The sequence below is a fragment of the Quercus robur genome, chromosome 10 (genome assembly GCF_932294415.1).
Source record: "Quercus robur chromosome 10, dhQueRobu3.1, whole genome shotgun sequence".
NCBI classification, from domain to species: domain Eukaryota; kingdom Viridiplantae; phylum Streptophyta; class Magnoliopsida; order Fagales; family Fagaceae; genus Quercus; species Quercus robur.
In genome coordinates this window covers 32,463,752-32,535,840 of record NC_065543.1, presented here as the reverse complement: position 1 = coordinate 32,535,840, position 72,089 = coordinate 32,463,752, and the positions used below count along the sequence as shown (strand labels likewise).

At 34.8% G+C, this 72,089-nt stretch overlaps 2 protein-coding genes across 6 annotated transcripts; one reads left to right on the top strand and one right to left on the bottom strand.

Moving 5' to 3' along the window:
- The first annotated feature begins 3,311 nt into the window (after positions 1–3,311).
- Positions 3,312–4,166, top strand: LOC126704069 (uncharacterized). The gene has a single exon (XM_050403106.1). It carries the CDS (start codon positions 3,312–3,314, stop codon positions 4,164–4,166), a length of 855 nt encoding a protein of 284 aa, XP_050259063.1.
- A 28,416-nt stretch (positions 4,167–32,582) lies between these two features.
- LOC126701382 (LEAF RUST 10 DISEASE-RESISTANCE LOCUS RECEPTOR-LIKE PROTEIN KINASE-like 1.2) lies at positions 32,583–62,043 on the bottom strand. Of its 5 annotated transcripts, none has more exons than XM_050399437.1 (4): positions 61,234–62,043; positions 34,756–34,791; positions 34,391–34,654; positions 32,583–33,869 (listed from the first exon to the last, which is right to left on the bottom strand). In XM_050399437.1, the coding sequence occupies exons 1-4, from the start codon at positions 61,985–61,987 to the stop codon at positions 32,947–32,949; spliced, it is 1,977 nt and encodes a 658-aa protein (XP_050255394.1). In that variant the 5' UTR covers positions 61,988–62,043; the 3' UTR covers positions 32,583–32,946. The 5 variants fall into 5 exon arrangements, with proteins under 5 accessions (XP_050255394.1, XP_050255395.1, XP_050255393.1 ...); XM_050399438.1 differs by lacking the exon at positions 61,234–62,043 and adding an exon at positions 54,022–54,856; XM_050399436.1 differs by lacking the exon at positions 61,234–62,043 and adding an exon at positions 47,707–48,679.
- Between the last annotated feature and the right edge of the window lie 10,046 nt (positions 62,044–72,089).

Sequence of the window (72,089 nt, the reverse complement as noted above, 5' to 3'; positions counted from 1 at the left end):
TCTAGATCATATGAAACCATATATAATTAAAATATTTCATTGTGAAATTAAAGCTCTCTATACTTTCTTTAAAGTGGTTTCTAAAACAATTTTGCTCTTGAGGAAATTTTCTTGACGATGGGTTGTAATTGTTATTTATTTATTTATTTATTTTTTTCGATAACAATTGTTATAGTTGTTATTGTCTTATAAAAGTTGGTGCTAAATTTGATTTCTTTACTCTTTTGCAGCTTTAACTTAGCCGCATTTGATCAACTGCTTCCAAGGATATTCTCAGCATTCTCTTTTAGCTAGGATTTTTTTTACCTTAATTGCTAGAAATATTTTGTATACATCCCAAGGGATGTTACCGTTAACCTTTTTTATTTGAGAAAAAGTTACTGTTCACTTTAGTTGCTTATAATATGCTTAAAAGAAATCTATTTGTAAGAATCATATTGTGATGGAAATTATATGTGTTATTATAAGACTCTTCTAAAACTATTTATTATTAATCTCTAATTAATTAATGTTATTAAAATTCTATTTTATATCTCCTATTATCAATGGCCAAAGTAGAATTCTATCTCAAAAAAAATTAATAATAATAATAATAAAAATTGATTCAACTTCGTTCTTCCATAGAACCACAATTACAAAAAAAAAAAAAAAATATATATATATATATATATATGTACATATTCAGTCTATTAGTTATCAAATATCATTAAAAAAAAAACTATAATTCAATGATTTATAAATTTGGTTGTGATAGTTATTTCCATATTCAATATGATATTCTTGATAAGTTTTTTTTATTAATTTATAAATTTTATAACATTAGGTAAACAAAATATTTAATCTAAATTAAGTTTAGAGAAAATTCAATTAAAATTTTAATTTTACGTCATGTGTTTTATCTAATTTTTAATTTTTGGGTCAAGTGAATTATTGAGTGTAAATATCGAAAAGTCAAATTCCAATTGACATCCAAATTTGTGTTGTGTCCATCTAATTTTTTAAATTTTGTAGTGAGGGCATTATTGGATACAAAAACCGAAAAGTTTAAATTCAATTAAATATTTTAAAAATGTATAGTTTAAAAAAGATGTAAGTCAATATTATGTAGAATTTGAATCATGTAATTACGATTATTTTTAATTGTACCCAGTGCATATGCAAGGGGTTATACACTAGTTATACATAAAAAATAGGTTTATAGATCGAGTAATAAATAATATCTGATTGACAAAAAATTTGACATGCATGTTATGAACATAAAAATATGCAATCCAATGATTAGATTTCAAAATATGTAGCCACATTAATTATTGTAGAGGTGAAATTCTCAAAGTCAACAATGGGCCTGGGGCCCCACACAAAGCCCAACCATGACCCAAAGGGGAATAGGGGCCCAAAAGACTTCTGGCCCAATTTTGTGGAGCCCAGTTTGTTTTAAAAGACATCCGAGGAGGAATGTCTCCTCGAACACACAAATATAGGCCCAATGTGCGCCCCCTCCACAGTGAAGAACTATCCCAGACAAACGTGGGTAGTAGGATGAGCCTCACACAGCAGGAAAGAGGAAAATGTAAGACGTCGGGGAGAAGCCACAACTGCCACATTAAATGCAAGAAAACTACTTTTTCAGCCGCATTAATGTGGAGAAGACAGGCAAACAGTGTTACATTGGCCAATGCAACTCACAAAAAGATAAGGAAAATGCCTGATGGGACAGGCACTCAAGTGAAGGTCCAAATGGTTAACAAGTATAAGGTCCTTATCAATTTAAGGAGGCTATATAAGAGAAGGAAATCCCCATGAAGAGGGGATCGGAGAATTGAGGAAAAAGAGAGAGAGAGAAAGGTGAAAGAACTCTGTAGTTTGTAACCAGAGCAAGAGGTGCACTTATACATCTCCTCAGACCGATATCCTGTGAACTTAAATGAAATACTTTCACGTTCCGTCTATTGCATGGCATACATCTAACTGACGTTCACTTCGTCCAGCCCTAGTTCTGTAACCCGCTCTCTACAAATTCATTGTCTGGGAACTTTTGGGCCAGAACCACTTACTTGCTGGGTCTGGGCCCCAAAAACCGCCCCTACAATTGGCGCCATCTGTGGGAAGAACTTGTGTCTCGACAAGTGAATCTGTAAGAAATGGAAGGGTCAGGTCCGCGCCAAACCGGACGTGCAGATTCCCAACGGCAGGACAATTTTTTGAATCTCGAACGAGGGAAAGACCAAGATAATCAACAAGAGGGCAGTGTGAACACCTCTCACACGAGTAGAAGCCGCTCAAAGGGGAAAGATCATGCATCCCATAAGCAGAACGAGCGAAAGGCTCTACAGCAAGAGATTGATGATTTGAAGAAGAAGCTGCGTTGAGCGCAGCGAAAACGTCCTTCACCCGGCTCGGACACTAGCAGTGATGAGGATAACGAATACAGGCGAAGATTAAGAACCCCTCCAAGCGAGACTTTTTCCTATGAGGAAGAGTGGCCTTGCAAACGCAGCCACAAAAGCCCATCTTACCAAGGCCTGGCCAACGATGCCATGAGCAAGGCCTTGGATCGCATCTCCTAGTCGCCGTTCACGCGTAGAATAGAGAGGGCAGTGCTTCTTCGGCGGTTCCATCAGCCAACGTTTGCCATATACAATGGTCGGACTGACCCAGTAGAGCATGTAAGCCAATTCAATTAGAGGATGGCCGTCCACTCCAAGGATGAGGCGTTAATGTGCAAGGTGTTTCTGTCCAGCTTGGGACCCATGGCGATGAGATGGTTTGATGCCCTCCAGCCGAATTCCATAGATTCCTTTAAACAGCTGACACAGGCTTTTAGTTCCCGTTTCATCACCAGCACTAGAGTCCCTCGGCCCTTCGATTCCCTCCTATCCTTGTCCATGCGGGAAGGAGAGACGTTGAAGGCCTACTCAGACAGATACTGGGAAATGTATAACGAGATAGAAGGAAATTACGATGACGTCGTCATTAGTACGTTCAAAAGGGGCCTGCTGACAGAACATGGTTTAAGAAAGTCCCTCACTGGGAAGCCAGTCACCAGCATGCGCCAACTCATGGACAGAATTTACAAGTACAAAAGGGTCGAGGAGGACCAGCAGATAGGGAAAGGTAAAATGAAGGTTGTCCCTCAGGAGAGGAGGGACTTCAGGTCAGACCGCTTTAACAGCAATAACAGGCCGAGAAGAGACTATGCGGAACAGTCCGAACCTACTGGGGCTTAGGCAGTCCATGCTGTGTTCTGAGAACCATTGCACAAGATCCTAGAGAAGGTGAAGTGCGAACCCTTCTTTCAGTGGCCGAACAGGATGGCAGGCGACCCCTCAAAACGCAATCAGAATCTGTACTGCGCGTACCACCAGGAGCCAGGACACACCACCGATGATTGCAGGAATCTGAAAAACCATTTGGATCGGCTTGTCCGAGAAGGGAAGTTGAGGCATCTGTTGCACCGCCCTGAAGGATGGCAGGAACAGTCAAATATCAAAATCAGACAAGGCACATTGAGGCCACCCATTGGCACAATAAATGTCATTCTTGCCGCACCTGGAAGGACCGGTTCCAGCCCTTTCAGAGTAATGTCAGTGAGCAGGTTCCTAACTGAGCCGGACAAAAGGGAATCCAAGAGAGCCAAAGTGAGTGCCACGCCATTAATTGGGTTCTCGGAGGAGGACAAGCAAGGAACCCTTCAACCCTACGACGATGCACTAGTCGTCACGCTCAGAATTGGAGGTTATGACGTGAAATGGGTGTTAGTTGATCAAGGCAGTGCCGTGGAGGTAATGTACCCTGATTTGTACAAGGGGTTGAACTTGAAACCAGAAGACCTGTCGCCATACGATTCCCCTCTGGTCAGTTTTGAAGGAAAAATCGTCACCCCGAAAGGCATGATAAGGCTACCTGTGCAAACAGACTCAGACGTGGTAGAGGTGAACTTCATTGTCGTAGATGCGTACTCCCCCTACACGGCTATCGTGGCCCGGCTGTGGCTTCATGCACTAGGGGTTGTGCCATCAACCTTGCACCAAAAAGTGAAGTATCCGTCAGGAGGTCAAATCAAAGAAATAATAGGGAACCAAGGAATGGCTAGGCAATGTATGGTGTCGGCAATCTCGCGACGACTAAATAGTGAACCTTCCACTTCAGCCGAGAACAGCTTATAGCAATCAATGACCCCAGTCCCAACTGCGGGTGGTGGAGGACCAGCCACGGAGGTAAGCTGTGAGGAGCTGGAGAAAGTACTTGTCGGATCAGACCCTGAGAGGTTTTTTCAGATCGGCTTGGAATTACCACCCCAGGAGAAGTCAACACTAATTGATTTTCTTCGACGGAATGCGGATGTATTCGCCTGGGAACCCTATGAGACCCCCGGGGTTGACTCAGATCTCATATGCCATCACCTTAATGTTAACCCGGCTATAACTCCTAAGAAGCAGCCTCCACGGCGGCCATCAAAAGAACATGCAGACGCTGTGAGAGAAGAGGTCGCAAAATTGAAGAAAGCTGGGGCTATCAAGGAAGTATTCTACCCCGAATGGTTAGCCAACACGGTTGTGGTAAAAAAGAAGAGCGGGAAATGGCGGGACTGCGTAGACTTCACAGACTTAAACAAGGCCTGCCCGAAGGATCCTTTCCCAATGCCGCGGATAGACCAATTGGTAGATGTGACTGTCGGGCACCCACGAATGAGTTTTTTGGATGCCTTCCAGGGCTACAATCAGATATCCCTGGCTGCCGAAGACCAAGAAAAAATTGCTTTTGTCACCCCAGTTGGAAATTATCATTATAAGATGATACCCTTCGGCTTGAAGAATGCTGGGTCGACCTATCAAAAGATGATGACTAGGATGTTCGAACAGCAGATGGGTAAGAACGTTGAAGTGTATATAGATGACATGGTGGTAAAGAGCAAATTGGTGGCCGACCACGTCAGAGACCTCGGCGAAGTATTTCAAATTCTGAGAAAGTACAAGCTACGACTGAACGCATCCAAATGTTCATTTGGGGTGGGATCAGGAAAATTCTTAGGCTATATGGTGACCCACAGAGGAATAGAAGTTAACCTTGACCAAATAAGAGTCATTCATAGCCTGCAGCCTCCCCGAAATCCCAAAGAGGTCCAGAAGCTTACCGGCATGATAGCTGTCTTAAACCGTTTCATCTCCCGCTCAGCGGACAGATGCAGACCTTTCTTCCTCCTATTGCACAAGTGGAAGGGCTTCGAATGGACTGAGGAATGTGCTTTAGCTTTCCAACAGCTCAAGGAATACCTCGCCCGACCACCGATTATGTCCAGTCCCGATGCCGACGAGGTGCTGTTCGCATACATCGCAGTAGCCTCTCATGCGGTGTGCTTAGTGTTAATCCGAGAAGACAACGGCACGCAAGGACCCGTGTATTACGTGAGCAAATCGCTGCAGGAGGCAGAGATCCGGTATCTCCCCCTCGAAAAAGCTATCTGGGCTGTCGTACAAGCCACGCGGAAGCTCCCCCACTATTTTCAGGCACATACAGTAGTTGTGCTAACTCAACTTCCGTTGAAATCCGTCCTCCGCAGCGCCGACTACACAGGCAGAATTGCTAAGTGGGGAACGATCCTGGGCGCCTTCGACATTAGATACATGCCTCGCACCGCCATAAAAGGTCAGGTCCTTGTCGATCTAGTAGCTGAATTTGCGGAGCCCACCCTAGAAGGAATGGAAGTGTCGGGATCACCAAGTGCTGGTGAGAAACTGATCAGCACAGTCTCTCAGCATGAACACAATTGGTGGAAAGCACACATCGACGGTGCAGCGAACCAAAGGGGCTCAGGCATGGGGCTCATTCTAGTCTCTCCTGAAGGGATAACTATAGAAAAGTCGTTGAGGCTCGAATTCTCAGCCACGAATAATGAAGCCGAGTATGAGGCGCTATTAGAGGGGATGTCAATGATCCGAAAATTGGGTGGAAAATACGTAAATATATTCTCGGATTCGAGACTCATCGTGGGACAAGTAAACGGGGAATTGGAGGCGAAAGATGAAAGAATGCAAGAGTACCTGGCCCGGGCTAAGCACCTGCAGACCTATTTCTACCACTTCCATTTAACGCATGTACCCAGGAGTGGGAACACCCATGCTGACTCTCTCGCCACGCTGGGCACCTCCTCGGCTCAGCCCCTTCCGCGGGTCATTTTAGTTAAAGATCTCTGCCGCCCAACAATAGAGAAGGCCAACGGAATTCGAGTACACAACGTCGGGGCAGGGCCTAGTTGGATGGACCCTCTGGTGCTGTTCTTAAAGCACGATGCCTTGCCAAACGATAAGGTTGAGGCTGACAAAGTCAGGAGGAAAGCTTCTCGATTCTGGCTGTCCGAGGACTCCAAACTTTACCGATGCTCGTTCTCGGGGCCGTACCTGCTGTGTGTGCACCCAGAGGCTACAGAACTCATCCTGGAGGAGTTACATGAAGGGATTTGTGGAAGCCATACGGGGGGTAGGTCCCTGTCCCACAGGGCCATGACGTTGGGTTACTGGTGGCCGAGCATGCATCAAGAGGCTCTGGAATATGTGAAGAAGTGCGACTAGTGCCAAAGGTTTGCCCCAAACATACACCAGCCAGGCGGGGAACTTAACCCGCTGTCCAGCCCTTGGCCATTCGCACAATGGGGCCTAGACATATTAGGACCATTCCCCAAAGCGGCTAGGAACAAGAAATTTCTTCTCGTCAGCACCGATTACTTCACAAAGTGGGTCGAAGCTGAGGCGCTGGCAAACATTAGGGACGTCGATGTCAAGAGGTTTGTTTGGAAAAATATCATCACTAGGTTCGGGACCCCGCACACCCTGATCTCTGACAACGGCCTCCAGTTTGACAGCAAAGCCTTCAGAGAATACTATAATGAGCTGGGAATTATCAATCGATACTCCACATCGGCCTACCCACAGGGTAATGGACAGGCGGAAGCCATCAATAAAACCATAGTGAGTGGACTGAAAAAGAGGTTGGACGATGCGAAAGGGAGGTGGGTTGAAGAGTTAGCCCACATCTTGTGGACATACCGCACCACACCTCGTAGGTCCACAGGAGAAACCCCCTTTTCATTGACCTATGGAGCCGAGGCTGTCATCCCACTGAAGATAAACTTTCCAACCTAGAGGACTACTGCCTTCAACCCCATTGTTAATAACAGCCTTCTGGAAAAAAGCTTGGACCTCCTTTAAGAAAAAAGGGAAAGTGCGATGGTCCACCTAGCATACTATCAGCAAAAGCTCAAACAGGGCTACGACGCCAAGGTGAGGTCAAGGCCATTGGCACCCGGGGATCTAGTGTTGAGGAAAATCCTGGGCACCGCGAGGAACCCTGCATGGGGAAAACTTGGACCAAACTGGGAAGGTCCATACCGTATCACTTCAGTAGACGGCATAGGGGCATACTTTTTGGAAGATTTGGATGAACATGTAGTGCCACGCCCATGGAATATAAATAACCTGAAAAGGTACTGTTATTAATGAAAGACATCAACCTTGACGTCGTATTACTGTACAGCCATTTTCACAAAGTGTTAAACAGAACCCAAGTCCTGCCTAGCTCCTCGGACCACAGACTTGGGGGAAATTAACCTCCCAGCAATTTTCACAGAGTGTTAAACAGAACCCAAGTCCTACCTGGCTCCCCGCACCACAGACTTGAGGAAAATTAACTTCGAAGCCATTTTCACAAAGTGTTAAACAGAACCCAAGTCCTGCCTGACTCCTCGGACCACAGATTTGGGGGAAATTAACCTCGCAACAATTTTCACTAAGTGTTAAACAGAACCCAAGTCCTGCCTGACTCCTCGGACCACAGATTTGGGGGAAATTAACCTCGCAGCAATTTTCACTAAGTGTTAAATAGAACCCAAGTCCTGCCTGACTCCTCGGACCACAGACTTGGGGGAAATTAACCTCGCAGGAATTTTCACAAAGTGTTAAACAGAACCCAAGTCCTGCCTGGTTCCTCGGACCACAGACTTGGGGGAAATTAAGCTCGCAGCAATTTTCACTAAGTGTTAAACAGAACCCAAGTCCTGCCTGGTTCCTCGGACCACAGACTTGGGGGAAATTAACCTCGCAGCAATTTTCACTAAGTGTTAAACAGAACCCAAGTCCTGCCTGGCTCCTCGGACCATAGACTTGGGGAAAATTAACCTCGCAGCAATTTTCACTAAGTGTTAAACAGAACCCAAGTCCTGCCTGGCTCCTCGGACCACAGACTTGGGGGAAATTAGCCTCGCAGTAATTTTCACCAAGTTTTAAACAGAACCCAAGTCCTGCCTGGCTCCTCGGACCACAGACTTGGGGGAAATTAACCTCGCAGCAGTTTTCACCAAGTGTTAAATAGAACCTAAGTCCTGCCTGGCTCCTCGGACCACAGACTTGGGGGAAATTAACCTCGCAGCAATTTTCACCAAGTGTTAAACAGAACCCAAGTCCTGCCTGATTCCTCAGACCATAGACTTGGGGGAAATTAGCCTCGCTACCATTTTGTCTAATTATCGACTATTATTTTACACATTCATTCACTCATGCTTGTTTTTCAACAGTTAATGGCAGAATAGACATCCATTTATGATGAAAACAGAAGAGAAAGTAAAACAACAAGAATAAAAGGAAACGACACCTTTCATTAAAATCCCCAAAAGCGATCCTTTTACAACCATTAAACAGAACAAAATATAAAGGGTCTAACAAGTAAAATCCTACACTCTTTTCCTAAATCTGATCCCTGAGCAGGCCCAGGTTGGTCGTCTGCTGGCTGGGGCCCCGGAACAGTCTCCTTAGCCTGTGCAACAACCTCCCTGATTGAAAGACTGTCCTCGGGCGACTTGTCCTTCACGACCGGCTGCGCATCCTTAGATTCAGGCATAGCGGAGTCCGAGGCTAAAGCCTTCGTTGGGAGAGGCTCTTCAGGCACGACCACGTCAGAGATCTCACGAACGTCCTCAGGAAAGAAAATATTCTCAGCTTTCCTAAGATCGGAATCCACTGGGACTGCCGCCCGATCCAAGGGTACACCCCAAGACAGGGCAATGTATTCCCTGCATACAGCAGCCACCTCCTCGGCCAGCCTGACCTCAGTGTCCTTGACCCCGCAATCATAAGAGGCTGCCACTGCTTTCTCGGCCGCCTCCCTGGCCAGACGGGCCTCCCCCTTGACCTTCGCAAGCTCGGCCTTGAGATCTCAAACCGCCTGCTTCTCTGTCACGAGATTTTCCTCGGACTGGTGGAGTTGTAGGCGCAGATCCTCAGCCTGCTTAGTAGCGTTTTTAAGGCCGGCTTCCGCGCTTGCACGGCCCTTCTTTGCCTCTTTTACTTCATTGCTCAGACCATCATTTTCCTTCTTGAGGTCGCCAGCAGTCCTTTTGGTAGCACAGCGGGACTGAGCCTCGTTGTGAAGGTCCTCACGTGCCTTTTTGGCCCATTCCTCAACAACGAAGATTTGCTAAGTGACCTGCGCCAGAAAAGTAAAGGCTTAATTAAAGAGAATGATGCATAAATAGATACGTAACAAGAGAAAGAGATAGGAGAAGTTCACACTTACCATAGCCATGTCCCTCTTCAGCGACATGAAGAGGTCTGGTTCCCGAGTATCCCGTAGCCCCTTCATATCGCGAGGCAAGAGAAGAGGCTGCTACAGGGCCTCGGCCAAGAATGATGCCTGCCCTCGCTGGGATTCTCACGGGGTCGCATCCTAAGAAATTGGAGCGCCGTCCAGTTCGAGCCGTGGCGAATAGATTCGCTGTTCCCTCCGGATAGCCGCCTCATCTCGGCTGTCAATGGACCTGGTCCTCTTCTCTTTGGGCTCTTTGGTCTCTTTGCCTTTCTTCTGAGGCTTGGCTTTTTCTTGGCCAACCTCGACCTCCTCCAATTCCCCCACAGGCCTTTTTCGCCTCAAATTGGGCATAGGCTGCAGTGCCGCATCCGATGTGGGAGGAGGAGGAGGAGCCTTGAAGGTCGACTGTTCCTTCGAGACATCCTTGGAGGACTGCCCTTTGTTCCTATTGGAAAGGAGGCCCCTAAGACCAGACCTTTGTTTCAGGTCCATTCCTTCTTCTTCAAGCTCTTGGATGGTATCAACTTGTGCGATTGCTAAACCAAGATCAGGGGCTGCCGAGGCGCGGTCTAAATCTGAATCAGAATCCGAGAGCTCTACTGGCCTGGCCGACACCTCTCCCTCCTCGGCGAAGTGCAATTGGTCTATCTGATCCTTCAAAGACGAGTGCGAGGAATCGGCTTCTTCCTCTGGGACAACCACTGCAGGAAAAGCACGTTGAGTAGGCAGCTGAACGGTAGGCAAATCTCTCGAAGCGAGAAAACTTGGTATGGAGACGTCGATCCGTGCCAATCGCGGACTACCAGGCCTGATTGCTTAGCCGACCTCCACTAGAGCACGAGCAAGGGGCTCGTAGTCCAAAATTAGAGGTGCGGCCCGCAATTGCCCGTCTGCACTCATGTAAATCTCAGACCTCAGAAGGAAATTGAGTGCTTGGATGTTGACCAAACTTAGTCGAGGAGTCGTATGCGCCTTGTCTGCAAAGCCCAAAGAGAGGGTTATGTTAGTCCGAGGAGGCAAACAAGCATAGTCAAAATTGAAACGAAGAAAAAGAAAGATCAAAACTAAGACCCCTTCCAAGGGATCTAACTCTATGGTGTCCCACCTGGTTTTCCTGCCCTGACTGGGCAGTGAATACCGTCGTGCCATTGTTCGGAGACGATCAAAAGGTCGTCCTTCAAGCCTTTGTTGGACTTGGGAAGGCAGGATATCAACCTCACCTCATCGGACCTGAACTTCAAGTAATATGAGTCGCCGAGGCTGTGCAATTCATATAGATGAACCACGTCATGCCATGTAAGGCCGAGGTTCATCTGATTGTTTAGGACCTCTATGCACCCCAAAATCCGGAACATATTCGCAACGCATTGGTGAGGGGCCAATCTATGACCACGCAAATAATCCCTAGTTATCCTCCCCATAGGGATGGTCATTCCTCCTTCCACGAAGGCTATCACTGGAATGGCAACCTGCCCCGTTCTCCTCTTGATTAAGACCTCCTCCAGAGAACAATACTCTAGACCTACCTCTGGCGGAATACGGTATTTAGCCCTGAAGCCTTCCATACCGGTCGGGGAATTTACCAATTTGTCAAGCTTACCCATCCCCCTAATCCTAGGTGACTCGAAGACAATTTACTTAAGGAATAATGCCGGAAAAGGCAATAGAAAAGGAATGTACACTTACGGGTGAGGAACTTGCAGGAAATCTTCAAGGGGACGACTGCGAAGGCTTGAACGCTTTAAAAGGGAAAGTGAGGGAGTGCTCTGAGTGCTTGAGTGTTTGTCCAAAAATGAGAAAGGAATGCCTTTGAAAATCTTATGTATCCGGGAGAAGCTGGACAGACATACTCCCGCCTAGAGAAACGGAAATGATCCCAACCGTTGATCTAGCATCCAACCGTCGGATTAAAAATATATAAAACCGCTAAAAGTAATAATTAGCGTCGCATGGGTCATCAACCACCTCCATTATTAATGAGGCACGTGAGAAGCATACCTCCACACGAGTGAAGCGGGGACCCACAATAAATAATCCTATGAATGTCAAAATCCCGCCTTTCCTCCTCGGACAAGAAAGAAGGAGCCGGAATTTTGAAGGGCTATTGTAGGGGTGAAATTCCCAAAGTCAACAATGGGCCTGGGGCCACACGAAGCCCAACCGTGACCCAAAGGGGAATAGAGGCCCAAAAGACTTCTGGCCCAATCCCGTGGAGCCCAGTTTGTTTTAAAAGACGTCCGAGGAGGAATGTCTCCTCGGACACACAAATATAGGCCCAATGTGCGCCCCCTCCACAATGAAGAAACATCCCAGATGAACGTGGGTAGTAGGATGAGCCTCACACAGCAGGAAAGAGGAAAATGTAAGACGTCAGGGAGAAGCCACAACTGCCACATTAAATGCAAGAAAACTACTTTTTCAGCCGCATTAATGTGGAGAAGACAGGCGAACGGTGTTACATTGGCCAGTGCAACTCACAGAAAGATAAGGAAGATACCTGATGGGACAGACACTCAAGTAAAGGTCCAGATGGTTAACAAGTGTAAGGTCCTTATCAATTTAAGGAGGCTATATAAGAGAAGGAAATCCTCGTGAAGAGGGGATCGGAGAATTGAGGAAAAAGAGAGAGAGAGAGGTGAAAGAACTCTGTAGACTGTAACCAGAGCAAGAGGTGCACTTATACATCTCCTCGGACCGATATCCTGTGAACTTAAATGGAATACTTTCACATTCCGTCTATTGCATGGCATACATCTAACTGACGTTCACTTCGTCCAACCCTAGTTCTGTAACCCGCTCTCTACAAATTCATTGTCTGAGGACTTTTGGGCTAGAACCACTTACTTGCTGGGCCTGGGCCCCAAAAACCGCCCCTACAATTATTTTAGTGGAGGTTGTAGTCATTTACTATAACCATGTTTGTAGCCAAATTTTGTCTTTTTCTCATGCCACTAAATCCCTAATGCCTCCATCCCCCCACTAATCGTTTTTTTTCAATCGCTTGATTTTTTTTTCATAGTTTCAAACTCTTACTTTTTTTTATTTTATAAACTCAAGTTTTAAATAATTATAATAATAGAGAAAGAAAGCTGAATTCTATATGGTTTTGTACAGCACAATCAAGTTTGTAAGGCGGTATACAACTTTTCAAGAAAATATGGGCAAATGCCCCTTTTAAAAAAAAAAAAAATCCAACATTTTGTCTCCTTTCCCAAACTATTTACAGAAATGCCCCTCTTTTGAAACTCGATTTTCTCAAAATCAAGTTATAAAAAAAAAAAAAAAAAAAAAAAAAAAAAAAAAAAAATTCTGGAACTCTATAGTGCCGTTTTAAGGAGACTATAGTGACATTTTAAGGACTTATAGTGGCGTTTTGTAACTCGATCTTCATGAAGTCGAGTTACATGCAATTTTTTTTCTTTTTTTTTTTTAACTCGAGTTATAAAACGCCACTATGTGTCCTTAAAACATCACTATAGGTTCCTTAAAAATGCCACTATAGGGCTTAACTCAATTTTGAGACAATCAAGTTTCAAAAGAGGGGCATTTCCCTAATTAGTTTGGGAAATGGGGCAAAATGCTGGATTATTTTTTTAGAAAGGGCAAAGGCCAATTTTTTCCCAACTTTTCAAGTATGACACTTTTACGATTATTTATTTATTTTTGAATAATCAAATTACATGTTTCAAATTTATGTACTTAGATTAATCTATTATATTGATTGTCTTTTTTTTAATTGAACTCTCATTAATGATTATATTCTAGCTTTTTATTTAGTTATATTTCTAGGTAATTTAACTTATTATTTTACCTGCAACATGAACATGTGCACCTGAGGAGATTGATAACTTAGTATTTTTTTTTTCATTCATTTATGGTTATTATATCATTACCAAACTTTGGATTGTGTAAACATAAGAATTTAATATTATTTAAATTTTATTTTTGGGGATTTTGTTAATTTTTCTCTTATTTTTATTGAAAAGAAAATAAAAACAATATAATATTCTTCTTATTATTTATCTTTTGGCATGTAAAAAAATACAGCTCAACTTGTAACTTGATTAACTCATCTATAACATGATTGACCTAACCTCCTCACAAATTGTTTAGATCGACTTCTTTTTAAGCTGAACTTAAATAAGACCTAACTTGAGCTGGTGCAACCCGACCCATTTGCTAGGTCTATAGTTAGTGCGAATACGAAATGGTTCAATGACTTGTGTAGCTTTGCTTGTATTTCAAAAAAGAGTAAATAGTGATTTTATGTCATTTGTGATGCCAAGACTCTAAGGGAATAATATGGTTATGTGAATAAGAATAAGTTTTGATGATGCCAAAAAAATCATCAGTTGAACTCTTCATCGATACAGATGGATAAAGGCGTTGGCTTTGTCTAGAGACAAACCTTTCAATGTTGTTCTTCTCTGGCTTTATAGCTTTTGGTGCTGAAAATCATCAGTTGAACTCCTTTTTAATACAGATGGATGAAGGTGTTGGATTCGTCTAGAAATGAACCTGCAATAAGATATAAAATAGAGAAATATGAATACACCGGTGTGGTGTTTTTCAAACACCCTCTAATAATTAAGTTAAAATGGGATTCAATTGAAGTATATTGTAAAAGAATTCAACTTGGGAATAGTTTTTGGGATGAGAGTTATGTACCTCCTTGCCTTTGGTTTGGGTGGGTTTTATAGCCCTTGTTTTCATTGTTTGAATGAACATCTGCATTCTTGAGATATGGAGCCATTGGTATTAATGGCTGGCTTTTATTGTCTGCCAATAGCTCTTTGTCCGTTGGTGCCCGTACGTTACTTTTTTACTGTCTGAGGCATTGAATGTCTTTTATGACTTCGTCTGTCATTGATGTCCGTACGTTACACCTTACATTGAATAGCATTTAATTTGTCCATCGAGAGATAAATGATCTTGATAAATTAACACTCATCAGTAATGAATGCAGAGGTGTTATAGACTCCAATGGTCTTTTGCCCATTGGTTCGGCTGTTATGCTTTTGTCTGTCTAGTGCGTTAAACGTTACTTATGTGATTTATAAAGAACTCATTTAATGTATGTTGTAGTTGTTCATCATATGGACGATGCTGACTTGATGGATGATGTTGGCTTGATGGACGAGGGTGATCTTTCTCCTCTTCAAGTTTATATCATCTTTCTATGCCTATGAGTAGAAATGTGATATAGTGCAACCCAAGAAATTCACAAGTAATTCATTTATATACACATTATGTATTTACTAATAAATACTATATTTTCTCTGCAGAAAATAGCAGGAGCATGCATACAAGGTTGTTTGTAGGTAAGATATGCCAATGGAAAATAGATTAAGTGCGTCCAACTTGAAAATTATATTTATATTTTGATAACAGGGATTTTTTGCTCTTTTGCAAATTCTAAAGACTTAATATCTTTCCTCAATATTTTACAGAAAATTTTAGTGCAGACAATTGCATGTGTTAATTTTGCTACTTTAGAGGGCGTTGAGAAAAGAAGGTTTTAGATTTTAAGAGGATATAACTTCCACCAACTAAATCATGTTCGAATTATGCTGCAGGTATTGGTGGTTTAGTGCTTGGAGTGTTACTTACCTGTATCACAATTTGTTGTCTTAGAAGTAAGAGATCAACTACGTCAACACCATTTTTTATGAAGAAAACAAAGAATGAACATGTTAGAAATTACGGACCACTATCGCTAAACAGATATAAATTCTCAAATGTCAAAAAATTCACCAACTCATTTAAGGTTAAACTAGGTCAAGGAGGCTATGTGGTGTCTACAAAGGAGAGCTACTCAATGGTCTTCCTGTAGTTGTAAAGGTCCTGAATGCATCAAAAGGAAATGGAGAAGAATTTATCAATGAAGTTGCAAGCATTAGTAGAACTTCCCATATTAATATTGTCACACTTCTTGGATTTTGTCTCAAAGGTCATAAAAGAGCTCTCATCTATGAGTTTATGCCAAACGGATCACTTGAAAAGTTTATACATAGTGACAACACGGAGACGACCACTATGCCCATAGGATTGGAAAAATTGTTCCAAATTGCAATTGGTATTGCTCGGGGGCTTGAGTACTTGCACCATGGTTGCAACACTAGAATCTTGCATTTTGACATAAAATCACATAACATTCTTCTAGATGAAATATTTTCCCCAAAGATCTCTAATTTTGGACTTGCTAAACTTTCTCCAAGGAATGAGAGTAACATATAAATGGCAGTAGCCAAAGGGACAATAGGGTATGTAGCTCCTGAAGTGTTCAGTAGAAACTTTTAAGTAGTTTCATACAAATCTAATGTCTATAGCTATGGAATGATGATTTTGGAGATGGTTGGAGGAAAAAAGAACATTGATGTTGGAATAAGTAATACCAATGAGATATATTTTCCACATTTGATTTATAAGCGTCTTGAGCAGTACAATGATTTAGGATTTCCCATTAATATGACTATAGAGGAAACTGCAATGGTGAGAAAGATGATCTTAGTGGGTTTGTGGTGCATACAAAAAAATCCATTTGATAGGCCGTCCATGAGTAAAGTAATTGAAATGCTAGAAGGAAACATAGAAGCATTGCAAATCCCTCCAAAACCTTTCTTCTCGTCAACTCCAAGATCTCCCGCAGAAGAATCCTCCACATATTAATACTATGTAATAATACCTATAGATACATTTTTTTCTTGATAACTTTTTTACTATAATCTTACATTTAATTTAAGGATTGGGCTCCTTGAAGACGAGAGTTGGTGTTATTATGTACCTTTCACATAAAAGAGGGAGTGTGCACTTCAATGTCCCTTAATCATTAACCTGGGAAAGATCTCTAAGCTAAGAAAAACTCAATTATAAGACAAGAAAGGGAGTATGCACTACCAACTTTTGTTTCTCAAAAAAGTTTCTAAAAATGAGAGAATATTCAATGGAATTGATACCTGTTATTTTTTATTTTTTATTTTTTTAGGAAGAATTAATACTTATTATTGTGCCTCTTTTAAAAAACAGTTACTGACATTAAGTGGGATATTAATTGCGTGAGTAAATCTAGTGCCATAAACTTTTCCACAACTTTATCACTACTTTGCTACATGGCAACTCGTGAGTGGTGGAATCATGGACTCACTATTTTATTTTCATCACTCACGAACCGCCATATAGCAAAGTTGTGGCAAAGTTGTGGAAACGTTTATAGGTGTGCCCCGGTTGTCACATCTCTAAATCATACATTAGGTTTGGGATATTACATATACTGGGTTTGGCTTACCTTTAGTACTTTTTAACGGAAATCTACTTTTGTTTTAACTAGTCCCTAACCCGTGCAATGCACGAAAAAGCTATTGACTCTATAAAAACAAAAAATCCAACAATGAGTATTAGGGCTGTCCAAAGTACCCGAAGACTCATTAGAATTGACCAACCAAACTGGAACCAACCCATCACGGTTGGACTAACACCTCTGACAAGTCAATGATAGATCCTAATCTTCAAAACTTGACTCCGGCGAGTCGAGTGATGGGTTTTGTCCTCAAAAACTTGATCTACCTAACTTGCTCGACAAAACCTCAAAAAGAAGGCCAAAATCTAGCCACATTTGGGCTTCTCAACTTTGATCCGACCACGTTTGGCCGTCCTTTACTTAGATCTACTCAAATCCTCACTCAAATATGCTTAAATCCAACGAATCTAGCCTAGATCTATTCAAACTCGACCAAACTCCGGCAAGCTTAACTCTAACTCGGCCAAATCTCGGCCAAATTTCCATAGATACAAAGGAATATCGACTAGATCTGACTAGATCCGGCCAGATTTTGGTCAAAATCTGACGAAATCGGAAAACTCGAAACCGACCAATTCACAACCAAAATCCGATACAACTCGACCTGGTTGATCTGAAACTTCTGACAGGTCGGTTGCGGGTCGAAATCTTCCCACTTGAGAAGGTCGAGTCCAGTCTGAGTTGGGCACAAACCCGACCCAGCCCAACTCGTGGACACCCCTAGAGTAAATAGACAATTTGCTAGTTAGTATATTTTTTATAAAAAAAATGAAGAAATATTTCACTTCTATACTTTTCCATAGTTTAAAAGTGTTGTCTAATATTGAACGTTATTGAGTTGCAAGTGCATAATTACCAAAACCTACAAAATCATTTATAGTTCTTAAATTAATAAAGCAAATCTCCCAATAGTTATATATACACACACATGCACTCAAAACTAATATAAACTGCAAATACATAAATAAAGACCATGATATGTGGAAGACAAACCAAGTTTTAAATTTGAGTACCAATATGACTTTCTCGTAGTGATAACAATATAGACAATTCAAAACATGGAACAATATCAAAATTATAATACCTAATTCCATTATCTTTTATGTTGAATCCAAACAAATAATTAATTGAAATTAATCCAAACAAATAATTAATCAACCAAAAATCATAACTTTTAATAAGAAAACAAAAAATCACATGAATCTAAATAAAAAACATTTAAAATAAAGAATTAAGATCAACCTACTGAGACGCAAATACCAAAAACCCCAAGATTTAAAACTTCAAAATTTATAGAATCCCCAAATTATACTTCTGTGGGGAATAAAATCTGTCAGTGGATGTTGGGCCGTAGTTCATGTACCAAGCCCAACCACGATAAGAAGAAAAGGCAGAGGCGCAGGATATCCCATCCTAACCATGATGGGTCGGGCCTGCTTAGGGACGTCCGAGGAGGAGTACCTCCTCGGACTCGCCAAGTGAGTGTCAAATTCGCACCCCCTACCTAGCGAAAGGTCACTCAATACGAAGGAATGGTGCATGGCATCCAGGAAGGGGGGCAACCACAACTGCCGCATTAAATGCCAAGGAACTACTTTTCCAGCCGCATTAATGTGGAAGGGACAGGAAGGCAGAATCATCTTGGCCAATGCAACTCACAGAAAAGAGAAAGGATGACCTATGGGACAGGCACTCAAGTGGAAGGTCAGATGGTTGACAAGTGTAGGGTCATGATCATAGGAAGGATGCTATATAAGAGAAGAAAATCCCCATGGAAAAGGGATCGCAAGCTGAACAAAGAAAAAGATAGAGAAGGAAGAAAAAGATAGAAAAAGAAAAAAAGAAACAGAAGTATATGAAACAGCCCCAGGGACCATCACTCCAAAGGTTTGAAGGGATATCCTTACGTCCAACTGGTTGCATGGCACGGTCGTAACTGTGTTTCCTCTGTCGAAGACCTAGTTCTGTAACCTACTCTCTACAAATTCATTGTTAAGGGACTTTTGGGCCAGGATCACCTGCCTTTTGGGGCCTGAGCCCCAAAATCGTGCCCCTACAACTTCAAAACCAAATTCAACAAATTTATATATAACATTCCAAATAAAAATTTATCGTTCCCTAGATTGGAAGACATAGGTTGCATTTTTTATTTTTTCTCAAAAAAAAATAGAGATGTTTTATCTGCCATGTACAATATAAAAAAATAATTAGTAGAAAGTTCAACCCAAAAACCAAACCCTCTTTTTTTTCAACGTTAGTCTCTTTTTTTTTCTTTTTTTTTAGTTCTATCATAATTTTTGTTTTTATATAGATTATTAACGTTTGAGTTTGAGTTTAAGTTGAACTTTTCGAGAGATAGACTTGTTAAGTTTTGATTAAACAAAAATAATTTTATTTTTAAAAAAAATGATAATGATGAGTTTGAGTTTAAGTTGGACTTGTTAGAGAGATAGTATTTCACTTCTGGTTAAGTTTGAACTAAACAAAAATAATTTTATTTAATAATAAGTTTGAGTTTAAGTTGAACTTGTTAGAGAGATAGAATTTTACTCTTGGTTAAGTTTGAACTAAACAAAAATAATTTTAATTAAATAAAATGATAATTTTATTTAAATATTGTGTTGACGTGAAAAATTGTGAGAGTTTTAGAGGCTTTGGTTATATATATATATATATATATACTAGTATTAGGCCCGTGCGATGCACGGCTTTATTAAGAATCATGTGTAAATTAATGAAAATAAAGAATTATAATTTTTATATTAATTAAAATTAAATATATAATAAAAATAAAGTAATTGTTTGCTCTATTTTTTAAAAAAATATGTAACCTTTTACTTTATGTTATATAATGAATGCATATTGTGTAAGATTGAGTTTTTATAAATAAATTTCTCAAAAAAAAAAAAGGGGTTTTTATAAATAAAAGGAGATGTCTGAAAAATATAAAACAATAATTTTAAATTGTAAAGAAGTTGTTATAAGCAACCAAAAAAAAAAAAAGGAATTTATTTAAAATCAAATTCCATAAAAATCATCCTATCAAAAATAAACCCATAAAAATCAAGTTATTAACGTTAGTTACAATATTTTTCCCTATTATACCGTAAAGATCAAGTTGTAAATGTTATTACCTTTTTTTTTTTTTTTTAATCCAAAAATTTGATATATATCCAAAAAAATAAATAAATTTAAGCAAAATAAATTTGAAAAAAAAATAGATAACAAATTGCTTCCCGTGTGTATATCCTCCCAATGAAAGTGGTTTTATTTTTTTTACTTTTTTTTTTTTTTAATTCATGGGATTAACTATACTTCTACGTACGTACACTACTACACATTTTAATATTTTATGCATTGGATTTCTTTTTTTCTTTCTATCCTATTATTTTAGGCATTGTTGATAATATTTAGATAGACATAATTGTAAGTTGTAGTTGTATGGCACCAACCAACTAAATTTACTTTTCAAAGAAGAAAACCAACTAAATTTAATCTCTTTTTAAAATTTTATGTTTTGTTGAATGTAGGTAGCATATTTTGTTAAAACACTTATTTTCTAATATAAGTTGCATATTTTGTTAAAATTGCTTCTTCTTCTTTTTTTTTCTTTTTTTTTTTTGTTAATACACTACACGTACGAATAAGAATTAGATGAAGAATTTGGATTATAATACACTACACTTAAAAAATAAGGATTAAATGGATTAGATGAAGAATTTAAATTGTAATCAAATTAAGATTTTTATCAACTTATAAATTATAGTAGATGGATTAGATGAAGAATTTTGAATGTAATCAAGTTAAAAATTTTATCAACTTAGAAATTATAGGAGAAAAAAATTATATATATATATATATATATTTTTTTTTTTTAAATCTAAAAAATTTTCTACAATTTGGTGACGTTACTTGGCGCAACCACGGCTTCTAAGCTTAACTTTTAATATATAATAATATATGATATATGTTAGGTTCTAAAGGCTTAGGAACTAATGTATTTAGAACTTTAATGTGTAATGTTGGCAAACCATGATAAAAACAATTTTTAGTCTTGTTTTAAACTCGCTCGAAGTGTGTGCATTGTATGTAAAGTTGGAATCGAGTGGCTGCAAAAGTATTAGTGACTTTCGGCCTAGCTCGATCGATCGAAGAACAGGCTCGATCGATCAAATCTCGGGCAGAATGTTTTTTCTGCAGATTTCTCCAACTCAACCCTAACTTATTAAAATATGTAGGGTTTTATGTTTTGCCCTAAGTATAAAAGGCAAACACTAGCCACATTTTTGAGGTTGCTCTATTTGCTATGTGTGTGAATCTCTTGTGAGATCTAGAGGTGGTTGCCTTCACACATACTTAGGATTATCAAGAAGGAGATTTGATCGAGAGCTTGATGATCATTCAGTTGCTGTAATAAAAGTTTAAAGAAACACAAGCGGGTGTGCTTGTACTTGCTGGAGAATCCAAGAAAGAAGGAGTCCGTGATCTCGGAGCTTGCACGTGATCGTGTCAGTAAGTTTCTACTAGTGGGTAGCAATAGGATGTTAGTGGTCTAAGTCCTATTGTAAAACTTCAATTCTTTCATAGTGGATTCAAGTTTACCTTGAGGATAGCTAGGTTAAATCCTCCCCAGGTTTTTACCGGTGTGGTTTCCTGAGTCATCATATCATTGTGCTATTTATATTTCCGCTATTATGCATGATATGATTGTTTGATTGTGATAACCTAGATCTAGAATTTGGACTAAGTAATAACTTGGCTAGTTAATTAGGTTAATCCAATTGTGTTTTAAGGGGTCTAAATATATATATATATATATATAAATGATAATGATGAATTTGAGTTTAAATTGGACTTGTTAGAGAGATTATTTTTATTGATTCCATTCCGTTCCGATCGGAATAGCCGAAATATTTCATACCGGCATGCAAACCAGTACCATAATACCTCCCGTTCCACCTCAAGTCAAATTTCGGGCTATTTCGGAGTGTTCCGACCATTCCGGCAAATTTTGGCCGAAATACAAATTTAAGCCAATACCAGATTTTGGCTTTTAAAATATATATATATATATATATATATATCAATTCATTTCGCCAGCATGCACTTTGAGTTTTTTTTTTTTTTTTTTTTTTGAATTTTTTCATCTTATTTCAAACATAAACTTGACATTACCAAATGATATGTTAGAAAAAAAAAATGGGAAGTAGACAGCAGAATCTTTGATCAATACCAAATGATTTGTTAGGGAAAAAAAACCAGAGAAAAAGAAGAAGAAGAAAGCAAAAATCCAAGCTTTGGCAGTATGTGGATGAAGTGGAAGTTAATTTGTTTACCATTTGAAATCTCTTCTTCAAGGCTTGTCTAAGTTGCCTCTACTCTCTAGAACTTTCAAAGTGAGAGAGTTTCATTTATGAGACTTGTAAATGACAAATAGAGCTTTGAAAAGTGATGTTAACGAGGTTTTGTGTAGAAAAGATGTGAATAGTGATTCAAAATTGTAAGTTAGGAACAATATGAAAGATTTAAGAAAAGTAACATCTTGAGTTTTAGAAACTCGAGATCCATATTAGAATTCGAGTCCAAAAGACTCGCTTTGGGAGTGTGAAAATGCCACATAGATCTCAAATCTTTAAGACTCGAGTTTCATGCAAAAAAAATTTCACCTATAGTGGCGTTTTTAAGCCTTGCAGTGACGTTTTAAATCCCTATAGCGGCGTTTTTCTGCAATTTATGGAAATCGAGTCTTTAAAACTCGATTTTGACGTCGATTTTTTTCTCACTTTAAATCAATCCTCTTACAAATCGAGACTTAAAAACTCGAGTTTTATCTTAGAACTCAAGTTTTAGACACTCGAGATGCTAGTTTTTAACATTGCTTTCAAACGTGACAACTAACTAAATTTTTTAATATTTATTGTTATTTAGAAAAAAAAATTCTGATATTAACTATTAAGGGAAAATGGATCAATGCACGTGGGAGTAGGCTGGGGTGGAGCTTCCTAGAAGCTTCATGAATCATGATTATAATTATCCCAAATTCCCAAAATATTCAATTATTTACAAAATTTTGCTTTAAAAAAATTCATTTTTTTACATAATAACTCAAATATGAATTTTTAAAAAATAAACAATCTAAACCCCTTTAATAAGATTTTCTTTTTAAATCACTATATTAATAGCAATCAGTAAAGGTATTATTTTATTTAATTTTTTTATGGGGTTATTTTATTAATTACTATTGTGTAAGTAATGACTTGTTATAAATTTTGTAATATTTGATATTTAGTAATACTTTTTTGATGAATTGATAATTTTATGTTGTATAAGAATATATATATATATATATATATTTATATATATATATTTTAAAGAACTTCGAAACACTCTAAAACAGTACGCTGAAATAGGTCGGTATCGAAATATTCCGTTCCATTGGACAAACCGAAATGGGTTCCGAAACGGTATTCATAACATTGAGAGAGACAGCGTTTCACTCCTGGTTAAGTTTGAACTAAACAAAAATAATTTTATTTAATAATGAGTATGAGTTTGAGTTTAACTTGGACTTGTTAAAGAGATAGAGTTTCACTCCTGGTTAAGTTTGAACTAAACAAAAATAATTTTAATTAAATAAAATGATAATTTTATTTAAATATTGTACTAACATGGAAAATTGTGAAAGTTTCAAAAGGTTCGGTTATATGTATATAGATGAGAAACTCTCATATCACCCACTAACTAAATAAAAAGTGGAGATTAAAACCCACCACTGCTTGCTATTGTGTATTTAATATAAAAGGACACATTTAGTTAAAAAAGTACTAGACATAAGCCAAATCCACATATATTTTGGTATCTCAAGAACCATTAAAGTCACGCTTTCTTTTCTTTTCTTTTCTTTTTTTATGCTTGTTTGGCCTTCAAAAAAAAAGTCATAGAAACAAGTATTGGTGTTATTATGTACCTTTCACATAAAAGAGGGAGTGTGCACTTCAATGTCCCTTAATCATTAACCTGGGAAAGATCTCTAAGCTAAGAAAAACTCAATTATAAGACAGGAAAGGGAGTATGCACTACCAAATTTTGTTTCTCAAAAAATTTTCTTAAAAAAAAGAAAAAAAAACTTTTCTTTATGAGAGAATATTCGATGGAATTGATACCTGTTAATTTTTTTTTTTTTTAGGAAGAATTAATACTTATTATTGAATCCCTTTTAAAAAATAGTTACTGACATTAAGTGGGTTATTAATTGCATAAGTATATCTAGTGTCATAAACTTTTCCACAACTTTGCTACGTAACGACTCGTAAGTGGCGAAATCATGGACCCACTATTTTATTTTCACCACTCACGAATAGCCATATAGCAAAGTTGTGGCAAAGTTGTGAAAAAGTTTATGGGTGTGCACCGGTTGTCACATCTCTAAATCATACATTAGATTTGGAACATTACACAGATTGGGTTTGGCTTAACTTCAATACTTTTTAACTGAAATCTCCTTTTGTTTTAATAAAAAACTGTCACATCACTCATTAACTAAATAAAATACGGAGATTAAAACCCAGTATCACTAGCTATTATGTATTTAAAATAGAAGGACATATCCAGTTAAAAAAATACTTAAAGTATGCCAAACCTACATATATTGTGGTATCTCAAGAAACATTAAAGTCATGCTTTCTTCTTCCTTTTTTTTTTTTTTTTTTGGCTTGTTTGGCCTTCAAAAAAAAATCATTTTTTTTTCAATCCAATTTTATCCTTTCAGCTTGTTTCTTTGGATTTTGGATTACTCGCTTGATAGTTTGGTGGATATTTTGAGAAACTCAGTTCTCTTTTTCATTTATGTTCAATGCTGGTCTAATAATTCCTTTTTTTTTTTTTTTTTGAGATTTCATTTTCAGTTCAAAAAAACTTGAAAAAGAAAAATAAAAAAAGGAGAATTCATTTCTTTTATGGTCGCACGACTAATAAATTGCCATTAATTTTAACAACCAATCAAAATATAAGGTGCAATTTGCAAGCTTTGGTGCAATTGGGGCGGTCATATGGCAAGTTTTTTGTAATTTTCGGTGTAAAATATGCAATTGGGATGGTCATGGTGAATTTATACAATTAATCCAATTTTTTTATTTGGTGAAAAAAGATATAATTGGTTCATAACACTGTTTAGAGTCAATAGATATGAACTCGCAAGTGCAGAGACTGTGGCGCATGTGAGAGCATAGTGAGGTTTTCGTGCATGAAACCACTTTGGTCAGTTGCTTCATCAAGCACTCAATGTTCTTTGCTCTCTCACATCTACTCTAGTGACATCTCAAGAAACAATATGTCACTTTTTTTCAACTACAATTATATTCTTTGAGCATGTTTATTTAGATTTTGGAATACCCAGCTTGATAGTTTGGGGGACTTTCTAGAATCCCAATTCCAACTTTCGTTTTTATGTTCAATGATGGGTTAAAAAGAATATCTAATTTTCTTATAAAAAACCTAATTCAACCTTTTGAGTTTGGGGATTTTTTGGGAAAACCAGTTTCAGTTTTGTCAATTTCTATAGTAGTTTGTAAGCCTCAATATATAAGAACAATGAGCTAGTTAATTTTATCCATGTGAAAATAGAAAAAATTAAGAATAATTTAGTACATTAACTTGGGAAAAGAGTAGAACGGAGAATTAATTATTTTATTATCACGTGACTTACATGTGACCATTAATTTTAATCATCATTCAAAATATGGGGCAAAATATCCATGTTTAGGTGCAACTAGTAAGTTACCAGTGCGATACATAGATAATGCTTTTATATTTTATGTAAAATGGCTTTAGAGAATGTTATATATGTACTATAACATAATCATTATAGAATTTTATTAGTAATAAGTTCATCATAAAAAACAACAATTATAAATTGCACACACATATCCATTATAATTATTCAATTGAAGTAATGAGAAATAAAATTTAAAAAAAAAAAAAAAAACGATGAATATTATAGGATAAAAGTTGATATGGTATATGTCTTTCTCTTTCTCCTTAATTCTAAAACAAAATAAACATTCCAAACAACCACAGTCAATCACATCATTTACAAAATCCACAAATCCACAATGTCTGATCTTAACATAAAAATCATAATTGTCGTTGTCACTCAATATAAAATGTGTAAAAATGTGCTCCCCCCTAGATCAAGGGTTTTACATGGAGTCACCACTTATTTAATTTAAAAGAAAAAACAAGAAAACCTTTAATGAAAAATACTTCTGTTGTATTAATGTATATGACAATTTACATCAAATTTTGTAACAAAAATTTACAATGGTTTTTTGTCCTAGATACAATCTAAGAAAAGTAAATTACATTGCTTCATTTCCTAGTTACATTCTAAAAAAGCAAAATTGTATATACAAGAGCATAGTCTAGAATCCTTGATCTTAGTTCAAAGGCTAATTTACGAGATGGGAAGGGATTAAGCACCCATCTCGCCCGGTAAAACCGGTCTCCTAGGTTAAGGTGGCCAATGTCATGTCATATCAAACAAATACAAAGAATATGTCATATAAACATGTGATTTGTAGGAATTGTAAATAAATATGTGTTAAGGGAATTTGACATAAAGAGAAACAAACAAAAAAATAAATAAAATAAAATAAAACATGTTAGATAACAATTTTAATGTAAAAAAAATGAAGGTAATGGCATGTTCATTCAAGAGATCAATATAAATAAAGAATTCCTAGCCTATACATGTTCATCTAAGCCTGTGAGGGAAAACAAAATTGTCATGTTATTTGTCATCAACATAATTGCAAAGAGAAGCAAATAAAAATAAAATCTTTAAGCATATTTGATCATCCAAGCAATTATGAAGAGAAGTAAAAGAAAAACCCTAGACATGTTTATCTAGACAAAATCAAAATACTTTGACATGTTTGTTCAAGCATTTAAAAATGTAAAACAACTACCTAGACATGTTCATCTAAGTATTAAAGAGAAAGTTGTGTTTTAGCCTAGAAGTGCTCATCTAAGCATTCAAAAGAAAATTGTGTATTGGCCTAGAAATGTTCATCTAAGCATGTAAGAGAAAACCAATAAGACATAGGCATGTTCATCCAAGCATAGCATAAAAGAAGTGAATAATGACTTGTAAGCATTTATTCTAGCATATATAAAGAATAAAAAAAAAAGTTAACTACTTACCAGCATAAATTAAAAGGGGAAATGATCACCTAAAGGGCTAGGGAGAAAGCAAGGAAATACTCAACTACAACCAAAGTAAGAACAATGGTTGCTCAATAGCTTTTTTTTCCTGCTTTCTCACTAGCTCTCTAGAGGGAATTCGGGGTCCAGAGAATGGAAGAGGTCTTCTCTATTTATAGGGGAAGAGATGGCTTAGCTTTAAAGCTAAGTTATTAGCTTTCTTCTGAAGCTAAGGGAGGAGATAACCTGTTTAAATGTGCTGGGGACGGATTTGGTGTTGATCTCCATTCAAATTTTGAAATGATGCTGCACCTGCTTCATATTTTGGCTCTAATTTTCCGCTCAAAATTCCAATTGATTCAAGATGGGTGTTTTTTGAAAGGAAATTCAATTATCTACAACTTTTTCACAAATAGAGAGAGCCAAATTTCAACGTTATCCATGCCAAAAAGGTGTTTCAAATTGCTGCTGAAAATAGTAACGTCTTTTGAGCATTTTTGAATTTTTTTCATAGGCTGTATCTGTTTCTTTACCCAATTTATTTTTCAAAAATATTTCTTCTGAAGCAAAGGGAAAGGATAAGTCTATTAGATAGGCTTGAATAGATTTGACGTTGAACTCATTTGAAATTTTGAGAGAAAATTGAAGATAATGCTGAATTTGTGTTGTCTTCTTCACCTGTTTCGTATTTTGGCCATAACTTGCTGCTCAAAATTCCAATTGATTCGGGATTGATGTTTTTTGAAAGGAAATTTAATTCTCTACAACTTTTATAGAAATAGAGGAATCCAAATTTCAACGTTTTTCTGACCGAAAATGCGATTCAAGTTACTGCTGAAGATAATGACGTTTTTTGAGCATTTTTTCTTTTCTTTTTTTTTTTTTGAATTTTTCATGGATCATATCTCTGGAATTTTTTTTCAAAAGAGCAGATAAGATGCCATAAAGAAAAATATTTTTTTATTATTTTCTTTAAAAAATTGAAATAAAATGAAATCCAATCAAAAATCACACTTGATTAATTTTAAATTAATTCTTGTGAGAACCAATCAAAATTAAGTGTTTAGAATAGGACGCGATCAGGCCCATCGTGTAGGCAAGCCATGATCATTGAAAATTATTTGTATGATAACTTTTGATCAGGTGGTCCGATCAAAACCCATGACATACTATTATGATCGTTAGAACATTAAGATTTATTTTGTATCACAAATCTAAAGATCTACCGGTTGGTTAAATGCAAGTTATAAAATTGGGTATCTACAAAATGCAAACCCCCTTCCTTGGTTGTAGCCAACTCATACGAATTAGGATTAGATGAAATAGCAATGTTAGAGTTAGGTAAGTGTCATCAAAAGATTGAAGGTAAATGACATCGTTTTTGGTCATGTGTGTATTTGACATGGGATGGCATGAAAGGCTATGGGTGGGTATACATAATGGGGTAGAAGTGCAAGAAGTGAAAATTGTGAATTAAAATGTGAAGATTTTTGTATGTATGTGTGTTGTATGGAAAGTCTTGAAATATTGAACCAAAGAATACAAAGAATATTTATTTTTTAATAGAAAAGTCTTGAAACATTGAACCAAATAAAACAAAAAAGTCATTATTTAATTTGTTCTTATCTCAGATGTGGCACTTGAGAATATTTTAATTCTCTTTACAAATAATGCACCACTTGCTAGAACCTCACGCTTTCTCACATAAGGTTTCTGCTTTTATATATTTTTTGATGATTGATTGGGATGGTAATGAAAAGTTTTTTATATTTTGGAGTGCAAAGTGAAAGTACCCATTTGTTTATGGTGGATTTGTACGATTATCCCTATTTTTTTATTTGAATATAAAAATATTAAATTCATTATAACAATGTCTTTTTTTTTTTTGGCGCTAGCATGAGCCCCCAAGCCTCTTCAATTTCTAGATTATTCCTTCATGTATATGTAATCCTCTATTCTATACATCAAGCAATCATAGGAATAAATTTATTGGCGGTGTTTCCAAGATATTGGGTAGGAATTTTTAATTTAGGCTTTCATGAATCCCATGAGAGGTTGAGAACTATTAGACTAACCTGTTAGAGTTTATAACGTTGTATTATGTTTAGTAGTTTGTAAGCTCCTAGATTTCAAGTGTACAAGAGGTAATTCCTATGTGAAATTGGAGAAACTTCTTTATTAGATTATTTTTAAAGAAATTGGAATATGTTAAGTTTTAGATCTTGATTATTGAATTACAAGTGAATTAACCAAGTTATTTAATCAATCCAATTTTGCCAATTTATAATATATGAGTTAGGCAATTTAAAGCACGTAAATGCAAATTCAATAAGGTGTCACCAATTGCACAAAAGTGACAAAATCATTCATAAAGAGATAGAAATATGATGACAAAGTGAAAAATAGATGAAAAATCCAAAGGAAAAACCACTATGAGGAAAGCCTTCAATAACAAAGAAAATCCACTATGATAAGAGAAGTTTTACATTTGAGCAAAAATCTTTTCCTAGACTCTACAAACCAGTAGAAAACTTACAACAAAAATCTTTTACTATACTAGAATATCAATACTCTTTAACCACATGGATTATTGCACATGTTAGGGTCATATTTTTCAGTATTGGCTAATCTGATTTAAAATTCACTTAATAATGTATTTTGAGTCTTAGTTTTTAGTGTCCAAAAGTGTGTTAAAGATTCATACTGAAGAGAAAAGAAAAATGCTCAATAGACAATTGAAACAAGCACCTCAATTGTACCTCGATACCTACTTAACGTATCGAGGCTTAGTTAATCTTGATACCTAGCTTGATACTCCTCAACTTATCGAGTTATGGGAAATTTGATGAGAAAATTTTGTTTCAACCCAAAATACCTAGCTTGATATAAGGACATAAGAGATACACATTAAGAGAAGTTTCTCTGTGCCTAGGTTTTTTTAGGAAGCTAATTCCAGTTTGCCATTGAAGCTTGTTGCTACAAAGACATTTGCACCAACCGCTACAACAATCTCGAATTGCTATTGAGAAGTCAATCACATCGATTGGTAGATCCATGCACCTTGAAGTTAGTTACATCAATTGGTAGATCCCAGGCTATCAAAAAAGTCTACTAAGAAGTAAGTCCAACCTAGTAGGAGCTGAGCTAGGATTAGTAGGTTTTACTGTAGATAGGTATTTGGAATTGTGTTAATTCATTTTACTTGTAATCTTATTGGTGGATTTTTCAAGAGAGATGACCCATATATCACCCGTAGTTTCTAATTTATGTTCCGCTACATTAATCTCTAGATTAGCAATAAGGTTTTGCTTTGGTTGAATATTGCATCTAATTGGACTAATTAATTCGATAATTGATTTATTTAACTGGGTCCTTTTAAATCCAACAACATTGTTGAACTGTTTCTTGATTCAATCTAGAATAACAAATTACAAACTCAATTTCAACATACATCAATGTCATAGAATCTACCAACACTAAACATTATTGATCCTAACAAAATTCATATAATTCCATTAAGATTTATCTCTACAAGGATATTGGAATTTGAAGAAATTCATTATTATTTAGGGAAGTGTTATGTCAACAATATTTTCACAACAAATATTTGATGGTAAGTTGTTATTGGTTCTATTTTCTCACCATTAAAATAATTTTTTGTCCACGAGTAACAATTAGTAAGAACTTGCTACCTATAATTTGTTATAAAAGTATTGTGAAAATGTTGTGGATATAGCATTTTTCTATTATTTAATCCCTAAGGAAAGAGCTCCAAAATAACTAAATTATTGTGAGGGAAGAAAAATGGTACTAACGTGGTGAAAAGAACAAAATCACTTGGCACAAAGAAGAAATATTCAGTGCCTGTTTGTTTTGGCTTTTTGAGCCCAAAAAGCGCGTTTTGAAAAACGCTCAACCAATTTTTGCGTTTGGTAAACTCAAAACGCAACTTTTTTATAAAAGTTGCGTTTTGAGCATTGAGAAAAAACTGAGGAGAAACGCGGAAGGATTATGGACCCTCAGGGGTCCATAAATGAAAACGCGCTATGCGCGTTTTGTATATTACCGTTGCAAATCCGAAAATTACCGAAATACCCATCAGTCTCTCACGCCCTCATCTCTCATCTGTGTCTTTTTTCTTCGTCTTCTTCCTCTTCGTCTTCCTCTGCTTCTTCACCGGTCTACCCCACAATCAACAAAACCCATTTCAACCTTTGATATTCCGAACACAGAATCAACAAAACCAAACCAAAAATAACTCAAAATCAACACAAAAACAACTTAAAATCAACTCAAATCCGGAAAACCCATCCCAAACCCAACTCAAAATCAACCCAAAATCCATAGAAAAAAAAAAAACCCAAAATCCCAAAATCCTTATCTTCAGCTTCAATCATCTTCATCTTCATCTTCATCATCATCATCATCATCATCATCTCTGGAGTGTGAAAAAAAAAAAAGAATAAAGGATGAGTTCTGGCGTTGGTGGCGATGGTTTCGATGTGTTCCAATTTGAAGTGCTAAGAGGAAAAAAAAAAAAAAAAAAAAAAAAAAGAAGAAAAAGAAGCAGATGGTGTTCTGGACCAAAGTGCTAAGAGGCAAAAAAAAAAAAAAAAAAAAAAAAAAGAAGAAGCAGATGGTGTTCTGGACCGAAGTGCTAAGAGACAAAAAAAAAAAAAAAAAAAAAAAAGAAAAAAAAAAAAGGAAGAAGCAGATGGTGTTCTAGACCGAAGTGCTAAGAGGCAAAAATAAAAATAAAAAAAGAAAAAGAAAGAGAGCTGGGAATGTTCTAGACTGAGAAGATGGTAGAGGAAAGAAGGAAAAAGGAAAAGAAAAGAGAGTGTGGTTGGTTACGTGGGTGGATGAGAAAAAAAGAGGAGAAAAAAAAAAAGAAAAAAAAAAGGAAGTAGAGCCATGTGTGTGGAGAGAAAAAAAGGGAGAAAAAAGAAATTATATCATAATATTTTCACAATATTTTTACAATAAATTTTAAGGTAGACTATTATTAGCTAATATTTGTGAGAAAAAAATAATTTTTTTAGAAAGAGAAAAAAATAATTTTAATAGTATGTTAAAATTAAAATTACTATCAATTTTTATCACAATATTTTTACAATACTTTCACAATAAATCTTAAGTGGTAGATTATTATTGGCTAATATTGATAAGAAAAAAATAATTTTTTTAGAAAAAGAAAAATTGATTTAAGTATGATGAAGTAATTGATTTAAGTATGAAACAAACTCACATAAAAAAATAAAAAAATAAAAAAAAAAAAAAAAAATTGAAATAAATTCTCTTATATATACATTGTCCTTTTTGGTCATTTACCCCTCAAAAAGCCACTTTTATCAGCTTTTACCAAATACTCAGCTTTTTCATTATGCACTTTTTAACAGCTTTTACCAAACACTCAGCTTTTTGAAACTCCACTTTTTACATTATGTACTTTTACAAAACTCCACTTTTTCATTATGCACTTTTTCTAAAAGCTGAACTAAACTCACCCTCAGTTGGCATAAAGAAAAAGTGTCTTCTTGACATACAACCAACGTGAAATAATCAATTATTATTATAATTTTACATATGATGTTTTATGCATTGCTAATGTACAATCAAAATAATAAATAAACAAATAAATAATTAAGATTTTTTATTTGAACTCTTAATTAGTAGAAAGGAATAAATCATCTAAAAAGCTAATTGACCAAAACTTATGAAATGGAGTGAATCCATATCCATGACAGCTCTGACATAATATGTACATCTCATACTCTCATTCAAGTTATCAATGTTTAGTAGATGTGGCGCAGGTACCAACTTCTTTGACATATAATGGGTAGAAATATTTAGTGAAAAATAAGAAGCATAGCTTAACGACTGCCATTTGATGTTGTAGACGTACTGATATTCCAATTTAGCGCAGAATCTGGCGAAAGTGGTACCGGATCACTCTTCAACAATACAACATCATCTGCAGAAATACTAATCTCCTCATCTTTAATGTAGTCTCTATGTTGTATATCGTTTAGTGCTTCAAGCACCTGTGCCATTGATGGTCTCATTTCCTTAACATATTGCAAACACTGAAATGCCAACTCTGCCACATCAGTTATCATGTTTTTCACCGTACAGTCTGATTCAAACCCAAGAGAAGGGTCCACAAGTTCATGCAACGTGTGGTTTTGGATCTTGTTCATAGCCATGTTAGACAAATTAATTTCGTGTCGATGCCTTGAGATATCAACAGCAGGCATAGATGATATAAGCTCAATCAAGACCACCCCAAAGCTGAACACATCACTTTTTTCAGTAAGTTGGTAACATTCGTGATATTCTGGATCGACATAACCTGGAGTACCTTGTGGAGCAGTCGAGACATGAGTGACATCGGTGGGAAAGAGACGAGACAGACCAAAATCTGCAACCTTAACCAAAAAATTGTTGTCAAGGAGAATGTTGTTTGTTTTTACATCGCGGTGGATGATATCAGAAGCATGGAGATAGGCCAAAGCAGTTGCTGTCTCAACGGCAATCTTCATTCGAGTAGGAAATGGGAGTGCACCGGGTTTTGCAAGATCACCATGAAGATGATCAGCAACTGTGCCATTAGGAATGTATTCATAAACAAGCAGGAGTTCACGGCTAGTGCGAGAGGTGCAGCCATACAGTGAGACTAGATTAGGGTGGCGCAAGCGAGTAAGGATCTCAACTTCATTCATGAATTGTTCTACTCTTCTGCAGTTGTGTTCGTACAAGCGCTTCACTGCGACTTGACGCCCATCACGAAGTATGCCTAGTCAAGAAGTACGGTCAGAAGAGAGAAATCTTCAAGTTTAAGCAAATGAACTTGATAGTCATTTTCAAGCACTTTTAATTCCTTAGATAACATGACTAAACTAAAGATTGAAACATCATCCCTTAATATGGACTAAAAGTAATCACTATAAATTTGTTAGGACTTAAATCAAGCACTTTTAAGTTTGTTGAAGAAAAGATGTGCTTACATTAAGGGTCTATTTGGATACCACTTATTGTTGAAAATTAAAAACTAAAAACATTGTAGCAAAATAATCTTTAAATGTGTGAATAGTGTCGTAGGATTTAGTTTTAAAGTTGTTTTTGTTAAAAAAAGTACTTACAAGTCCCGTAAACAATACACGGGGGCCATAAAAAACGCTGAACGCTGAAAACTTTATCCAAACGTGCCTTAAATTTCAGGTTCTAAAATCACTGATAACATTAAGTTTAGATACCACGAGTATTTTGGCAGTAAATAGAAGTGCTGTGTTTGTGTATGCGTGCGCTCAATCTTACCATAGTATACAGTGCCAAAGCCTCCATCTCCAAGTTCTTTGGCTGAATCAAAATTGTTAGTGGCTTCTTCAAGTTCATTGTAGGTGAAGAGATGAACTCCAAAGTAGCTACTTCCCCTCTCTTGATCTGTCGTTCCAGAGGGATCATAAGAGATGCTTCGACTGAGTAAGATTGAGGGATCATATTTCTTCTTCATGCGGCGTCGATTGATTAAGAATATGATGCCCAGTATTAGAACGACCGTTATGAGACATGAGACAGCACCTGGGTAAAAAAGGAAGTTCCAACTAGTTCAACTTCATAGTCTAAGTTGAGAATTTTAGCAAACACTGTACAGAAGTGAGAGATGAAAATGGATATATTACCTAAAGCATACTTCCACCACTTACTCCCTTGCTTATCTGTAACCAAGGCAGAATAAATATAATTTTAGATAAATATATTGAACAGATATTTCTAAAATGTGTGTGTATATGTATATTATAAAATGAATATGTGATATTGTTCATGTATGTATTTAATAAAGTTCATGTGTAAAAGAGAGAAATATACGTAGCCATTAATTAATTATTTAAGTGCTAAAAGTATCCACCCAACATATAAATACCTATAATCTACTCACTCATTGCAAGTCAGAAAAATGAGTTTTCTTGGGTGCTTTCTAATTTATTTGTGTTTTAGTATTTCTCCTATTATTCTAAGCACTTAAGAGTGTGTTTTTAAATTCCAACACTAACAGTAAGAAACAAAAAGAATGAGGTGTCAGAACATTCATAACATCAAAAAAGAAGTATAACAAGCTCATTCCATAACTTTTCTAAGCACAGTGTGTGGTTTTAAGTATACAATGTGCTTCGATTGAACTTAAAGGAAAAGAAAAGATGCTTAAGGCCAAGAAGGAAGATAAACTAGCCTAGATGCATCAAGTATAAGATAGGTAGCAAATGTTTTCAGCTAAGAGATCCAATAGAGCAATACTAGGAATACAACTTTTCTCACACAACACTTATCACAACTTGTTAAGATGGTAAGCTAGGCATGAATCAACATACTTTCACACATATCTATCACTAATATGATTTTTATTTTTTACTAATCACAATATAGACAACATCAACTGTTACGAAAAATTTTATATCCCTAGACTTAAGAGACACAGAAAAAGAAGATACTGGAAAAGAAGATAAAATAAATTCTAGTCAAACTCAAAACCAGTCATATATAAATGTGTGTGTATGGATAATCTTTTCCAAAGAACTTTCTTCAATGACTATACATACACTTTGAAAAAGTATGACTACAGGGACATAATTTTGTTAGCAAATTGGTTGGATTTGAACCTAGTTTAGCTCATCCTAACCGTCCACAGAACAAAAAAAGGAAGTGATTCTTGTTTGGTTGTGGAGTAAATGTAGCATTTTGTCTTCCAAGCTAAAATCTTTTTACTTTCTGAGAAGTGACTTAATTTGCACTCATTGATTTGACAGAGTTTAGATGAGACTGAAAACTAAAGAACTTCTAGAAGATCAAAGGAACAGACCATGTAAAACAAAAGGTAAAACTAAGCCAATTTAGCTATTGGAAAAAAAAATCCAAGAAACCATTCATCATGCCTAATTCATTCAAACCTATTTAGTTGCCCAAAATAATACGTGCTAGAGTTCAAATTTAAATTGAAAGCTTCATGATCTCTAACAATGTATGCTAGTGATTAGAAACTCCTAATATTGGACTATAATGAAAAAACAAGAACAAAAACTATAGAGAAATTGTGCTGACTATGGTTCGCCTATGATCTGTCCAGATTCTAGAAGAAAAATAAGAAAAATTTGAAGAAACTTCTCAATGATGATAAGGTAATTTCATTCAGAATTACCATCATCGCAGGTTTCAAGATGAGGCCGGTCACCACAAAAACAAACAAATTCATTATTCTCAAATCTACATCGTCCGTTACTTTTCTCACAACTGTTGCAATCATGTGCACTCCAATTCAAAGAGAACCCCATCTTCAAAACGTCAGTATAATTCATCAGCAACAAGCTTGTGAAGTTGACTCCATTATGCACATCCACAGGCACATCAACGAAAGACTGGCACCAGTCTGACGAATAGTTATGAAGCTCCAATGCTTCCTTATGGAAAACCGCAAAAGAATGAAGGGTGCAATTGCTAGCACAGACTAATTCATATATAGGGTAATTAGGCTTTGAAGTGCAGTTGTAGAACATGGAGAAATCACTACGGTACAAACTAAAATTAAATGGAGTGTGATCAAGGCTAACATTATGCAAAGGAGCAGGGCAAGTGTCCTAATAGATTGCAGCGTTGGCCACAAGAAATGACTGGTTTGAGTAAAAGATGTCCTTTGTGATATAATCATCATTGGCAATTGTGAGAACTGGGTTTTTATCTTTGCAGATGATTGTAAAGTTTGCGTAGCCACAGAAAGGTTCTTGTTCTTGAGGTATCCAGAAGGGGTAACTTATATTTGGGCCATCTCCACAAGTATGAGGGGCACAGGCTTGGAATTTTGGATCAAGGGATAGAATGTAGTTGACTAAGGAGGTGAAGATGATGAAAGAAATGTATGTGAGGTAAGGTTTTGGGGGACATGAAGAAGGTTTGAAGGTCCATTTGAGTGGAAGTAAGTAAGAAGCAGAGGAAAACAGAGGAAGAGAAGGGAGATGTTAACGGAGAAAAGCATTTAAGAGGAAAAAATTCCAAGTAGTTGGTATGACTTGGGTGTGAAAGTTCTCTTTAGTGTGCTAGTTTTACTTTTGTTTTGTTTTTGGTTATGATCGGAGTTTGAAAAGGAGGGGAAAGACAAACAAAGGAACAAGCAACAACGAAAAAGATTTTGTTCTCTCTAATGACTACCAAAGTTGGTCGACAACAATTGAAAGTGATGTCATTTCAATCAAGGATTACTATTAGTTGTAAAAATTGTTGTGTCTTTAGCATTATTTTATATTAAAAGACTTAAAAGGATTAGCATGGATAATTATTAAATGGTTAGACATAATTAAAATTGATACAGTTTTTCTTCAAATTTTTTAAAATAGATTATTTGAAAAAACTATGCCTTAAAAAATAAAATAGTGGTTAAAAAATTATAAAGTATGGTTCTAAACCAAGCCAAACTGTATTTACATGGCCAAGAGTTCGTCTGATCTATTAAATATCTCTATGAATTTTTTATCATTAAGGCCGATGGCAATATCTTTTGTTTTTCCTTTGGAAGTTTTGAGTTCATTTATATTGACAATTTTGGAGTCCATGGTAGGAAAGAGATATAGACAAAAACTTGTACAAACACAGTCTTAGACAAAAAAAAAAAAAAAAAACCATCAATATCCCTAGTAATGGTGACATCACGATGATATGATAATAGTATATACTATAGATATATATATATATATATATATATTAGATAAAATGTTATATAACACTTTAATATCAAAAGTTTCCATTAGAGTAGGTAAGAGCATGAGTTACACAAACCAGAGAAAAAGACCCACACCTACCAAACAGATGAATGGAGCATAAGAAAATAATGTACAAATTAGGCAGGGTCATTTGTGGCATTGATGTTTGAACGCTAAAATATAAGAGTGGATGACTTTGAGTGAAGATTTAGTTGGTTGAACAGAAAGTGGAGAATAGGAAGAAAATTATGATAAACATGATTTTGATTGGGATTGCTTGGTTAGCCTTGTTCTTGTGATTGCCGATAGGCATGTTTGACATTATATAAAAATAAACTCAAGTTTAACCTTAACCTCAATCTGTTGGACAAGTGTTTGGTGCTAAGTCAAGATTTTGTATCTTGTTTAAAACAAAAAACAAAAACAAAAACAAAACAAAACGAAAAAAGAAGGGGAAAAAGAAAACACTGCCTAATTTAATCAAGTGCCTTTAATATGATCATAAACTGTGCAATTATTGCAAGAAAATTCAGGGCGACTTGTCCTTCAACTTTAGAAGTGGTTGAGTGTATTAGAGAGATATCATAAATACTCAAACAAGTTCTGTTACAGCAATTGAATTCAAAAGTCCATAATTTTCCAATATTCACGGAGAAGAAAGACTAGTTAAACTTAACAATTGGCCTATGAAATCAAAATGCATAGAAATCTAGAAAACAATCAAGAAAATTCAAGGCTCCTAATGTGTTTCAAGAATTTTAAAAATTATACCCCCATTTCGTAAATCATCAAATCTATTTTGGAAAACATTAAACCCCACTTAATTCACTTTATACAGTGGTTTCCTTCTCAGATAATTTATCAGCACATATTATTACTTTTTCGTTTCTAAGGGAGATTGAAATAATTAAAAATTCTGTCATTTGTGTACTAGTATTTTTTATGACACAAAAGTAGCTATTAGCACAATCATAATTTGATCTGCTACCCTCATATAAATCCGGGCTGCTTCTCACAACATGATCTGAAGTGTAGTTGGTAACTAATATTCGCAATTTTGCTTGTCACAAGAAATATTCAAAACCATACATCGAATTGAAGTCATTGGGATTTGTTCTCAGTTCTCACACAAGGGTTTGGTTTTTGGTTTTGACTTGAAGAGTTCCAATTGATATAGTCCTACATTTTCCTAGCAACTCCTCCTTTTGACCGTTTATGAGTTAAGATGTTAACGTGGAATCTATGAATATAAGGCTCTAAGAGATGAAAGATTGGATGATCATGAACAGTCAACATATATGACCCAGTCAATCGATAAAATTTTTGGTTGTGCTATTTCGCATCAATGGTAAAAGACAAATTCCAAATAAGATGCTAAGAACTAGGAAGGACCTAATACTTTTCATATTTTTGACATTATGTTTTACTTTAGAAATATAATAATAACAGTCCGTAGTCAGTACAATAGAAAAATATTAACATAATATAATAAATTAATAATAATATTAATCAAACAACTTCAATTATATATACATATATATATATATATATATTATAAATATTCAAGTGTACATGGCAGAAGCAGCAGAAGCAGAAGAAGAAGAAGAAGAAGAAGAAGAAGGTGGAGAAGGAAAGGAAAAAAGGATGTGAAGAAGAGCACTATAGACTGAAAGTACTTTGGGTTGTGAATTGTGATGTACCTACTCTCTAATGAGTGATGATAACATGATTTCACTATATATACTTTCTACCAAAAACAAGGAACTTGGCAATTTGTTCGCAAACATATTGGGAACTCGAGAAAAATTAATGCAATATAAGCTGTGATCAACTATCTTCGTTCTTGCTTAAAGTCTTAGGGAGTAATTTCTTCTCTATAAGGGGCATTATCAATGAAATTGCTCACACCATCCTGGCAGATTATTAAATGTAGTTTTCAACATCAACTTGATAATAGCCTAATAGGTGATATTCGTCCGTGAAAAAATCAATAATTTTAAAAAAAAATTAAAAATATATATAAATATAAAACATAAAAAGATAACAGGTGCTATTCTAGGGGAAGAGTACCTATACAATTTTTTCTTTACAAGCTTTTGTTGAGAAAGATGAAGAGGAATGTCAAATTTTTGCAGATTGGTATAGGAAAGAGACATAATAGATGGGTTAATTAGAATTTGCATCTCTCACACTTCTTCTATGGGTGACTCGAATTTATTGTTTTTTTTTTTTTTCTTTTAAAGTGGTCTGTTGGTAAGACGTCTATTAGAAATACAAAGGATGAAGTTATTGGCCTACTAGATTGACCCACATTCCCCAAAAGAAAACAAACCAGTACAATGGTATGCAATTACTGTATTAACTATGCCGACTGCCCAAAAAGAAGTAATTAAAGAAGGATCAACTATGCCTTACAAGCCTATAGCTGAGAACATTAAGTATATACCATCAAAATTCAAAACCAAACCAAGAACAAGAAGTATGCTATTGCCTAATCCAGGAAAGTGAGATGAGAAAAGAGCAAACATATTTTTACCTGGGCAGGTATAAGAGGAGCAAACATATTCCACATCGAATCCTCGATTCAATACTTCCTGAAGCTCGTTCATAAAAGGAGCCCGTGAAATTGGAACACGGATACTTTTACTGCAGTTCTTTAAGTCCTGAAGCCTGCTCGCCGTGAGGAATTCTTCCCCAAAGTAAGCATTATTACGCGTAACAGTATCGCCTGATTTGCAAGTAAACTCATGTCCGTCCGGTATGTGTACTCCAGGAGAGCAGTTGTAGAACAAAGTTATGTTTTGAAAGGCCGAAGCGTAAGAGTAGTCGAAGTTGGTAAAATTCAAAGTGGTATTGAAATTGTTTTGAGGACAAGAACCATCCCAGAGGTCCGATCTTGCAATGGTCATGATTGGATGAGATTCGCTGATACTTAGTACGCGGAAATCTAGTGGTTCAAACCTGATAATCGGGTATTCATTTTGGTGGCACTCGAGTTTGAACCCTTCACGACCGCAATATTCAGGTTGATCACCTCCCCAGAAAGGGTAAGGAACGTTTTGGATGCTTCCACACTCAAAGGGACGACTGCAATTAGCAAAGCGTTCATAGTCGGTGCAGTACGATGGTGTTAGTATGGATAAGAAGAAGTATAGGGTAACGAGGGAAGAGAGAGCTAGATGATGGGCATCCATGTTTAGAAGATTATGAAGAAAATTAGTAAAGGGTGATTGAGGGGTAATGCATATGACGCAGCCGCTTAATGTTGAACCAAGACTAGAAAGAGAGATAGAATGATAGATGGATGAGATGAACCCACTTATTTATTGTTTTCACGAAGAAAGGTGAGGTTTTTAGAATAGTATTCACGAGAAATAGATAGACAGAGAGAGAAGAGAATATTGACTTCGACTTGTTGAGATCAGCTAGCGTGACAAATCTTTGTTTGAATGTGAAGGTGGGCGAAAGACGCAACGAAATTGCCCAAACAAAACAAAACTACAAAATTTCCTAGCTATTTCAATACTACAATTAAACTATCGTTTCATCGAAACTACCAATTTTATTTAACTTTTCTATAGGTTGATGTGACGTGTTTGAATGTTTCTTTGAAATCCATATTATAATTGAACTTAATTGTATACAAATTAAAAAATATAGTATTCTTCTTTCATTTCTTTTCTTTTTCTGTCTTTTAGCTACCAAAATATTGAACAGCATTTTATATGAATTTTACAGTTCAACTTGTTTTTTAATTCCTTTTACAGTTTACCTATAAAAAAAAAATACATAAACTACTTTTCCAAAACAAGTTAAAAGGAAAAGGCGTAAAAATATTCTTTATTAATTGGACAGATATTGCAAATTTGCAATGGATTATATATGTAAACATGACTGAAAAGAATCAAAATTCAAAATCAACAAGATATGTGGAGATATTTTTCTACAGTCATGTTTGAAGATCTGAGGAGCTTAGGGGCTATTTGGTACATAATTTCAAACACATGTTTTCAATTTTCAAATAACATTACATGTATTTTCACATTTTTTTCACCCATACGTATTTTCGAAAAAAGTAAAAACTGAAAATTATTGTTTAAACACACATACCAAACGAACCCTAGATGATTTGAAGGCATGAATAATTTCTTCCAAACCCAACAGCCATTTTCATGATTTCTAAAGGACCAAAACTAAATAAAGAGATGGCTATGCAAATCTTAAGATGGAAATCAACTATATATAAAATAAAAATATATTAAAAAAATATTTAAAAATCTGCAAAACCTAGTTATCCCAATATCTCATCCCTAAAAGTTTGTTTTCTTTTTTTCTTTTGTGGGCTTGTACCATCTAAGATTGATGCTTGCTAATATTTTTTTTTTTTTAGAAAGTGATGCTTGCTAATTTAGTTGACCATGCCTGTTATGACATGCTATATAATTGCCCTTAAAAAATGTCCACACTTAACCAATTTAATTAGGACTCTTCAACAACCTCTCTAAAATCCTGGCCCCAAATACACATACACGCGTGGAAAGCTAACCAATAAACAAACTACACTATAAGGTGAAGATGTTCAAAAACCAGTACATCTGTTCATATATAAATCATACCAAAAGTCTACTTCTAAGCACCGTGAGACTTTCCAACAATTGGACACATTCACTTTTTTTGTTTCTTCAATATATACAATGGTTGAAAATGATATTTTATCTCACGTTGAACATGCTGAATTTCAACGCAATTTTGCGTTGTTCAATCTCACCAGACAATGACATATATGGCCCCTAATTTCATGTCTTTGCATGCTACTCGGCTAGTAAATTTTTTAAGGCTAGAAATTATTTTAAACATATTCGAATCTCAATATCATATTAAATGATGGATATCCTAGGCTCCTAGCAACTCGCCTAGTCACTTTCATTGGTATATTCATATACAATGACTTTCATAGTCTTCATTAGACTCGCATATATCGATCTTGACTATATAACCAACAAAGTCATAGGCCTCACACTATCAAACCATGGAATATAGAATTTTTACTTATAATAACATTAATTTCAATCTCGATCGTGAAGATGATTTGGTCATGTGTGACAAAGTACAATAATGTCAGCAATTCCATTCCACAAACACACAGGCCAGCTGAAGAAGACGGTCTCTTAGAATATGGATTTGGGTCATGACTAATGGTAATGACTTAATACTATATATGGATGTTGCCTTGGAACAAGTAAAAGTATATTTATAAAAAGAAATTAAAAAAAAAAAAAAAAAAGTAATCAAAATCCTTACCAACTATAACTGGTTGGATGATAGGAAATCGACACTTAGTGAGTTGGAAAAGAATCCTCTAAACTAGTTTTGAGTTAATTTTAACTTTTTGCTATATCATTTTCAGTTGATATATAATATGATTAAACAACTTATTATTATTATTATTTTGTGATTATATACTCTATCTTAAGTTTTAGCCATTTTAGTTTTCAAAATTTTATTTTATCAAGTATTGTCATACTTATACAAAAGAAAACACGTATTGTTAATAAAATCATAGAAACGACACAAACACAAAGAATTTAATTTTTTATATATGTCATTTAGAGTATTTTATTTTACTTATAAAACTTCTTTTAAAGTTTTTTAGTTAAAAATAAATTTAAACCATAAAAAACTAAACCTAAATCATTATTATTAAACTTCAAATATAGTACAATTCTTTTTCAAACGATCATAGTCTAGTAAAGCCATATAATCGCTTAACACGTTAAGTAATTGCCTAAGTAATCTAGTGGAAGAGTTAACCCTAACTCTAATAAAAAAAGGTTTTGAGAATCAAACACAAAAGCTTTCAAAAATGTAAAAAGCTTGTTGAGTAGTAGGACAGCAACATGCCAAGCTAGAATTTTGAATAAGGAACTTAAGTGAAATATTGAGTTGAGCCCGTCTTTTTTCCACGCAACCTATCTATTAATAATCTGATCTTCGATATCTCTTCAATCTATCGATACATGTTTTTCTATATATACTAGAAGATTATTTCAAATCTCTCTCTTTTGTCTTTTCTTCAATCTCTCCTGATCTATCTCGACCAGCCTAAAACACTAAATCAAGCTTCCATACCTTGATTTCTGCCCCCTCTCACCTCCAAAACCTTGGTAAGTCTCTCCGATCTCTTCTTTTCATGTATTTTTCACATATTCATGCTTCTTAGACCTAGGTTTTGAAATTTTTGGGGTTTTTTTTGAGTTTTTTAGTTATTTTGTTGATCTTTAGGTATTGATTTTTTTTTTTTTTTATAAATTATAATATTTCCATGCATTACATTCTCTATGCATTTTTACCTATTGTCATCTATAAAACTGTGTGCTTGATTATTCTTGTGTTGTAGTGTTGGAATGGGTTTTTGGCATTTTTGCCCTATGTTCATGCATTTTCGTGCATCGTTCTTTCACGTTACACTTTATCTATCTTATGTGGTTATCTCTCTTTATTGCCTTCTTTCTCTCTCTCCTTAGAGCATCTTCCCATGGCACCTAAAAAGAGCACCCCCATTTGTAATCCTATCTCTCATGCTTCTTCTTTTTTTGCCCCCGTTCTTGATTCTCTTCGGTTCAATGACACAAACTGCTGAAAAGAGAGAGAACTTCACTCTACATCGGCCTCACATTGAGCGTCAGATTATTCTATTTAAGTTGTCAAACACAACGATACCCAAGACTTTCCAGTCTCGTGGGTTGGAGTTCCTATGTGAATGACTCACTACATGTCCAGTGGTGTATGTTCAGGAGTTTTACTCTAACATATAAATCATCAGTACCTCCGTACCCATGTTCACTACAAGTGTTCAAGGTACATGTATCTCTGTGACTCCAGAGCTTATCTTTGAGTTAGTCTATATTCCCCGGGTGGCTGAGTCTGACCACCGTAATGCACCAATGCTTGCATCCCTCTCTCTCAATGCACTAGCTACCATCTTCTATGGACAACCATCCACTTCGGGTTATACCCTAAGTATGGTGACTCGTGATTTCGTTTAGAACACCCGTCTGTATGTTGAACATGATCATGACTTATGCCTTTACTTTGGCCTTTCATTATAACACCAACACTGAGTCTCATATTTGGTTTCTTTAATTTTTATTGGATGGTACTTTCCCTCTCAGTTGATTCTCTCTATTATGGAGATGTTTCAAGATGCTAGTCGATGTGAGAAACTTGTATTCCCCTCCGCCATTGCTTGTATCCTTACTTGATATAATGTCTATTTCCCTCCTACCAATCATTTCGTTCCCTGAGGTGCCCTTGGGAAGGTCACTATCTCTAGGAGTTTCTCACAGCTCTCTTCAAAAGCTAAGCGCCAAAGGCCTGATTCGACTCCAGCCTAGCGAGAGGAGGCTACCTTTCATGCCCTTGTGGACGCTACCTCTTCATCCTTCCCCTCATTTGCTCCACTTTTATTCCACATGCTCTTTCCTTTCTATATCTCTTACATGTGTTAAGTATCTACTAGAGCTTTTTTTTATGACTTGTCTTGTTTTACACATGATGCCTTGATGTATCTTGTTTAGTTCATTTCAGTCAAAGACAGGTTGCTAAGCCATATCGATACTAGAACTCTCTTCTTGCAAAGTTCTTCATTAGTTCAAGTGTTTAGATTGGGCTGCTTTGTTTTGAATAATCTTGAGTAAAATGTATTCTATTGTGGTTTTGTCACAAATTACTAAAGGGGGAGATTGAAGGGTCATGTTTTTATGTATTGGCATATTCGAGATCAAGACACATTTTCTATGCAATTTTGTCCAAACTTAAGTCTACCATAATGTTACTTACAAGTGGTTAACAAATGGTGTTATTGAAGATTCAAGGCTATTCAGGAAAAGTTGAATTTGCAAGTTTCGATACCTGGCTCAATACTAGTCATCCAATCAAGAATTAATGAATCTTGAAACCAAGCTCCACTCCTTTCAATCTATCGAGATTCGGGAAAACTTAATTTTAAATTTTGTTTTCTGCCCATGATGACTAGGCCTATTAGGAATTCGTGCACTAAGGTTCCAAAGCATATAAGAGACACATTTTATAGTTATCATCACGGAGTTAGAGAGACACATACATAACAAGTGTTGTTGCAACATGTATGAGCCTAGGGTTTTGTGCCAACCTACATTTAGTTCATCCGAGCATGGATTGAAGAGCTCTGTAAAGTTACAACAATCAAAAGGATTGTTGTGGAGTTAGTGACAAGTTGGGAGATTGAATCTGAGCTTCCTATATAGATTGAATCTGAGCTACCTAATTGGGAGATTGAATCTAAGCTTCCTATATAGATTAGTAGGTTCTACTATAGGTAGGTATTTCGGGTTAGGCCTATAGGGTAAAATCTCTTGTACTTGTAGCTGCTTTTTCTTGTTAATGGATTCTTTAGGAGTGATGATCTAAAATTCACCAGGTGGAGTTTTTCCTCTGAGGGTTTTCCCCATCATTGTGTTCAAATCATCGTATCAAACTTATTTTCCATTGCACTCTAATTTAGTTTGATGATTTGATTGTGCCTTAATTGAATTTGCATATAATTTAATCTAATTAATCAACTTGAGTAATTAATTAATTAATTGTGGTCAATCTATAACCCAACAATCCCCAATTTTGCATATCACAAGAAATATATAAAACCATACATTGAAATTGAAGTCATTGGGTTTGTTCTTAGTTCCCACACAAGGATATGATTTTGGCTTTAGCTTGAAGAGTCCCAATTGATAGTCATAAATATTCCTAGCAATTCCTCTTTTTGACCGTTTATGAGTTAAGATGTTAATGTGAAACTAATAATATTAAAACTCTAGAACCACATAAAAAATCATAATTTTTGACATAATTGTCCATATTGCAAATTGTGAATGGTTGAGTACTAGGATAGTTCTTTCTCCTATAATATAAGGCTGTAAAGAGGTGAATGAATAGTTTTCTGGGGCCCACATTAGAGCAATAAAAGTGAACAAGATGATGATCATGACCAGTCAACAAGTATGACCCAGTCAATTGGGGAAAGTTTTGGTTGTGCACTCGTGCTATGCTATTTAGCATTAATGATAAAAGAAGAATTCCAAATAAGATACTATGAAGGAGTAAGGCTTGTTCATCAAAAAAAAAAAAAAATGGAGTAAGGCCTGCTATGCTATTCATTCTACATTATGGACGCAACATTATATTTGGTAGTAATACAAAGAAAATATATATATATATATATATATATATATATATGATAATGAACTAATTTGACCTTTTTTTTTTCCTTTCGGGCCATTCCCTTTTGCTTTCGGTAAATAAAGTCACTAAGAACAGGAGAACACTATATGGACTGAAAGTATCAACTTTGGTTGTGGTCTCTACTGTCTAATGAATGATAAGTTGATAACATGATTTCACTGTATATAGTTTCTACCAAAAACTTGGAACTTGCTTAATGCTATAGGGTTGGTGGTTCACTATCTTGCACATCTTATATACAGAGAAAGAAGACGCAATAAGACAATTTACAAAAAAGAAAGGAAAGTCTTATCAATGAAATTGCTCAGAACAGAGATAATTCCACCACCCGACAGATTATGACAACTTATTAAAGTGTTCTGTTGGTATGACTAGCTATTAGATACACAAGGATCAAGTCTTTGGGCTGCTATTCCATCCAAAAAAAAAAAGAGAGAGAATGGTATGCATGCAATTGCTAGTACTATGCGGACTGCGCAAAGAGAATTGTTAACTATGACATTATGAGATTTATAGTTAAGAATAACAACTATACTAGCAATACCAGCAAATCCAAGGAATGTTTCAGCTTAAACCTAATACAGGAAAGTGAAGAGAGAGCATGCATACCGTCTCTTAGACAGAAATAAGGACGCTCTCCGTCATGGCAATGGCAGACAAATGGATATGTTGAGTTAGAACCGCATTTCCCACCTGATTCCATACACCCCCTACAGATTATCGGCAATGCATTGTACTGCACATCAAACCCTTGATTCAATGCTTTCTGAAGTGCCTGGTTTACAACCTCAGACTTGTTAATGAGAGCAGTCCGTGAAATTGGGACTTTAATTGTTGTGTTGCAATTCTCAAGCTCCCGAGGTTTGGTACTTAAGACGTCTTCTTTGTCAACTAAGAAACCGTTATGTGAATTGCCAGTTTCTGAGCTGCACGAAAACCAATTTCGGAACGATCTGTGTACTGAAGGAGGACAGCCGTAATATAATGTAAGGTTATGAAAGTTTGAAGCGTAATTGAATTCGGTATAATTCAAGGTGGTATTGAGGAGGTTTCGAGAACAAGGAGTATCCCAGAGGTCCAATCTTGCAATGGTCATGGAAAATGTGGTGATGTTTAGGACACGAAACTCTAGCTTTTTAAATCTGAAAACCGTGTATTCATCGTTGTGGCACTCAAGCTTGAACGATTTGCGACCACAATATACAAATCGATCACCTCCCCAGAAAGGGTACGAAATGTTTTTGATGCTTCCACACCCAAAGGGACGACTGCACCTAACAAAGGGTTCATAGACAGTGCAGTAAGATGGTGGTAGTATTGTTGAGAAGAAGAATAGGGTGATAATGAAAGAGAGAGATAGATTATGGGAATTCATGTTTAGAAGATAATGAAGAAAAGAACAGGTAGAGAAGTAACGTATATGACGCAGTAGCAGAATGTTGAACAAAAACTAGAAAGCGATGGCCCTATTATTGAGGGTTTTGAGAAGAGAATAGTTTGTACAGGAGAGAGGGGGAGAAAGAAGACTATTGACTTCAACTATGAGACCATCGTGAGAATTCTTTTGGTTGAATGAATGTGAAGGGTGGCAATATGCGCAACGAAATTGCCAAAGCTCTAGGATTGTATTATCAAAACAAAATAACAATGTTTCCTAGCTAATTTCAACACTACATTAAACAACTGTTATATTGAAATAGCCAATTAAAAAAAAAAAAAAAAAAAAAAAAAAAAAAAAAAAAAAAAAAAAAAAAAAACTTTTCTATAAATGATGCGACGTGTTTGAATGTCTCTTTGAATTCAGTTTTATTCCTCCTTTTCTTTTCTCTTTTTTTACTTTGTATAAGAGTTGACTAGTATATAGCATTAAAGATCGGCCATAATTCATTTGTAACCGATGAACTACAACGGCCAGACAAATGTGAAGGAGTCAATCGATGATCTTGAAAGCCCCAAGTACGTCACTTTGACAGCCATAGATGAGCCATAAATAGGCCCCAACTTTCTATACGAAGGAAGGCTATAAAAGCCACCAAGGAGAAAGGTACACACAAATTTTCTATCTCTTCGTACTCAGAATATTTGAATATATTTATAGTTCTCTTTCTTAAGAATTAGAGGGTTCTTAGCAGACGCAGCCCTGATATTATTACTTCAGGGTTGAATCTCCTCTTTTACAGAAATTCATAGCTCGTCCACCTAGTAGACGAGATCGGCACTCTCTCTTTTGTAGTTCCTTTTACAGTTTTGCCTTCCAAAAAATACATAAACCTCTTCTCCAAAACAAATTAATATATAGGAAAATACGTAAAAATATTCTTTAGCAATTGGGTAGGTATTACAGTGGATTAACTAAGTAAACATGACTGAAAAAAGGATTGAAATTCAAAATCAACAAAGTTTTGGAGATATTTTTCTAAGATCTGAGGAGCTAAGAAGGTTGTATTAATTATTATATGCCTGGTTCGAAGGCATGAATAATTTCTTCCTAACTCAACAACCTTTTTCAATGATTCCTACAGGATCATTAATAAATAGAGAGATGACTATGCAAATCTTAGGAAGGAAATAAAAATAATAATAATAAATCTACAAAACCTTCTAAGATTGATGTTGAATGCTATTTTTTTTTTATTTTTTTTTTTCAGTTAAACATGACTGTCACATGTTGTATGATTGACCTTAAAGCAGCCAACCCTAAAAAGAAAGGTACGCACTTAATACACATACAAGCGTGAAAATCTAACAATAAACCAACTACTCTTAGAAAATCTAACCTATATTCACACTAACTAATTAACTAGTACATAAACCCAGTCAAAGGAAAAAATTTAACTAAAAAATATATAAATCATACCAACTTCCACTTCTAACCAACGTGAGACTTTCCCACAATTGGACACATTCACTTTTTCTTTTTCCTCAATACTATGGTTGAAAATTATACTTTATCTCACGGAGATCATGTTGAATTTCAATGCAATTTTGTGCTGATCAACCTCGCTTCTAAAGATAAGTTTCAATTAACTTAACTATAAAGTTTCTCTTTCTCAAAAAAAAAAAAAAACTATAAAGTTTCTTATCATTAAATACATGGTATGCATTTTAAATCTTAATTACACTGAAATTCAATTGGTGTCTTAATTTGATAGTAAAAGAAATCATCATATATAGAAGGGATATTATAGATTAAAATTCTATTGTAACTAAAAAATATATAAAAATAAAAATAAAATCTCACCTCTAAAGATTATTTTATGTATTACCATTCCTCACCAGACATGACATATATGACCCCTACTTTCATGCCTTTGCATGCCACTTGGCTAGAAAGAATACATAACCAAATTAATTTATACGCTGATAATAAATTTTGAAGGCTTAAAATTATTTTAAACGTATTCGAATCTTAACATTTAATTTGTTAATTCATGGACATTCTAGCAACTCCCTAGTCAATTTCAGTGGCATCATATATACAATGAATTTCAAAGTCTTCATCAGAGATATATATGGATCTTGACTATATAACCGACGGAGTCATACGGCTCTGACTATCAAACCATGGAATATAGAATTTTAACTCATAATAATATCTCTTGAAGACGAATTGGTCATGTGTGACAAAGAACAACAATTTCAGCAGCTCCATTTCACAAACACACAGGATAGCTGATGAAGACGGTTGTTTAGAATATGGATTTGGGGCATGACTAATGGTAATGACTTAATACAATATGTGGATGTAGCCTTAGAACAAGTAAAAGTATATTTATAATAAGAAATAAGTAATCAAAACCCTCACCAGCTACTGTTGGTTGGATGATATATATGAAATCGGTTTTTAGGTTTAAGTTAAAAAATTAAAAAATTAAAAAAAAAAAAAAAAAAACACATATTTTCAATATCCTAGAAACTGACTCAAAGAATTTAGTTTTTTATATATGTAAATTGGAGTATATATTTTATTTTACTTAAAAAAAAAATTGGAAATTTTTTTTGGTTATAAAAATAAATTTAAACCATAAATATATATCAGTTGAAGTACTTTCCAAAGTTCCTAGTTCTAAAACTAAATCTAAATCATCATTATTAAACTTCAAAATATAATACAATTCTTTTCAAACTATTATTGTCTAGTTAAAGCCCTCTTTTTTTTTTTTTTTTTTTTTTTTTTTTGAGAAGAAAGTTAGTTAAAGCCTATATGACCAAAATTATAAGACTTTTATTCGCTTGAGATATTTTAGGTAATCGCTGAATACATTAGGAAATTTCCTAGGTAATTACCATGTAAGAGCTGACCCAAAATCTAATAACAAAATGTTTTTGAGAATCAAGCACGAAAGTCTTTAAAAATGTAAAAAGCTTGTTGAGCATTAGGATAGCTCCGTGCCAGGCTGGAATTGTGAATAAGGCACTTATGTGAAAGATTGAGCTGAGCCCTTCTTTTTTCCACGCAACCTAGCTATATGCTCAATTGAATTTTTTGTTGCGACTTCGACATGTTCATGTTCAGTTGGCAGTGTGGTGGTAGCCTACAAATTAATGTGATGGACCTATAGTAAAGGCTTGGCAAGTTGGAGGCAACATGTGCGGTGTATGTATCATGATGAATACAAATTCGTACTATTCCATCGTTTTTGTTCTACTTTATATTTTACCAATCATAATTTTTTTTATGTATTTACTTATAAAATAAACAATGTTTAAAAAGAAAATAAATTATAAACATGACATACCATAATTTGTGAAGTATAAAGTAGAATACGAAAGTTGGACAAAAAATTTGCATTTATATCATGATAGCCTTGCATGCACTTAACCTAGGGTAAATTGTTAAATAGTAGGTAAGCTGTGTTTGTGCAACAGCGCAAGATAGGGCTAGGCTACCTTTTTATGTAGCGTCTTGGTTCAATGTGCATGGTAAAAACAAGATTCAGCTATGTGGGTTGTGTTGGCCAAATTTGGGAGGTAGCATTGAGTATATTTGGCAAATTGGTCATTTCTCAAGTCAGAACCAAGTCAAACTAAAACGAGCTGTAAAACCTATGATCTTTACCCAATATGATCCGTATATTTTTCTTATAAAAAATTTAAAAAATAAACTTAAAATTTAAGAAAAATTGACATATTTAAAATCGAAAACAAATAAAATAAATGAGTAAATCAAAGATTTTACATAATGTTTTCATTCCTTTTGTTAGAAAATGTAGAAAAAAAAAAAAAAAGAAGATAAGATTGAGATATATAAGCTCACAAATTATGAGTGTTTTGAATGGAAAAAAAATTATCAGAACTTGTAAGGTACATGATTGAATGCAATGAAAAATGATGGTAGGCAGGTCGCAATCCTAGCAAAAGGAGATCGGAGATTCTACAATTTAATGGCTATTAAGCGAAAGTATGAGACCAAAGAAGCGAGGGAAAGATCAACCCTCAAGAGTCTCACAAAAAAGGCAAGGAATAGTGTAGAAAAAAAACTAAGAAAAATACATGATAGCAACACTATTATGGAAGTTATCATTGCAATTACCAATCAATTTCGCGCAAGAGAGCCTTGAGAATGTGCTCGAAGCATGGAATGGCTCAATAACAACAAGCACTTGGTCCCAAAGGGCAATTCCGAAAAGTATGATGTACATAGTTAGTCCCGAGGGCATTTGCTTAATAACCTATGATACACCAATACAGGTACGAGTATCGATACGATACGGGTACGGGAATATAATACTTTTTGAAAAATCTAAGATACAAGGCATCGAGATACGAAAATTAATTAATATTTATTTTTAGGTATATTTAAATATTTATGTACATAAGCTATAACCAACCAACAAACAATATTATATTTATTATCACTATATCAATTAATACATCACAAACCCCACAACAATGCAAATATATATATCCTAAATCCTAATACTCAAGTCAAAACAAACAACATATAATTTTCATAGGTCATAACTAAGGCAGTAAGGCTAAAAGCCTAGAAGCCCAAGCCACTAAGCAGCAAAACGAAAAGAGAAAAAAAATAATTGCCAATCCCAATTTAGAACAGAGGCAAGGCAGAGAGAGAGAGAGTGAGAGTTTGAGAGACTTATCGACAAGAAGGGGGAGGAGGAGAGCTTTGGCGTCGACAACCCACAAAGAGTTGTTGATCTTGGTGAGTCATATCTCTAGTGAAAGTTTTGTACAAGGGAAGTCTTAGTGTAATTTTTACTTTTACTAAGGAAATAATAAAGACTGGAAATATTATACAGTAAATTTTTGCACTCTTAATTCACATAAATTGGTTGAACACTTGTTTATGTTTTTGTTGGGTTGTTGGCTAAGATTAAATAGTGTAATGTCATCGTAAGTCGTAAAATTTAAGGTGAAATTAATTTTAAAAAAATAAAACCATATAATTTCAAGGAGGTTTGTGAACAGGAGACGCGAGGTTCCCATGGAGGTTTCAACTTATGAAACCTTATAGTTTTCTAAGTAAAAACTAATAAATTAAACTGTAAACTTTTCTTTCTCCGTCAGTAACAATAGGATCCAAAGGTTCCAATCCAAGTAACATTTACTTAATCTATATTCTATATGTACACACCATTCATTGAAGGTGAAAATCTATGGGCTTGGTTTTGGTAAGAAAAATCCATCAAAATGCATTCCAAGGCAACTACAACAACCCAAACAAGGATTTAGCACTAGGATACAAAATAAAACCTACAACAGAGAAGAACTTATTAGGCGGAAACCTTCACGTGATGTGGTTCCCACAAGAGAATAAGTAGATCACGCAATCATACCTTTGAATTAATTATTCAAAGGTGTTATAGTGAATAATTCAGCATTATCTGTTTTCTTCTCTATACCTCGTTACTATGATATGTAATATGAATTTTTTTTCACGTGAAATTGACCAAGGGAGCGTACCTTTGCAGCTGTTACCATGGGCGATTCGATCGTTGCAAAAGCACAAGAACTCCTCAGCCGTAGCGTTGTATCCACAATACCCGTGAGAGTTCTCACAGGTAACACAATCCTTAATTCGTTCCCAATCAAGCACAAAGCCATCATTCATAGCCCTACCAAACCCACCAATCAAATTATCGGTATTGATCTGAGTCTCTGTCACTACCACCACCACTTTCTCCTTGCAATTCTTTGACCAATCATAGTCCCCCGGCTCATGATTCTCCACAAAAACATAAGACTGCTGGTTGCTACCAATAATATTCAAGCACGGGATGGAAGGCACAGTTATTGCAAGGTCGGAAGTGCAATTAAAGTAAAAACTGAGATTCAAATCCATTGAAGAATATTTCAATGGTAGCGTCTCTAGAGAAACGTTATGACGTGCCCTTGGGCACGTTTGATTGGTGGTGACATCAATATCCACAAGGGCTAGGGTGTGGTCGATATAATTTATATTTTTCACGTAGTACCGGTCACCGGGTAATTCAAGTACGGCCAAGTCGTCCAGGCACATAACTCCAAACCCCTTGTAGCCACAATAATATTGCTGATCAGAGGCGATTTCATTACGAACCCAAAAAGGGTAGCTGATGTTAACTTTACCGCAGTAGTATGGTTGGCATAAAGGACTAGAATTGGTGCCTAAGGAGTTGATGAAGAAGAAGAAGAAGAAGGAGAGGATGAGGAGGTAGCTAAGGAATTGTGACATGGTGAAGTGTTTGAAATGGGCACTTGAAAATGTTTGTTGCTTTCTTGTACTAGGAAATACTAAACTAAGTACTTATATAAGCAAAGGATTATGGGTAACCTTGTTGTCATAATTCTCCATTTGTTTAAATGTGATTAGTAGAAAAGAAAATGGTATGTCCATGGAAAAATTATAAATAATTAATCACAATTTATCACTTAAAATTAATTACAGTAAAAAGTTATGAATTTCTTTGCGTTATATAAAAAGACTCTTTCCTTTGTGATGAGGTTGCGTGAGTTGACAGTGCACTGAATTCTGGTCTCCAGTGAACCTTTCTCGTTCCTTGTGGCAGAGTAAACAAATACTACTTTCCAACAAGTTGAGGGAAATTTTCGAAGTAATCAAAATGAACGTCATTGATTCGTTGTATTTGGTTTAAAATATTAGAAGAATTACAGCAAAGAATGTACTGTTTGTTGTCCTTTATTATTTTTTTGCTGAATATTTGTTGTCCCTAATTTTTTTTTTTTTTTTTTTTTTTAAATTGGGTCTTTATGACTATATTATACCCCCAGGCAAGACGCCAGTCTGACATAAGCTCTAGCTGTTCTAACTAGACCGTGTGGGGGGTCAACTCCACCAAGGATGCCCACCAACAATTGGCTATGGAGAGGACTCGAACCCAAGCCTGACAAGCAGGGTCACAAACTCCTATACATTGAACCAACCAACGTGTTGGCTGTTGTCCTTAATTATGACCTTAACAGAGCTCCATATGGAAAAAGTTTATAAAGTCCTAAAGGTCAGCTACTCCATTTGGACCAAATACTGTTCTTGTTCTTCGGCAGGAAAAGAATCTATCATATGCTGTACGTGCACGGCGGTTTGTAATTTTACTTTGTGATCAAACACGTGGTTTCTATTATTGAAATAAGTATTCAATTATTAATCATTAAAAAAAGTAATGATAAGGAAAAAAACTATTATTGATAATATTGTTATTTATAGTACTTAGGATAACCATACTTTACCCCAAAAAATAAAACTTCACTTTTTCTACTTTTTTTTTCACTTTCTTTTTTTAAATACAAGTATACTTTTAGCACATTTTTAACAAAATACTAAATAAAATATTCGTAAATAAAAACTAAATATAATTACACTATATGGATTGCTACCACTTGTTACTTGACCAAATTACAACAAAGGTCACATGGTATTTATCTATCTAAAGCCAAGCTAAGGTAACAAGAAGCAAAGGCCCTAAAGCTTGTCGTAGTGAGTGGACAAACCCAGCATATTATCTAGGGTCCGTTTGGATACAGCTGAAAACTGAAAACTGAAAAACACTGTAGTAAAATAATTTTTAAATGCGTGAATAGTACCATAGGACCTATTTTTAATGAAAAAGTTGTTGAAAAGTGAGGTTTGTGGGTCCCATGAACAGTGCATAGAACCCACTATTTTGCTGAAAAGGGTGAGAAAAGTCAAACTTTGTGGCTACTGTTCATGAACAGTGCATGAACAATAGCCGTAAGTCTCACAAACGTGTGAAAAAAAAGAAAAAGCGCCAAACGCAGACGCGCTGGGTTTTTAGCCCAATCCAAACGTAACCCTAGTTTATGGGCGAAGCTTAGCTCTAAGCTTTGTTATATGACAATTTAAGAAAACTATTATTGATAATATTGTTATTTATAGTACTCATAACCATACTTAACCAAAAGACTAACAGCTTAAGGAATAGTGTCCCGGCTTTGTCTAATCTCTTTTATAAAGAGAATCCAAGTTCATATTTACTTCCCCATTGTTGTTACCATTGAATTATCAAAAAAATTGTTTTTTTAGTTGAAATATATTAAGGGTCCGTTTGAATACAACTTATTTTACTAAAAACTAAAAACACTATAGTAAAATAATTTTTAAATATGTAAATAGTAACGTGGACCCATTTTTAATGAAAAAATTGCTGAAAAGTGAGGTTTGTGAGTCCTGTAAACAGTGCACGGGACCCACTGGTGCTGCTGAAAAGTCAAATATTATGGCTAAAAAAAAAAAAGGAAACGCAGACACTAGACGCACAAACGCGCAATCCAAATGCTACCTAAGTTTTACAATTAAATTTAAACACATTATTACATTGAATTTAATTGTATAAAAATATTTAAACTTTATTAGTCAACACAACTATGTGTTTTATTTTTATTAAGAAATCAAATGTGTGTATCTAAGAAATTATATCTATTATATGAACAAAATCAATATTTTGTATAAAGATAAACTTCTTGTTGACAAAAAATAAAAACAAGGATAAACTTCTTTTCAATTAAAAAGTTCACGAAGTTTATCGTTGTGGTTTGTGTTTTTATGTACTTTTTGTTTATCATGTCTTCAACAAAGTTCTCAGAAATTTCTTCATGGAGGAGAAATCATGAGCCATTGAATTCTTGGTAAAGGAAATAAATCCTTTGAACTTTGCGTAGTACGTCCACTGAAGAAAGCATGTCTTAGCTCAGGATATAACTTATTAAAGAGGTTTTGTTGCTTTCTTAGATAAGATACTAGTCAAAAACAACTTTGTGGAGTCAACTGAAGAAAGCATGTCCATACTTATGTTTCTCAAAAAAGATACTAGTAAATACTAAATAATTATTATTATCTTAATAAAAGCATAATTAAATAATATAAAAGTGACGTGTGACCTTCGCATTCCTTTAACCATCTTACACACAATTTTTTTCCAGGGAAGGTAGAAGTGTAGACTCAATCCAATATTAGTCAAATTTATAAAAATAAAAATAAAAATTTGGAAGAATTAAGAAGAACCATCCTACTCTTTCTGATTCGTTGTTTTGATTTCTGTTTCTTTTATTTAATTCATATTCAGTGGATAATAAAATTTAAAAATAATAAATAAATAAATAAACTTGCACATAGTCCAACCAGTTGGTGAAGTTCTTGACTACATTGGACGTAGGTCACTCCGCGTGGGGTAACCCGGGTGGGTGGGTCAAGAGAGAGGTCTTGGGCCCTTCTGCCCATAGTTTATGGTGGGTTATGGTTTCGGATTCGGACTCATCATTTGAAGTGGGATTTCACTGTTTTAACCTTCGATAATACCTCCAACTATTTCCCTTATGAATAAATTTAAATTAGTAGCAAATTTTGGCCAAAAAATAAATAAAAATAAAAAAGGTTTTCTTAAGTAGAAAAGGGAAATTTTATGGTAGATATAAATGTGGTTGTATTTTGTTAGGTTTTAAGTTGGTAAATTTCATGATAATGTATAAATTCATTAGTCTATTATGACTCATTCAATGTTCAAAATTATTTCTCAAAAAAAGAAAAAAAAATTCAAACTTAAAGTGTTTGTACTAATTTCAACTACCATTTGATTGTCTTTTAATCGATCAAAATATCTAAATTTGATAGTTATTTGAACAAGGTTCAATCAATTGGAAGTGACTTTTGGACTGCCCTTCCATAGAGGCTTTATCAATCAAAAATCAAGTCAAACTTGTTTTAATTCCGTGATGTTGGCTGTTGTACAAACTCCATTTCGTACCTATAATCTAACATTGAAAGAGGAAAACATGATCATTTTATATACCCAAAAATCCTGGTCAAATTTAGTCAATAACTCATTCATCACGTATTATGAAAATGATCTTGAGATTTCAACAATCACAACAATATATGCGGTTTCCAAATCTGACGGTCAGATCGAAAGATATCGCAAAATCAAGTTTTAACGGTCTTATCCACGCATTCATTTGGGTGAAACCAATCAAGTGTGATTAATTGAAATTAATATTAATTGGTTGATAATTAAAATTAATTAAATGAATTTTGTGATTGTTAAGTATTTTTCTTAAAGTGTGATTTGGTGCATGAGAATAAAAGATAAACATTAATCTTGGATAGATAATCAGATTTTTGAAATAATTATCTTAGTGGATGCGGTCTGTTTTGGGAAAAGGGCAGTGGAGTCATTTTATAGTGATCAAAGAGGAGTGCAGGGCTCTTCTGAGCCGGTGTAGGATTAGCTCTACACATTTTTTTACCATTAAAACTTTCCTTATAGAGCATTCTACAACCCTACATGTGGTCACGCATAATCAAAGCATGCATACACAAGCTAAGAACCTACGCACACATGCTTAAGGCTCCTACAGGTTTTATTTTCACCAAAACATCTTCCAAGTTAAATATTTTTTATAGCTAAGCCTTAGATTAGTCGTGGACCTTTCTAGTGATATCATCATTGGGAAACGGGGGATAGAGTCATAAGGGGTACAAAATGAGATGTCTATAAAGGTCAAAACCATTATTTTCATATTTGAGCTTAAAAAAAAAATTCTTCTATGTTGGTACTATATTTTGTCTAGCTTTAAATTTCAATAAAAGTTTTGGCCTAAAAATGAAGGATTTCTTGATTTTAATAGTCAAATTTCATTTCTTATTGATTTTTATCAATTTTTATGTGGTTGACTAAATTTAATTGATATTTAATTGAAATCTTACCATGTGATTGGATTAATTTTGGAGCAATGGTTAAGATCATGAAATTCCTTTTAATTTGACTAGTCATGGGTGAAAATTGAACTTGGATTCAATGAGATATCATTGATTGAATAAAATTATCCATATTGAAATTTAATTGTTAAAAAATTTAATTAAAAAAAAAAACTATAATTTTCTATGGAATGGGTGCTAAAATTTTAGTGTAATTTCCATGGAAAACTAGAACTAAATATATTATTTGGGTCTCTTTATTTGAACATTGAATTGATTATGGCATTTAACTAATTGATTATGCAATGAAAAATTATGGTAGGCAGGTTGCAATCCTAGCAAAAGGAGATCGGAGATTCTACAATTCAATGGCTATTAAGCGAAAGTATGAGACCAAAGAAGCGAGGGAAAGATCAACCCTCAAGAGTCTCACAAAAAGGGAAAGAGAATAGTGTGGGAAAGAAACTAAGAAAAACACATGATAGCAACACTGTATGGAAGTTATCATCGCAGTTACCAATCAATTTCGTGCAAAGAGAGCCTTGAGAATGTGCTCGAAGCATGGAATGGCTCAATAACAACAAGCACTTGGTCTTAACTCTTAAAGGGCAATTCCGAAAAGTATGATGTACATATATAGCTAGTCCCGAGGGCAATTGCTTAGTAACTTATGATACACCAATACAAGTACGAGTAAGGGTACGATACAGGTACAATACGCGGATATAATATTTTTTGAAAAACCTAAGATACAATGCATCGGGAGTATGAAAATTAATTAATATTTATTTTTAGGTATATTTAAATATTTATGTACATAAGCTATAACCAACCAACAAACAATATTATATTTATTATCACTATATCAATTAATACATCACAAACCCCACAACAATGCATATATATATATATATATATATATATCCTAAATCCTAATACTCAAGTCAAAACAAACAATATATAATTTTCATAGGTCATAACTAAGGCAGTAAGGTTAAAAGCCTAGAAGCCCAAGCCACTAAGCAGCAAAAGCCCAAGCCACTAAGCAGCAAAACGAAAAGAGAAAAAATAAAATTCCAATCCCAATTTAGAACAGAGGCGAGGCGAGAGGCGAGGGAGAGAGAGTGAGAGTTTGAGAGACTTATCGACAAGAAGGGGGGAGGAGAGCTTTGGCGTCGACAACCCACAAAGAGTTGTTGATCTTGGTAAGTCATATCTCTAGTGAAAGTTTTGTACAAGGGAAGTCTTAGTGTAATTTTTTACTTTTACTAAGGAAATAATGAAGACTGGAAATATTATACAGTAAATTTTTGCAGTCTTAATTCACATAAATTGGTTGAACACTTGTTCATGTTTTTATTGGGTTGTTAGCTAAGATTAAATAGTGTAATGTCATCGTAAGTGGTAAAATTTAAGGTGAAATTAATTTTAAAAAAATAAAACCATATAGTTTTAAGGAGGTTTGTGGGCAGGAGACGCGAGGTCCCCAAGGAGGTTCAAATTATGAAACCTTATAGTTTTCTAAGTAAAAACTAATAAATTAAACTGTAAACTTTTCTTTCACCGTCAGTAACAATAGGATCCAAAGGTTCCAATCCATGTAATATTTACTTAATCTATATTCTATATGTACACACCATTCATTGAAGGTGAAAATCTATGGGCTTGGTTTTGGTAAGAAAAATCTATTAAAATGCATTCCAAGGCAACTACAACAACCCAAACAACGATTTAGCACTAGGATACAAAAATAAACCTAAAGCAGAGAGAGGAATTTATTGGGTGGAAACCTTCACGTGATGTGGTTCCCACAAGAGAATAAGTAGTTCACGCAATCATACCTTTGAATTAATTATTCAAAGGTGTTATGCTGAATAATTCAGCATTATCTGTTTTCTTCTCTATACCTTTTTACCATGATATGTAATATAAATTTTTGACACGTGAAATTGACCAAGGGAGCATACCTTTGCAGCTGTTACTATGTGTGCTTCCATCGTTGCAAACGCACAAGAACTTCTCAGCCGCAGCGTCGTATCCACAATACCCTTCAGAATCCTCACATGTAACACAATCCTTAACTCTTCCCCAATCAAGAACAAAGCCATCATTCATAGCCACACCAAACCGATGAATCAAATCAACAATATTAATCTCAGTCTGTATATGTCTCACTGTCACCACCACTTTCTCCTCGCAATTCTTTGACCAATCATAGCCCACCGTCTCATGATTCTCCACAAAAACATAAGAACGGTAGCTACTAATATTCAAGCACGGGATGACAGGCACAGTTGGAGGGTAGGGATAGCAATTAGAGTAAAAACTGAGATTCGAATCCATTGAAGAATATTTCAAAGGTAGTGTCTCTAGAGAAAAGTTTTGACGTGGTCTTGGGCACGTTTGGTTGGTGGTGACATCAATATCCACAAGGGTTAGGGTATGGCTGGTATAATTTATATCTTTCACGTAGTAGTTCCGGTCACCGGATAAGCCAAGTACGGCCTTGCCGTTCTCGCACCTAACGCCAAACCCTGGGTAGCCGCAATATTGCTGATCAGAGGTGATTTCATTAGAATCCCGAAAAGGGTATCCGATCATAACGTTACCACAGTAGCGTGGTGCGCATGTACTTAACAAAGGACTAGAATTGGTGCCTATGGAGTTGAAGAAGAAGAAGAAGAAGGAGAGGATGAGGAGGTAGCTAAGGAATTGTGACATGGTGAAGTGTTTGAAATGGGCACATGAAAATGTTTGTTGTTTTCTTGTACTAGGAAATACTAAACTAAGTACTTATATAAGGAAAAGATAATGGGTCACCTTGTTGTTGTCTTATATTCAGACTTCATTCATTCTCATTAAAAAAAAGTACACGATTTTTGTCATAATTTTCCATTTGGTTAAATGTGATTAGTACAAACAAAAATGGTAAATTCCTATAAAAATTGGAGTAAGGCTATATAAACAAAATATTTTACAATATTTTTACAAATAACTAATGTAAGTTTAATAATTTTTTAAATAATTATTGATAAGTATAAATATGATGTTAGTGGTAAACTCATATTAAAATTAATAAAAATTTATCACATCAATAATTTATAAAAATATAATAAAATAGTTTGCATCTATAACGTTACTTTAAAAATTATAAACAACCTATTACAATTTGACTCAAGGCAATTGGCGTAACAATTTATGAATTTCTTTGCGTTATATATATAAAAGACTCTTTCCTTTGTGATGAGGTTGCATGTGTTGACAGTGCACGGAATTCTGGTCTCTGATGTACCTGACTCATTCCTTGTGGCAAAGTTAAGGGGAATCTGGGTAACTAATTTAGTTTTCCCAACTATCTAGTTAGTAGTTAAGGTTTCAAAACTATATTTTTTACTAGCATCTCAAGTCTAAAAGACTCGATTTAGGGCCTATAAATCGAGTTTTTGGGACTCAATTTTCATAGATTGATCATGTCTGATGTGGTATTTTTTCCACGTGGCGTCTATCTGAAAATCGAGTCTCTAAGACTCGTTTCTAACCCAAAAAAATTTTAAAAAATTTTAAGTCTCATGTACAAGCCGAAATACCAAAAAACAAATTTAAGAAATCCCAAACACATCAATCCCAATCCTAAAGACTCAGATCAGAGGGAGAGAAAGAGCTCAGAGGGAGAGAAAGAGTTGGGTCGCGCGCGGCCTGGGCCTCGCGCAACCTGGGTTGCGCACGGCCTGGGCCTCACGCGGCCTGGGTCGCGCACGATGGTCTAAAGCTGATTCTTTCTGTTTCTGGTTTTTTTTTTTTTTTTTTTTCTTCTCTAGGTTCTTCTCTAGGTTTTTCTCTGGGTTCCTCTCTAATTTGTTCTTATTTATAAGGCTTATAAATCAAGTCTTAGAAACTCGATTTCCATGTAGTCGCCACGTGAAAAAATATGCCACATCAGAAGTAATTAGAGCATAGAAATCGAATTTTTGATGCTCGATTTATAGGCCAAAATCGAGTCTAATAGACTCGAGATGCTAGTAAATAATATAGTTTGGAAACCAGAAATACTAACTAAATGGTTGGGTAATTATGGTTAATTATCCATTTCGTTCCAAAGTTAACAAATGCTACTTTCCAACAAGTTGAGGGAAATTTTTGAAGTAATAAAAATGGACGTTGTTGATTCGTTGTGTTTGGTTTAAAATATTAGAAGAATTACAGCAAAGAATGTACTGTTTGTTGTCCTTTATTATTTTTTTGCTGAATATTTGTTGTCTTTGATTATTTTATTATTATTATTATTTTTTTTTTTTTGAAAGTTTGTTGTCCTTGATTATGAGTCTATGACCTTAACAGAGCTCCATATGGAAAAAGTTTATAAAGTCCTAAAGGTCAGCTACTCCATTTGGACCAAATACTGTTCTTGTTCTTCTGGTAGGAAAAGAATCTATCATATACATTATACAGTACGTACACGCGGTTTCTAATTTTATTTTTTGATGAAACACGCGGTTTCTATATATTGAAATAAGTATTCAACTATTAATCATTAAAAAAGTAATAATAAGGTTTTCAAAAAAAAAACTATTATTGATAATATTGTTATTTATATTTTATAGTACTCATGATAACCATCCTTTACTAAAAAGAAATAATATATAGCTTAAGGAATAGTTATCGAAATTTTGGGTACTGTGGCCTATTCTTTATTATAAAGAGAGCGGTTTGGTATTAGTTTTTACTATTAGTTTTTATATACACTTTTTTAAAACTTCACTTTTTTTTTTTTTAAAGGTACAAATATCCTTTAACACAATTTTAGCCAAAATTTTTTAATAAAAAGTTAAATAAATTGTTCTCAAACATAAACTACATCTAGGTACACATTGCTAACACTTGTTACTTGCCAACAGGGGTGGAGCCATGTTGCCCGTTGGGGGGGGGGGGGGGGGGGGGGGGTGCCGTGGCCCCTGCAAAAAAAAAAAAAAAAAAAAAAAGTCCACCAGCATATATACAAATTTTAATTGGGCCCCCCAATGATGTACATCCGGCCCCCCCTTCTATTTTTGTTCAATACTTCAATTCACTCTCAGACTCTAGTTTCAAGTGTAGGCCTTTTTATCCTCTAATAAAACAAAACATGGCCCACAGCCCACTTATATTTAAATACCCAAAGCACTACCCAACAAAACAACACTTTATCACCTATTATCCAACTCAAAATCAGAAGATTCAGAACCCTTTCTTTTGTTTCTCTTTTTACTCTCTTCTTGTCTACTATGTATACACACCACCGCCCACTCCACTGGTTCCAGCAGCCCCCAAACAAAACAAAACCCTTAGCTCAACTCAACCCAGCCCTCCTCTCAAACTCAGTCCTCACAATCCCAAAAAAAAAAAAAAAAAAAAAAAAAGGACTAACCATTATTTTCTTTCTTCTTGCTTTCTTAAAATAAATCATTCAGAACAGGGGCGTAGCCAGAGGGTGAGTTTTCAGTTTCCGCTTCATCTCTTTTTAGTGTTTTTTTTTTTTTTTTTTTCTCAACTATCTACACTTAAATATTCTCATGCTCTTTAATTTTTCATAGATTTTTAGAGAAATATATGGTTGAAGGCATGGGCATAGGGAGGTTGTTTGTGATGAGTCTTGAAGGGAAGATAAAGTTTTCACTTTGTGAAGATAAAGTTTCTAAGGTAAAATTTTTTTGATTTATTACCTATTTTTGATTAGTTAGATATCATGTGGCAGTGGGTATTTATAAATTTTTTGTTTTATGTTTTGTACTAGTGTGTTTAATTTTTGCTTTTGTTTGAAGGGTTATTCTTAATTTAAAAAAAAAAATTAAAATACAGGAAAATTTGAATAATAGGAATGATGATGGGTTGACTGTTTAAATTATAGTGGAAAAAATTTTTTTTTTTCTTGAGTATGAATAACATCCATATAATTAAGTAAAAATTTCTAATTAAGATTTTATTTTTCAAGTTATTTTCATGTTAATTTTTGAGTCATATTCTTAATTCTAAAAGAATTATGAGCAAACGAAAAACAATTGATGCATTCTTAAAGAAAAAAGATGTTAACAATTCAAAATTTAGAACACCTGTGGCTGTAGAAACAAATGTGGTTGTAGAAATAAATGTTGATACTTCAATGCCTAATGAACACCCCTCCAAATGTTCAAGAATTCAATCTGAATAGATAGATCGTGATCTAGGATCACATAAACAAATATGTGAATTTCCTATCAACAAACAAGATGAAATCCAACAAGCTTATCTCAAAGAAGGTCCATATCAACCTAAATATATAGACTGTCCATACAACGATGATAATCATCATCGTCAAAAATCGGCCCCCCCATGTAAAAAATCCTGGCTACGCCCCTGCTTACCAAATTACAACAAACACTAAAATACTAGGAGTCACATGGAATTTATCTAAAGCCAAGCTAAGGTAACAAGAAGCAAAGGCCCTAAAGCTAGTCAAAGTGAGTGGACAAACCCAGCATAATTTCTAGTGTATGGGAAGCTTAGCTCTAAGCTTCGTCATATGAAAGTTTAAGAAAACTATTATTGATAATATTGTTATTTATAGTACTCATAACCATACTTAACCAAAAGACTAACAGCTTAAGGAATAGTGTCCCGGCTTTGTCTAATCTCTTTTATGAAGAGAATCCAAGTTCATATTTACTTCCCCATTGTTGTTACCATCGAACTATCAACAAAAAAACTGTTTTTGTTAGTTGAAATATATTAAGTTTTACAATTAAATTTAAACACATTATTACATTGAATTTAATTGTATAAAAATATTTAAACTTCATTAGTCAACACAACTATGTGTTTAATTTTTATTGAGAAATCAAATGTGTGTATCTAAGAAATTATATCTATTATATGAACAAAACCAATATTTTGTATAAAGACAAACTTCTTGTTGGCAAAAAATAAAAACAAAGATAAACTTCTTTTCAATTAAAAAGTTCACGAAGTTTATCGTTGTGGTTTGTGTTTTTATGTACTTTTTGTGTATCATGTCTTAAACAAAGTTCTCAGAAATTTCTTCATGGAGGAGAAATCATGACCCATTCAAAGAGAAATTAAGTGAATTCTTGGTAAAGGAAATAAATCCTTTGAACTTTGTGGAGATATAACTTATTAAAGAGGTTTCTTACTTTCTTAGATAAGATACTAGTCAAAAACAACTTTGTGGAGTCCACTGAAGAAAGCATGTCCATACTTATGTTTCTCAAAAAAAGATACTAGTAAATATTATTATTATCTTAATAAAAGCATAATTAAATAATATAAAAGTGACGTGTGACCTTGGCATTCCTTTAATCATCTTACCCTCAATTTTTTTGCAGGGAAGGTAGAAGCGTAGACTCAATCCAATATTAGTCAAATTTATAAAAATGAAAAAAAAAATTTTAAAATTTGGTAGAAGAAGAACCATCCTACTCTTTCTGATTCGTTGTTTTGATTTCTGTTTCTTTTATTTTATTCATATTCAGAGGATAATAAAATTTAAAAATAAAAAATAAATAAAAAAACAAAAAAAAAAACTTGCACATAATCCGGCCAGTTGGTGAAGTTCTTGACTACATTGGACGTAGGTCACACTGCGTGGGGTAACCCGGGTGGGTGGGTCAAGAGAGAGGTCTTGGGCCCTTCTGCCCATAGTTTATGGTGGGTTATGGTTTCGGATTCGGACTCATCATTTGAAGTGGGATTTCACTGTTTTAACCTTCGATAATACCTCCAACTATTTCCCTTATGAATAAATTTAAATTAGTAGCAAATTTTGGCCATAAAAAAAAAAAAAAAAAAGGATTTTCTTAAGTAGAAAAGGGAAATTTTATGGTAGATATAAATGTGGTTGTATTTTGTTAGGTTTTAAGTTGGTAAATTTCATGATAATGTATAAATTCATTAGTCTATTATGACTCATTCAATGTTCAAAATTATTTCCCAAAAAAAGAAAAATGTTCAAACTTAAAGTGCTTGTACAAATTTCAACTACCATTTGATTGTCTTCTTAAAGTGTTTGTACAAATTTCAACTACCATTTGATTGTCTTTCAATCGATCAAAATATCTAAATTTGATAGTTATTTGAACAAGGTTCAATCAATTGGAAGTGACTTTTGAACTGCCCTTCCATAGAGGCTTTATCAATCAAAAATCAAGTCAAACTTGTTTTAATTTCGTGATGTTGGCTGTTGTACACACTCCATTTCGCACCTATAATCTAACATTGAAAAAGGAAAACATGATCATTTTATATACCCAAAAATCCTTATCAAAATTTAGTCAATAACTCATTCATCACTTATTATGAAAATGATCTTGAGGTTTCAACAATCACAACAATATATTCGGTTTCCAAATCTAACGGTCAGATCGAAAGATATCGCAACATCAAGTTTTAACAGTCTTATCCAGTAATATCCACACATTCATTTGGGTGAAACCTATCAAGTGTGATTAATTGAAATTAATTTTGATTGGTTGATAATTAAAATTAATTAAATGAATTTTTGAGATTGTTAAGTATTTTTCTTAAAGTGTGATTTGGTGCATGAGAATAAAAGATAAACATTAATCTTGGATAGATAATCAAATTTTTGAAATAATTATCTTAGTGAATGCAGTCTGTTTTGGGAAAAGGGTAGTGGAGTCATTTTATAATGATCAAAGAGGAGTGCAGGGCTCTTCCGAGCCGATGTAGGATTAGCTCTACACGCTTTTTACCATTAAAACTTTACTTATAAAGCATTCTACAACCCTACATGTGTGCACGCATAATCAAAGCATGCATACGGAAGCTAAGAACCTACGCACACATGCTTAAGGCTCCTATAGGTTTTATTTTCACCAAAACATCTTCCAAGTTAAATATTTTTTATAGTTAAGCCCTAGACTAGTCGTGGACCTTTCTAGTGATATCATCATTGGGGAACAAGGGATAGAGTCATAAGGGATACAAATAAGGTGTCTATAGGGGTCAAAACCATTATTTTCATATTTGAACTTTAAAAAAAAAAAATATATATATATATATATATTACTTGTACATTCGTCTATGTTGGTACTGTGTTTTGTCCGACTTTAAATTTCAATAAAATTTTTGGCCTAAAAATGAAGGATTTCTTGGTTTTAATAGTCAAATTCCATTTCTTATTGATTTTTATCAATTTTGATGTGGTTGACTAAATTTAATTGAGATTTAATTGAAATCTAACCATGTGATTGGATTAATTTTGGAGCAATGGTTCAGATTATGAAATTCCTTTTAATTTGACTAGTCATGGGTGAAAATTGAACTTGGATTGAATGAGATATCATTGATTGAATAAAATTATCTATGTTGCAATTTAATTGTAAAAAAGAAAAAAAAAATCTGTAATTTTCTATGGAATGTGTGCTAAAAGTTTAGTGTAATTTCCATGAAAAATTAGAACTAAATATACCATTTGGGTCTCTTTATTTGAACATCGAATTGATTATGGCAATTAACTAATTTTTATAAATTACATGTCCTTTTTTTATTTGGTTCTTTTGATTGTCTTATTTGGTCCCTTTATTTTAATTAGGCCATGCATGTGATTTTTTTTTAAAATCATATTACTTTCTTTTATTTAATGGGCATGTCAAGATTTGTTGAATTATTAAGTGTTGATTTATAGTCTATGACACAATTCCTTTAAATGCATTGCAGTTCAAGTCCTAAATGGATGCACAGGTAATTAAATTAAGGTCTGTTCCAATCGTTAGAAAATTTTGAGCAACCTTAAAGGGTAAAACATCACATTCTTATCCACTTCCATTCTTATCCACATACCCTAAACCCTAAGGGACCCTATATTTTTATCTTTTTTAAAGGACATAAAAAAGAGAATCAACAACCGCTTTGAGGCTCAAACGTTAGAGATGTGCATGGGTCGAGTTAATGGGTTTTTTCAAGTCAACCCACTATGGTGGGTTAAAAAAAACTCAGTCCAACCCAACCCATGTATATCAAGTTAGATCGGGTTGGATATTTTTTTAATTAATACTACTACTACTGCTGCTGCTGCTATTATTATTATTATTATTATTATTAAATTTAGGATTAAAACAACGCCACCACAAATAAGAGCAAATTTATAATCAAATAATTCTAAGCATAACACCAATTACGGTTTGGATTTTATTTTGGAAGAGGGGAAAAAATAGATAAATAATTGTATAATATTATATATATATATATATATAAAATATATTTATTAAATTTTAAATATATATTAAATATAGGTGGGTCAAATCGGATTAGATGAATTTGTGAATTTTTTTACCCAAACCCAACCCAACCTACTATAAAAAAATTAAATAAAAAAATTCACAACCCAACCCCTAAAAATCGATCCAACCTGACTGGTTGGATTTGAACAAGTTGGTTTTGGCGGATTGGCTGCACTGTCAAACCTAAATCCCTAGTCCTAGGAATCCGACCTACCACATTCCCACTACTCCCTCTTTGGTTTATATCACACCAATTTTTCCCTCATCTCTGTCATCACTCAACTTAAAAATCCCAACCACCATACAGCCAACAAAACAAAAAGAATAGAACCAAAAACAATACCCCTAAAACACCTTTAAAAATTCCACCTTTTTCCCATTTCCACCAACACAAAACAACAGCCATTCCACCCTCCAAAACTCCAAAAACGAAACCCAAAATACACACACACACACACAAAAATTCAATTTTTTTTTTTAATACATTTGAAGCCAACAACAACTATGAAAAAACAGAATTAAACACAAAAAGTTCCCTCCATTCCTTCCCTAACCCAAAGCGACAATCAATAACAGCCAAAAACTACTACAGCAAACCTAAAAAGCAACCTCCTTTCTTCCTCAAACCAAAAAACAGAGCTTGAGGACCCAAAAAATCCCTCATTTCTCACTTATTTGAAACCCCATTACAGCAAACAACAACAACCACAAGGAGATTCAACAAACAAAAACCAGTCCAAGCAAAGAAAAAAGATACATAAAGAAGTAAAGCAAAGGAAGAAAGAAGAAAGAAAAGAGCAGAGACATCCTAACAATATTTTCTCACTTTCTCGTATCTTTCTTTTCCGTTTTTTGTTCAATGCCTAATCTAAAGTTTGTTCCTTTTTCAGTTATCAATAGAGCATAGTAAAGAAACAAAGGTAAATGAACAAAAATACAAGGGAGGTAACACTGAACCTTTTCCATGGCATTTTTACTTTCCATCTATGCAATGCTTGCTAGAACATTTTCATAACATTTGATTCTCACAAGCATGCATTTTTGAACATAAAAGCTCATACTTTGCTGTTAGCTTTACTCATACATGCCTATGCTCGAACACAAAATTGTGCACACATGCTCACTACTCAGATTAGCATTCACATGAACACAAGACATGCACATAGATTCTTGTTCATAACCAAACCCCATGACCAAGCAATGCAGCAAACATCCCCACAACAATAGTAACCATTGGCCAAGGAAGGCTAAGGTCTTGAAGTGAAGAGAAGAAAAGAAAAGAAATGAGATTGAGAATTTGAGAGAAGAAGGGAAGCACGGGTATATGGTAGGGGTGGCAAATGAGCAGGTTTTGGGTTGGATCATAAATCTATCAGGTGTGTAATTACCTATTTATCCATTTATGACCCGTTTATATATAAATTAATTACTCATTACCCACCAAACCCATTTAATTTAGTAACCTACCCATTTAACCCAATATGACTCAAATACCTTTAAAACTACTTAAATGACATGAATACCCTCTTGACCTCCAAAATTACCAAAATACCCTTAAATACCCAAAATGACCCAAATACCCCTACACTTCCAAAATTACCAATATACCCTTGGACATCCAATATTACCAAAATACCCCTAGAATGTCCAAAATTACCCAAAAAACACTAAAAAGCCAAAAATTGACAATAACATTTGATTAGCGACAGATATCATTATTTTTCTTTTCCTAATGGGCAAACAATAAGGCAATTTTTTTGGCTATACAGCTAAACAAATATCATTTTTTTTTCCTTTTCCCAAAGCAATACAATTGAACATTTATTGGCTATAATTAGATTTTCAAGATTTTGACAATTGAATGCACATGAATCAACACTAAATCAACATGGGGACAAGAAACCCATAGGTAAAAATACCAACATCAACTTTCATAATCATTTCATTATGAAAAATTGAAGAATGTGAGAAGCCATGTCAATGGCCAAATATCAATGTAAGTGAATTCTTATATTAAAAAAGTTTGACTATATTACTGGCCAAAAAAACAATATGGTGCATAAAGAAAATTTTGAAGTTTAAGCTTGATAAATCAGTAGTAAGGGAACTAGGGACTAGACCTTGGGTAAGAAAATCCAAAAGATTAAAGATCCTCTCCATTTGCTAATGAAGAGAGCACAATTCATGGATGAGACATGATTTTCACAAATGCAAAATTGTAACTATCCTATATCAATCTCTCAATAATTCATCAAACTAAAATATGAGAAAATAAATACTTCAAATACATCCTCAAATAGTTTCATGATTACTGAGTTTACAACCATAAAAAAGCACAACAAAGCAAATTTTATAACATCGTTCTCTACTACATGTAGTCTTCAGTTCATAGCTACAATGGTCACCAATTTTTTGCATTAAGAGAATCCACTGCACTAATTTGAGAAAGAAGGAGAACAGGAAGCGAGCTAACATTTGAACAAGAGTCTACATCACATGATATTTTCAAAGTCTAAATCTTCTGTCTCACTTTCTCTACTCCACTCTATACT

Bases quoted from the DNA above. Each gene is read 5' to 3' on its own strand.
- LOC126701382 (XM_050399436.1), bottom strand. From the start codon at position 48,472: ATGAATTCCCATAATCTATCTCTCTCTTTCATTATCACCCTATTCTTC. The intron at 34,792-47,706 runs GTATGCATGCTC...CCTTGGTTACAG, and splicing joins TTATTTCTGTCTAAGAGACG to ATAAGCAAGGGAGTAAGTGG. The intron at 34,655-34,755 runs GTAATATATCCA...TTTTTTACCCAG, and splicing joins GTGGTGGAAGTATGCTTTAG to GTGCTGTCTCATGTCTCATA.
- LOC126704069 (XM_050403106.1), top strand. From the start codon at position 3,312: ATGGCAGGCGACCCCTCAAAACGCAATCAGAATCTGTACTGCGCGTAC.